This window comes from Rhinoderma darwinii, chromosome 7, assembly GCF_050947455.1.
Source record: "Rhinoderma darwinii isolate aRhiDar2 chromosome 7, aRhiDar2.hap1, whole genome shotgun sequence".
Classification (NCBI taxonomy): Eukaryota; Metazoa; Chordata; class Amphibia; order Anura; family Rhinodermatidae; genus Rhinoderma; species Rhinoderma darwinii.
In genome coordinates, this window is record NC_134693.1 from 77876580 (window position 1) to 77948668 (window position 72089).

The following is a 72089-nucleotide window of genomic DNA, read 5'->3' on the forward strand; positions in this document are numbered from 1 at the left end:
AAATGCTCAATAAAAATGTATGGATTAAAAAAAACAATAAAATAATCCATAGATGTGTGTTACGTTGTGACACAATATTTTCTGCACAGACCAGTGTCGCACTGATAAATGTCCTTCCTTATCCCCCTTTTGGTCCACACTCTGCACCTTTGCAGTTTGGGGAATTTTGCTGGGAAAGTGTTGTCCTAGTACAATACAGGCACTCTCGCTTCCAGCAGATAAGTTTGGGTCCTTCCCTTCCTGGTTCCCTAATTTTAGGGCCTTAATAATTTGCCTATTGAAACAGTGGAAATGTTCCCCTCGGGCCTGCACAACTGCATATTTTTGATTTCCTGATTTATGGAAGCCTTAACTAATTTTATTTTTTCATAGACCTAGTGGTATGAGGGCTGTTTTTTTTATTGTGGGACGAGCTATAGTTTTTATTGGTACCATTTTGGGGTACATGCTACTTTTTGATCACTTATCCTATTTTTTTTGGCAGCAAGGTGACCAAAAAACGGCAATTCTGGCATAGTTTTCTAGTTTTTTTGTTTATACAGCGTTCACCATACGTAATAAACTACATGTTAACTTTATTCTGCGGGCCAGTCCGATTCCAGCGATACCTAATGTATAGCACTTTTTTATGTTTTACATCTTGCACAATAAAATTACTTTTGTAAAAAGAATGTATTTTTTCTGTAGCTAAATTTTGAGAACCATAACGTTTTAATTTTTTAGTCGACGGAGCTGTATAAGGGCTTGTTTTTTGCGAGACGAGCTAAAGTTTTTATAGGTACCATTTTTGGATGCATGCTACTTTTTGCTCACTTTTTATTCCAGTATTTGTAGGGCAAAGTGACCAAAAAACAAATTCTGGTATAGTTTTTACGTTTTTGTTTTTTTTTACGCTGTTCACCGCGTGAAATAAATAACCTAATGACTACTTTACTTGAAAGGTTTATTGTTTGTTTGTTTTTTTACACTTCCCTTATACTTTTTTTTTTCTCTAGTCCCACTAGGGGACTTGAAGGTCCAACGGTCTGATTTTTTTCTTTTTCTAATACATTGCACTACCTATGTAGTGCAATGTATTAGATCTGTCAGTCATTCACTGACAGCAAGCCAGCGGCGCCTAATCAGCTTCCGTAATGGCAGGGCAGGAGGCCACGGTTTCCATAGCAGCAGTTGGCAGGGCTGCCGATCTGCTAGCAACCTCTAAGATGCAGCGATCGATTTCGATCGCTGTATCTAAGGGGTTAATGGCCGGAATCAAAGCTAGCTCTGGTTTCTGCCGTTACAGGTGGGTGTCAGCTGTAACATACAGCTTACATCCACCGCTAATGACGCCGGCTCAGCTCCTGAGCCGGCACCATCTTGCCGTCTGATAAGGAAGCCTCCGGGCGGGACCTGGAAGGTTTCCATGCTAGGCAGACCAGGAGACCAGTATTAGGCCTCCGGTTGCCAATGCAGCCACCGGAAGCCCGTCCATTTCATTGCTGGGGTGCCAATGAGCTGCAAACAACTTAAATGCAGCAATCTCGTTTGACCGCTGAATTTAAGGGGTTAATGGCGGGGATAGAAACTATTTTCGGTCCCCGCCATTACAGTCGGATGTCCGCTGTAATACACCGCTGACATCCAGCGATGATGGCATCGACTCCACTTCTGAGCCGGTGCCATGCATTTGTCGTATGGATACGAGAAAATGCGGGAAGCACTAGCGGCAGATAACGGAAAGGGGTTAAATATAAATCAAGTTTTTTTCTTACACCTTTTCAATCATCAGAATGTTTAAAAAGTAGGAAAGGACATTTGTCCTCACTATATAAAAAATTCCTTTTAGGGGATAAAGGAAATCATATTAAATCACAAAGAAAATTGGATAAGGATCTTGGGATTAGGATCGATTGGGGGTTAGTTTATAAACATATTGGAGAACCATCATTAACCCCTTAAGGACACAGCCGATTTTTTTTATTTTCGTTTTTCACTTCCCGTCTTCCAAGAGCCATAACGTTTTTATTTTTCCGTCAAAAAAGTGGCGTGAGGGCTTATATTTTGTGGGAGGAGTTGTAGTTTCTATTGGTAGCATTTAACAGGTTCCCGACCGCTGGCCGTAAATATACGGCCAGCGGTCAGGGTCTCTAAAGTCCGGCGTATAGTATATATACGGCCGCACTTCAGAGACTGTGCACGCGCGATCGCGTGCACACAGCTCTATGCCCTGGCTGTTGCTAACAGCCATGGGCACTGGGCAGAATGTCAGGGGTCAATCTTTTGGCCCCTGAACATGTGATCGCTGTGACAACCAATCACAGCGATCACATGCATTTCTGCATAGAAAACAGTGTGCACGCGATCGCGTGCACACAGCCCTGTGCCCTCGCTGTTACCAACAGCTCTGGGCACTGGGCAGAGTATCAGGGACCAATCTGATGGTCCCTGAACATGTGGTCGCTGTGACAACCAATCACAGCGATCACATGCATTTCTGCTTATAAAACAGTGTGCACGCGATCGCGTGCACACAGCCCTGTGCCCGCGATCGCGTGCGCACAGCCCTGTGCCTTCGCTGTTACCAACAGCTCTGGGCACTGGGCAGAGTATCAGGGACCAATCTGATGGTCCCTGAACATGTGGTCGCTGTGAAAATCACAGCGACCACATTTGTTTTATTTTGAGTTTTCTGGCAGTAAATCTCCTGCCTCTTTTCTTCTCCTCAAATATTGTTTCAGTTTGAGGAGAAAAAGAGACTCGGGAGAATTGCTGCCAGAAGATTACAGTGAAAAAAAAAAAAACTGTTACACTATAAAACATTCTCTGTATAGATAGATTTCTATCTATCTATACAATCTATCTATCCATCTATCTTTTTTTCTATCTATCTACCTTTCTTTCTTTTATTCTATTAGAATAGGCAGGTAGGGAGTATATAATTATATATATATCCACATATATATAATATATATAGCAATAGCGGTTTATTTTTTTGTTAGCGGTAGTGTAGATATATATAGCAGTTAGGCCCCATGCACACGACAGCAAAAAACCTCCGTTTTTGCGGACCGCAACTGCGGTCCGCAAAAACTGAGCCATTCACTTTCATTGAACGCTGACACCTTTCAGTAGCACTACGGAAGGGTGTCAGTGCCGTGGAAATGTTCCGGGAATTATGGAACATGTCCGTTCTTTCGCATTTTGCGGGCCGTGCTCCCATACTTTGTATGGGAGCACGGCCCGAAAATGCGGCTGTCAGTCAGCGGCCTGCCGTGCCCGCGATCGCGGACAGCAATTGCGGGCACGGTCGTGTGCATGGGGCCTTAGTTTGTGTGTTTTATAAAAAAAATAAAAAAATAAAATTTGTTTAGTTAGTGTTAGTTACGTTATGGCGAGGAAGTTGTTTAGCGCCGAGGAGGCATACGCCATGCTGTGGTCTGAGTCGGAGACCGCATCAGAGATGGCGTCCGAGATGGAACCTGTTTTAGGTAGTGACGATGACAGCGTCACTTCAGGTTCATCTTCAGGGGACGTTGTCCCTGATGCAGTCGAAACTGCAGAACATGAAAGCGCAGGGCCAAGTAGCGCTGTAGCACGGGACAGCCTGGTCCCTCCAGTCCAGGCTCTTGTATGGGCACCTGCCCCATCTTTTGGGCCTAGAATCCACGGATTTACGACCACTCCTGGCATAACCGTGGACAATACAAATTTTGTCCAAATGGATTACTTCCATTTATTTATAACGGACGACATCCTAAATCAGATTGTCCACGAAACAAATTTATATGCCACGCAATATATAAGGCAGAAACCTTCATCCACCCATGCCAGAGATTGGACGCCCACCAATTTGCAGGAATTAAAAAAAAATTTGGGGCTCACCTTAAATATGGGTATTGTCAAAAAGCCCTCCATTAGGTCTTACTGGTCAACAAGACCCGCCCAAGCCACCCCAGTATATTCTGCAGTAATGCCCAGGTCTCGTTATGAGACAATAATGAGGTTCCTCCACTTCAATGACAACGCACAGGCCCCCCCCAAGTACCGATGCAAACCGGGATCGGTTGTTCAAAATAAGACCGCTAATAAATTCCCTGAATAATTTATTTCTGCAACTCTACACCCCTGAGCAGAATGTAAGTGTGGACGAGCAGATATTTTGGAAGTGTTATAGAAACTCTGTTGAGTTTTGTAAAACCAGCTTTGAAAAAAAGCGATATGTGAAATAATCTTCTTCTATCCTCCGCCCTCCTACATCTCTATGTGATAAATAAGGCCACATATTTGGTATCCCCGTGCACGGGAGAAGTGGCAGAATGTGAACGGAGATTAATTTTGACCGTGGTCTATACCGTGTGTGAAAAATGCTGGTATAAACTGACGCATTTGCTAAAAAAATGCTAATTTTATTTTGTTCCATCTTATTCAAGAAACTTTCAGAAGAAAACTGGACTGTCTAAAAATATGATAAACCCCTTGAAGAAAACCTTGTGGGGTCTACTTGTGTGAATGAAGTCATTTATGGGGTGATTCTAATGTTTCAGCAGCATTAGGCCCCCCAGAAAACAGTATGCGGCTATAAAGTCAAGTGCAGAATTCCTGGACCGAAAAGGCCAAAAAGCCTCCTTTTATGCCAAGCCCTGGCACATGCCCGCACAGTGAATAAGGCTCACATATTTGGTATCCCCATGCACGGGAGAAGTGGAAGAATGTGAAAGGAGATGAATTTTGGCCATGGTCTATACCGTGTGTGAAAAATACTAGCCTAAACTGACGCATTTGCTAAAAAAGTGCTGATTTTATTTTGTTCCATCTTATTCAAGAAACTTTCAGAAGAAAACTGGACTTGCTAAAAATATGATAAACCCCTTGAAGGAAACCTTGTGGGGTCTACTTGTGTGAATGAAGTCATTTATGGGGTGTTTCTAATCTTTCAGCAGCATTAGGCCCCCCAGAAAACAGTATGCGGCTATAAAATCAAGTGCAGAATTCCTGGACCGAAAAGGCCAAAAAGCCTCTTTTTATGCCAAGCCCTGGCACATGCCCATGAATAAAGCACACATATTTGGTATCCCCATGCACGGGAGAAGAGGAAGAATGTGAAATGCGATGAATTTTGTCCGTGGTCCATTTTGTGTGTGAAAAAGCTAGCATAAACTGACGCATTTGTTAAAAAAAAAAGCTAATTTTATTTTGTTCCATCTTATTCAAGAAACTTTCAGAAGAAAACTGGACTGTCTAAAAATATGATAAACCCCTTGAAGGAAACCTTGTGGGGTCTACTTGTGTGAATGAAGTCATTTATGGGGTGATTCTAATGTTTCAGCAGCATTAGGACCCCCAGAAAACAGTATGCGGCTATAAAATCAAATGCAAAATTCCTGGACCGAAAAGCCTCCTTTTATGCCAAGCCCTGGCACATGCCCGCACAGTGAATAAGGCACACATATTTGGTATCCCCATGCACGGGAGAAGTGGAAGAACGTGAAAGGAGATGAATTTTGGCCGTGGTCTATACCGTGTGTGAAAAATACTAGCCTAAACTGACGCATTTGCTAAAAAAGTGCTGATTTTATTTTGTTCCATCTTATTCAAGAAACTTTCAGAAGAAAACTGGACTTGCTAAAAATATGATAAACCCCTTGAAGGAAACCTTGTGGGGTCTACTTGTGTGAATGAAGTCATTTATGGGGTGTTTCTAATCTTTCAGCAGCATTAGGCCCCCCAGAAAACAGTATGCGGCTCTAAAATCAAATGCAAAATTCCTGGACCGAAAAGGCCAAAAAGCCTCCTTTTATGCCAAGCCCTGGCACATGCCCGCACAGCGAATAAGGCACACATATTTGGTATCCCCATGCACGGGAGAAGTGGAAGAATGTGAAAGGAGATGAATTTTGTCCGTGGACTATACCGTGTGTGAAAAATACTAGCCTAAACTGACGCATTTGCTAAAAAATTGCTAATTTTATTTTGTTCCATCTTATTCAAGAAACTTTCAGAAGAAAACTGGACTTGCTAAAAATATGATAAACCCCTTGAAGGAAACATTGTGGGGTCTACTTGTGTGAATGAAGTCATTTATGGGGTGTTTCTAATCTTTCAGCAGCATTAGGCCCCCCAGAAAACAGTATGCGGCTATAAAATCAAATGCAAAATTCCTGGACCGAAAAGGCCAAAAAGCCTCCTTTTATGCCAAGCCCTGGCACATGCCCGCACAGTGAATAAGGCTCACATATTTGGTATCCCCATGCACGGGAGAAGTGGAAGAACGTGAAAGGAGATGAATTTTGGCCGTGGTCTATACCGTGTGTGAAAAATACTAGCCTAAACTGACGCATTTGCTAAAAAAGTGCTGATTTTATTTTGTTCCATCTTATTCAAGAAACTTTCAGAAGAAAACTGGACTTGCTAAAAATGTGATAAACCCCTTGAAGGAAACCTTGTGGGGTCTACTTGTGTGAATGAAGTAATTTATGGGGTGTTTCCAATGTTTCAGCAGTATTAGGCCCCCCAGAAAACAGTATGCGGCTCTAAAATCAAATGCAAAATTCCTGGACCGAAAAGGCCAAAAAGCCTCCTTTTATGCCAAGCCCTGGCACATGCCCGCACAGCGAATAAGGCACACATATTTGGTATCCCCATGCACGGGAGAAGTGGAAGAATGTGAAAGGAGATGAATTTTGTCCGTGGTCTATGCCGTGTGTGAAAAATGCTAGCATAAACTGACGCATTTGCTAAACAAGTGCTGATTTTATTTTGTTCCATCTTATTCAAGAAACTTTCAGAAGAAAACTGGACTTGCTAAAAATATGATAAACCCCTTGAAGGAAACCTTGTGGGGTCTACTTGTGTGAATGAAGTCATTTATGGGGTGTTTCTAATGTTTCAGCAGCATTAGGCCCCCCAGAAAACAGTATACGGCTAAAAATCAAATGCAAAATTCCTGGACCGAAAAGGCCAAAAAGCCTCCTTTTATGCCAAGCCCTGGCACATGCCCGCACAGTGAATAAGGCTCACATATTTGGTATCCCCATGCACGGGAGAAGTGGAAGAATGTGAAAGGAGATTAATTTTGGCCGTGGTTCATACCGTGTGTGAAAAATGCTAGCATAAACCGACGCAATTGTTAAATTCTTGCATTTTTTTCCAATTTTGCCCACTTTAGAGAAAAAAAAAAAAATTATATATACTGACAAATGCCACTAAAACAAAGCCCTATCTGTCCTTTAAAAAGAGTGTAAAATTCAAAGATGAACTTTATTCACCTGCTGAGTTATAGTCATCTAAAGAAGCGCAAAGCAAAATTGTGAAATTTGCTCTGGTCATTTAGCTGTAAAACAGCCTAGTCCTTAACCGGTTAAAGTACCATATAATGTACTGGGAAGCTGAATTTTTTTTATTTGTTATCTGAAATTGGTAAAAAAACTGATTCCCCCATTATTTTTTTGGGTTCCATTTTCACGTCTTTCACCGTCTGGTAAAAACAACAACTTAACTTTGTTCTGTGGCTCAAAATAGTTTTGTTTCACCACGTTCTAAGAGCCATAACTTTTTTTATTTTTCCGTGCATTAAGCGGTGTGAGGGATTATTTTTTTGCGGGACGAGCTGTAGGTTTTATTGGTATTATTTGGTGGTACATATGATTTTTGTTCACTTTTTATTACATTTTTTTAGGAGCTAAGGTGACCAAAAAACTGCAATTTGGTGGTTTACATTTTTAATTTTTTACGGATTTCACTGTGCGCATTAAATAACACTATATTGTAATACTTCAGACTTTTACGGACACAGCAATACGAATTTTGTTTACTTTTTTTTATTTTTCACATTACTTTAGAGGAAAAAATAGCAATTAGACCTACCGGTAATTGTATTTCCAGGAATCCATCATGACAGCACTACAGGAGGTTGCCCTCTTGACCTCTGTAGGGACAGGAAGACAGAGAGGTTAAAAGGCCCCTCCCACCACCCACTTGCCAGTGTTTTTCAATTACTACACCAGGATGGATGCAACCCTATTTTATTTCTAGGGATAATAACTGACATGTTAAATGCACAAATCAGAATTCAATAAGGGAGGGAATATAATGGTGCTGTCATGATGGATTCCTGGAAATACAATTACCGGTAGGTCTAATTGCTATTTTCCAGTACATCCCTCATGACAGCACTACAGGAGCAATACCAGATTATAATGCTCAGGGCGGGACTATGGATTGGAGGACTTTCCGTCCAAAACTTAAATCCGTATCGGACAGCACATTGAGTCTATAATGTTTGTAAAACGTATGATGGCTTGACCAAGTGGCAGCTTTGCAGATTTGGTCAATAGAGGCTTCTCTTCTTTCTGCCCAGGATGCCGAGACTGCCCTTGTTGAATGGGCTCTGATGCCTTGTGGGGCACATAGTCCTTGGGACTTGTAGGCTTCTTGTATGGTGGTTTTTACCCATCTCGCTAGAGAGCCTTTTGAGGCTTTCTTTCCTCTATTCTTCCCCCCGAATAGGACAAATAGATTTTTATCTTGTCTCCAGGAGGAGGTTCTATCCAGATACTGAAGAATTGTTCGCCTGACATCCAGGCAATGGAATTTTTCTTCTTGTTGGTCTTTTGGATCTGGATAAAAGGAAGGTAGAATTATTTCTTGTTCTCTATGGAAAGCGGTAGATACCTTTGGAATAAATGAGGGATCCAGCTTTAGGATGATCTTATCCTCTTGTACTTTTAGGTACGGTTCTATGATTGACAGAGATTGGATTTCTCCAATCCTTCTTGCTGAAGTAATAGCGACTAAGAATGCAGCTTTTAGAGTTAAAAAATGCATACTAATTTCGTCGAGCGGCTCAAAGGGGGGCTCACAAAGAGTCGTTAACACCACATTCAAATCCCAGGTAGGAACTGATTTCTTTAGGGAAGGTTTCAGTTTAGAGACCGCTTGGGTGAATCTTCTGATCCACCGATGTTCAGCCAGAGGAGTGTTAAAAAAATTACCTAAGGCTGAAATCTGTACCTTTAAGGTACTAGGGCTAAGTCCTTTTTTGAATTCCGATTGTAAAAAATCTAGGATTTTTGCAATGTTGGGAGAAAAGGGATCTGGTCCTGGGATTCCATGCCAGGAACAGAATTTCTTCCAAATCTTTTGATAGATTTTTGAGGTAACTTCTTTATGACTTGATAAGATAGTTGAAATTACCTAATCTGACAGACCGTGGTTCCTCAAGATCTGCCTTTCAGGATCCAGGCTGACAATTTCAGAGTCTCTATTCCCTGGAAGAATAAGGGACCCTGGGAGAGAAGATTCTCCTTGACTGGGAGCATGATAGGATCTTCCAACGCTAGGTATTGTACGATTGGAAACCAACTTCTTTTCGGCCAATAGGGAAGAATAATGATGAGCTTTGTCAAATCTTCCTGGATTTTTCTTAACACCATTGGTATTAGAGGAAACGGAGGAAAGGCATAGGCCAGATCCATGTCCCAGTGTTGGGACAATGCATCTACTCCCAATGGGTTGTCTCTGAGATTTAGGGAGAAGAATGTCTCTACTTGAGTGTTTTTCCTCGTGGCAAACAGGTCTATTTGTGGATAACCCCAATTTCGGGTTAGGCAACGAAAGACTTCCTTGTTTAGGGACCATTCTCCTGGGTCTACTTTTTCCCGACTCAGGAAATCTGCTGATAGGTTCTCTGAGCCTTTTAGGTGGACTGCCGTGACTGATAGGACGTTTTCTTCTGCCCAACTGAAAATTTGTGCAGAGAGGCCCTGAAGAAGAGTGTGTCTTGTTCCCCCTTGATGGCGAAGAAAGGACACTGCTGTCGTGTTGTCCGATAAAATTCTTATATGCTTCCCTTTTATGGTGGGTGAAGCTCTTATAAGTGTCTCCCATACAGCTCTTAGTTCTTTGAAGTTTGAAGACATCATCTTCATTTGACCAGTCCATGTGCCCTGAAAGTGTTGGTCTTGGATTACTGACCCCCAGCCATGTTGGCTGGCATCTGTGGTAATCACTACATAAGGAGAAGTTCTCCAGGGGACTCCCTTGTCTATGTTGTTTGTGCAGAGCCACCATAGGAGAGATGATTTCACAGTCTCGGAAATTTGCATCTTTAAATTCAGGGAGTTTTGTTTTCGATCCCACCGGGACAAGATCAGATTCTGTAAGGGTCTGGAGTGAAATTGGCTCCATGGAATAGATTGAATGCAAGATGTCATCATTCCCAACATCCGCATACATTCCCTTATGGAACAGGCGTCTTTCCCCCAAAATTTTCTTACTTCTGCCAGTAGGAGTATTTGTTTCTCTCTTGGGAGGAAGGAATGTTGAAGGGAGGAGTCCAGCAGTACTCCTAAGAAGACCTTCTGTTTCTGGGGAGGAAGACTCGACTTCTGAAAGTTGATTATCCATCCCAATTTTTGTAGTAGGGAAAGAACCTGTGACTGATGACTGACTAAGATAGCCGGAGTATCTGCTGTCAACAAGAAGTCGTCTAGATATGGGATAATTACTATACCTTGACTTCTTATGAATGCCATGATCTCTGCCATAATTTTTGTAAAAATTCTGGGGGCGGAGGAAAGGCCGAAGGGGAGGCAGACAAACTGGAAGTGGAGAATGGAAGGACCGTCCTGAATTGCGAATCTGAGGAATCTCTGGTACGCGGGGTGGATAGGAACGTGATAATACGCATCCTTTAAATCGATCGTACACATTGATGCCTCTTCCCTTATTAGAGGAATAGTCGATCTGATAGACTCCATCTTGAATTTCCGATAATTCACCCATTTGTTTAGGAACTTCAGGTTGATTATTGTCCTGTAGGAACCATCTGGTTTTTTGACCAAGAAGATTTTCGAATAGTGGCCCTTGCATATCTCGTTGTGGGGAACTGGGGAAATGGCTCTCAATCTGAGTAATTTCTGCACGTCCTGGATAAGTACCTGATGAAGATCTTTTGCTTGGTACTGGGTTATTAGGAATTTCTCTGGAGGAATGGAGGAAAATTCTATTTTGTATCCTTCTTCTATTATCTTTAGAACCCAGGGGTTCTGGGTTATTCTCGACCATTCGGGATAAAATTGTAGGAGTCTTCCCCCCACACTCTTGGCGTCATTGCTTTGAGGGCTGGAATGAATTATTTGGGTTAAGGAGATATCCTCGACCCCTTTTCCCTTTGGGGTAACTCCAGCGACCGGACTTCCCTTTCCCGCTGTAGTTCTGTGAAGTAGGATCCCTCTGTTGGCGAAATCTTCCAAATTGAGGGGGTTTTTTTGGTTTCTCTTCAGGAAACCCCTTTTTTCTATCTGTTGCACTCTCCAGTATGTTATCAAGGAGAGGACCGAACATCAGAGACCCTGTAAATGGGATAGAACACAACTTGTTTTTGGACTTAGTATTTCCTGACCACATTTTGAGCCATAATGCTCTTCTAGCAGCATTTGAGAGAGCCCCATTCCTGGCAGCAAATCTAATAGATTCTGCTGAAGCGTCTACCAAGAATCCGGTTGCCATTTTTAGTAACGGTAGAGATTCTAGTAGCTCTTGTCGTGATGTCTTCATCATCAGATGGGTCTCTAGCTGGTTTAGCCATATGAACATTGCTCTTGCTACTGATGTGGCCGCGATATTAGTTAAGATCAAGGCAGAGGAAGATTCCCACGCTCTTTTTAGTAGTCCGTCTGCCTTTCGGTCCATGGCGTCCCTCAACTGAGAGGAATCTTCAAAGGGGATTGCGGTTTTTTTAGCAACCCTGGCGGCTGGGACATCTACTTTTGGGATTTCATCCCAAGGCTTAGTGTCCTCTGGATCAAAGAGAAGTCTGTTCTTAAAATCTCTTGAAATGAAGAGCCTTTTTTCTGAATCTTCCCATTCAGTTGTCACCATTCTTTTAAGATTTTCGTTTACCGGAAAAACCCTTGTTTTCTTTCCCGTTAGACCTCCAAACATCTCATCCTGGATGGTATGTGGTTGGTCCACTTCGGGAATATCCATAGTTTCCCGTATTGCTTGAATTAGGGTATCAGACATCTCGGAAGAGAAGAAAATTTTTTTCTCTTGAGTGGAAGAAGTTGAAGGTAAGAGTTCGTCTCTTTCTTCTAACTCATCTTCCGATAGGTAATAGCACTACTGTTCAGAGTCCGACCCCTGAGAAGGAGGCCAATATTTTTGATCCACTTCAATCCGTGGTCTTTTTGCCCGGGAGTGTGAGGGAGTTTCTTGCGGAGGGGCGAGGGAGGCTACTGACTGACCCACTTCCTCACGAATCATAGTCCTAAGTTCGGACATGAACGTTGGTTGTTCCTCCTTTAGTATTTTGGCAATACAATCCTGACACAATTGTTTTTTATGGGACTCTGGCAATTTTTTTGCACAAGTCGCACATTTTTTAACCTTCTTTTTATCAGTTTGTCTCTGAGAGAAATCTTTTTCCTAGAGAAAACAGAAGGTAGGTAAAGTATGGTGTACATACATAAGGGGTCATACCCTTCCCCAAGGGTGAGACTCACGTGACCCTGGGACATATCTGGAGTTCCATCAGGACGAGGAAGTTCCATATCGCGACAGGTAACAGGCAATGCAATATGCAAACCACAAAAAATAAATCCAAGTTAGAGTTATCAGCTCTAACTACATACCTGTGCGTGTCCCTTTAAATGCGGGCGTTTTTGAATTTCCCGCCTTCCAAGATGGCCGCGGACCGGAAGTAGCCCGACGTCATATCCGGTCGGCTATTCGTCCAGCGTGTACCTGGAGTGCAGCCGCCATAGCCGGCGCTAAGGCTTTCTATGCGGTGCAGCGAGGATCCCTGCCGGTGCGTCCATGCCTATGGAGCTGCCGGTCCCCGCCTGGTCCGCGGTCCGGCCGAAGCCTGCTTGGGAAACCCCAGCCCCCACACACTACCAGAACCCTGCCTAGGATTCCTCCGGTAGGTGTCTTAGGGAGGGAGCTAAGGGACCCGTCGTATGAGGGGTGTTAGCCTGGGCTTTAGGGGGAAGAGAAGGGGGAGTGCACGGACCCCCCGATCTTGCCCCCTGCCCGAGTTTTTTCCTGCACTAATACAGGAGCGACGCTCTCTGCTCCTGACCCTTGTGGGGACAGGAAGAACACTGGCAAGTGGGTGGTGGGAGGGGCCTTTTAACCTCTCTGTCTTCCTGTCCCTACAGAGGTCAAGAGGGCAACCTCCTGTAGTGCTGTCATGAGGGATGTACTGGAAATATATATTTTTTCACTACTAAAAACTTTATTTCACTTATTTTTACACATTTTATTAGTCCCCCCCTAGGGGACTTGAACCAGCGATCATTAGATCGTTGGTAAAATATACTGCAATACTAATGTATTGCAGTATATCGTCATTTTTACAGGCATCTGTTAAGCCCTGCCACAGGGCTTAACAGAGGCAGGGCTTAACAGAGGCAGAGTGAAGGCAGTCCTGGGGGCCTTCATTAGGCCCCTGGGCTGCCATAACCACCATCATCACCTCCCGATCTCATTGCGGGGGGGGGGCAATGAGTTGTCAGAGGGGCCGCCCCTCTCTTTTCAACGCCTCAGATGCTGCGGTCGTGATTGACCGCAGCATTTGAGGGGTTAAACAGCCAGGAACAGCACGATCGTTGCTTATGGCCGTTAGTCCTGGGTGTCGGCTGTCCCCCCCCCCCTTATATATAGTGCCACACAACCCCCCCCCCCGTTAGTAGATAGTGCCACACAATCCCCCTTGTGTAAAGTGCCACACAATCCCCCTTGTGTAAAGTGCCACACAGCCACCCCCTTGTATATAGTGCCACATAGCCCCCCTTGTTTTAGTGCCACACAACCCTCACTTTGTATTTAGTGCTACACAGCAATCCCCCCTGTATATTGCCACACAGCCCCCTCCCTTGTATATAGTGCTACACAGCCCCCTTGTATATAGTTTCACACAGCAATTCCCCTGTATATTGCCACAGCCCAACTCCCTTGTATATAGTGCCACGAAGCCCCCCTTTGTATATAGTGCTACACCGCAAACCCCCTGTATATTGCCACACAGCCACCTCCCTTGTATATAGTGCCACAAAGCCTCCCTTTGTATATAGTGCTACACCGCAATCCCCCTGTATATTGCCACACAGCCCCCTCCCTTGTATATAGTTCTACACAGCCTCCTTGTATATAGTGCCACAAAGCAATCCCCCTGTATATTGGCACACAGCCCCTCTACCTTGTATATAGTGCCACACAGAACCCCCTCCCTTGTATATAATGCCACATAGAACCCCCCCTTGTATATTATGCTACACAGCCCCTCCCTTGTATATATTGCTATACAGCAATCCCCCCTATATATTGCCACACAGCCCCCTCCCTCGTATATAATGTCACACAGTGCTCCCCCTTGTATATAGTGTCACACAGCGCTCCCCCTTGTATATAGTGTCACACAGCGCTCTCCCTTGTGTATAGTGTCACACAGCGCTCTCCCTTGTATATAGTGTCACACAGCGCTCCCCCCTTGTATATAGTGTCACACAGCACTCCCCCTTGTATATAGTGCTACAAAGTGCTCCCCCCTTGTATATAGTGTCACACAGCGCTCTCCCTTGTATATAGTGTCACACAGCGCTCCCCCCTTGTATATAGTGTCACACAGCACTCCCCCTTGTATATAGTGCTACAAAGTGCTCCCCCCTTGTATATAGTGTCACACAGCGCTCCTTCCCCTCTTGTATATAGTGTCACACCGCGCTCCCCCCTGTATGTAGTGTCACACCACGCTCCCACTTGTATGTAGTGTCACGCCGCGCTCCCCCCTGTATGTAGTGTCACGCCGCGCTCTCCCCCTGTATGTAGTGTCACACCGCGCTCCCCCCTGTATGTAGTGTCACGACGCGCTCTCCCCTGTATGTAGTGTCACAACGCGCTCTCCCCTGTATGTAGTGTCACACCGCGCTCTCCCCTGTATGTAGTGTCACGCCGCGCTCTCCCCTGTATGTAGTGTCATAACTTGCTCCCCCCTGTATATAGTGTCACACAGCACTTCCCCCTGTATACCACCACATAGCCCCCAAAAATAATAGTTTGTATTTACCTTGCCCCGTTCCTACGACGGACGGAGCAATGCAAACCAACGTGATGCAGTGACGTCCTCACGACAGCGTGCGCAGGGATTCTTCCCATCCCCTTATAGGCTGTAGGCCTAACGGGGCTTGCAGCCTATAAAATTAATTTGTATCTGCATCCTGAGGACACACATACAAGTGAATGTGGCTGTCGCTAGCACCGGGGCCCCCTCCGGTGCTAGCGACTCCACCGGGCATGAGGGGTCCAGTACCGCCCCGCCCATAAATGTTATGGGCCGGACGGCGCAGGCCACACAGCAGCTGCAGGCATGGGGCCCTAAGAGGATGGGGACCCTGGGCAATTGCCCAGTTTGCCCCCTCCCCTAACGCCGTCCCTGCACGCAGCATTCCGGATTCACTTACTCTGTCTTTACAAACAGCCATTTATTAACATCCACACAGCCTGCATTTTTTAACAAAATTTTCAGTTTGTTATAAACCTTTTTCATTCACGTTCTTCGAACGTTCCACAAGATCCAACACCCATAATTTTTATCATTCTTTTAAAATTACAGCCTCCGCTCCTTGTGCTCTTTCTACTATAGTGATGGCCGGGACCCATGCCCCAAGGCTATCCAGCATTTTTGTCTCACTTTCTCCTGACCCCATGGTCGGAGAGCGTAGGGTAACCTCCGGAAAATTCCCTAGCTCCAAACGTACCGGCCTCGTCTATTAATAGATATCTCAAGACAGCCTTTTTACTAGTTTCGGACAGGCTGTCTTACCAAGACGATATCAAAGTTGATTTTCCAGACATATTAGCAGTGGGGTATGCTTTTCTCTGATCCCTCATTGTTTTGAACATCAAGAACAGACAAAATGCTGCCAATCCACAAATTATAAGAGCAAATTATCCCCTATTTTTTTTTGGTTTTTTTTAGTTATGCAACACACTTGCTACCGGGGTATAGCTTTTGGTTCATACAGCCTGTGATGTATTTTGGTGATGATTTCTTTAGGGGGCCTGGGAGCGAGCCAATACCAATCTCCTATACTTTGTAATTTGTGTAGGTAGTTCTACTACTACGACACAAGTGGCACTTTGGGTATGTTCAGGGCCGGCTCCAGGTTTATGTGGGCCCTTGGGCGACACAGATTTAGTAGGCCCCTTTGCGGGGGAACTCGCAACGGCAGTAAAATGGCAGAAAACATCACTTAGTGCCCCTATATAGATGTTGGGCCCTGTTTATGCCCCCATATAGAAGTTAGGCCCCCAGTTTGTACTCCCAGAAATTTAGTGCCCCTGTAGATAATGCCACACATCCCCCCACCGAGGGACTGCCAACAGCTCCCCCGCCCTAAGAATGTGCCACACAGAGAGCCCCCCTGCCAGGTAGTGCATCACAGCCCCCTCCTCCCAGGTAGTGCCACACAGCCTCCCCCCCTGTAGGTAGCGATTTGAGGTTCCCTCTAGGAGTGGAATCCCCAGGCAGATCATTGCCGATGCTCTGGCTGAGGATTCCGCTTCAGGAGAAACCCCTGACGTCACTGTCCATATATGGACCGTTTTGTCAGGGGCGACCCCAGAGAAATAGTCCTGGGCAGAGCATTACTAGCACTCTACGTGGGACTCCGGCTCTTCTACTGACATCACTGTCCATATATGGATAGTGATGTCTGGAGCAGAGCTGAAGTCCCGGGCAGAGCGCTAGTAAAGGCTCTGCTGCGCTACTCCAGCTCTGGGGAAGCCCCTGACATCACTGTCCATATATGACTAGTGATGTAAGGGGTAACCCCAGAGCCAAAGTCCCGGGCAGAGTGCTACTAGCACCCTGTCTGGGACACTGCTCTCCTCCTGACATTACTGTCCATATATGGACAGTGATGTCAGGGTCTTCCCCAGAGACGGAGCACTAGGGTCATGGGTCCCGGCACTTGCCCGGGTTCGCCAGGTTCTGACACCGGCCCTGGATATGTGTCCGGGTCGTTCATTGAACACAGGTTGTTATTTTACAACGGTATTCAGTCCGGACGATCTGATGTTATACTACTACAGACTTGGTTGTTATGCTACAACAAAGTCTATATGCCGGATTATCAAATGCATCATAGAAATCAGTCTTTACTGATTCCTACCTTATGCCGGTCTGACCATGCATACAACTGACGGTTTTTAAGTACCCTTACACACAATATTGCAAGCTGGCGGTGTGCTAGGAGCATATAAATGGTTACTCAATGCAACATTCAACACATGCACTCCCATATATATATATATGTTTGCCAATTTCCATCTTGACAAAGGACCTGATTATTACGGGACTCCTTTATAATAGTTATAGTGTCTTTCTTACCCTGTTTGTCACAATTTCTTTGGCTGTACACCACTCAGGGCCTCCCCTGTTGCTCTGCCCGTCTCCATTATCAGGACTTAACCGTAGAAGTCCTTGTGTTACAACAGGATATTACCTACGAATATCCAACCTGTCACCTACATACCTTATACCTCGCTCGACACTCGGCTATCTCAGAGCAAACGGGCAACAGGATAACCTTTTGATCCTTAACGATTTCACACAACAGTCAAATAACAGATGACACACTACTACAGATCAGCACAAGTTTTTCCTCACTGTCCAAGCTGCACCTGTCACTTTAAAAAATCTTACACATGTAAATTACAACTTTGCCCAACCATCTGCTAGGTCACTGCATTCCAAAGGGGGGGGGGTCATCACTCACAACTTTATACTTCTGGTCTTAACAGTTTCATTGCTGGCAAAAATACTATGTCTTTAAAATCAACAACTCAAGATTTACACATCTTCATCAACAACTCACGATAACGTAGGCACCAGCAATCATTCATTACACACAAGGTTTTAACATACCTTTTGGATCCATCCTTTCAAACCATTTCTGGATAAATTTCCCATCGTCCAGGAAATGTGACATCATGACAGCTAATACCAAGGTTTAAGCAATACATATCTGAAAGGTTGCGTAAGAATAAGCTTCTTACCTACCGTGTTTTTTTTAATTTCACAGATGCAATGCCCAACCTCTCTGTGACAGCTATCAGACTATCAATCTCGTGTGTTTCGGCACCAAAAACTGTTGAAGTCATGGCTCAAAATACATTAGACTGAAATTTTAGACGAGTGTTCCAACAAACACTCACTCTGGGAATTGATCCAGATCATAGATTATATCAATATATCGGAGAGAAGTAAGAGACACAGACATTGCTTGTATGCTCAAAAATACTCCTCTGAGGTTTAAACAATTACAATAATATCTTTCAAAAAGGGTGTAGGCTTGATTTCATCCAATAATTTACAATATGACAATAACTCTGATTCAGCCAATAGCACACAATAAGAATATTTCATATTGAGCCAATCACAGACATACAATACATTTCAAATGTAAAACTATAATTCTCATGAAAGTGATGTCAGATTTGCACCTGTTTTATTTGGCCTCTAAATGGAAAAATGTGGGAGTTATATTCACATATGTATGTGCATATTAGAATAGAGACAAATTAATAAGGAATGTGATAAATTCATGTCTGGTCGTTCAGCCAGACTGCTGACTGCTAGCATCTCAATGTTATGCACACAAAGCAGAAATAGGGGGAGAAGATAATTGCAGATGGAATAGAGGTTACATCACTGCACGGCATCCTGACGATAATTCAGAACCTAATTTAATACAGAGAACATAAGCAAATGGACCATCCATCACATATGTTACCCCCTATATAGATTACTTAAATATAAAAAATACATTTGATATAGTGTTCATGAGAACAGGGGTCTACTTAGAGCCAAGGCTGCCCCATAGCAAATAACATAGTACCCTGCTGGTACTAGTCCATTCTTTCTTGTCAGCCAATGATTTCTCCCCATTTCCGGCTAGGAACTAAGCTGTTCCTTAAGTGATTACCAATAATCACATCCATTGTTCTGTAAAAATGAAGGTTTTAATATTTTTCTCTTGTAAGCCACCTCCTAGTATACCAGGACCAAAAGGACTGACCGGAAACAATTTATTTTAGTAACAACAATATATTGCAAATTGTGATTATTTTTTATTCACCACATGCTTTCTGTAAACTTTGCCCATAAATTTAGTGACACTAGGTGGCACTCAAATACCATCTGAATCTCTCTTCCAAAAAGGTCAATGTAGAGCCAGTCATTTAAAAGCAATACGGTTAATGCCCATGATAAGGCACAAAAGCATATTCTGCATCATAAAATTAGTGTAAAGCTTCATTCACACGTCCGTGGAGTATTTATGGTCAGTAAATACTCCACGGATGGGCCGCGGACTGTAACCCACTTTTTCGGGTCGTGCTCCCATTCTAAAGTATAGGAGCACGGTCCATAAATAAAAAAACAATAGGACACATACTATTTTAGCTGGTCATTTCTACGGCCTGGACACTTACCCGTAAATATACGGGAAGGTGTCCGTGGCCCATAGAAACGAATGGATCAGTATTTTTATCAGCAATTACGGATCCGTAACAGCAGATAAAAATTACGGCCGTGTGCATGAGGCATGAACCTTTGTGGATACAGTAAGTGTGGCTATGACCCATGCGACTATTTTATTTTTAAATAGTCTTTATTATGAATAACCACAGCTTGCACAGAAATCACAGCTTGCTCAACCATGCCAGTGTGTGGGAGAGGGTTGAGGACACAGACTATAGCGTTCAGTGAAGGGGGAGCATGCTTTGCACTGAGGTCTGAACTTGTAGCTTCACATGCAGGCATGTTAGAGAAAGCAGGCCTTGAACATAAAAGAAGCAATCCATACATCAGCCCACAACATATTACAACTTGAATCTCTCAAGATACACAGATACATATCTTTTTCTTATTTTTTAATTTCACCATTCGCCATAAAAATTCTATTAACATTGTATGAGTTGTTATGGGGATACCAACTACGTATGTGTTATTTACTGCTTTGTGGTGTTAAAGAGGCTCTGTCACCAGATTCTCAAATCCCTATTGCATGTGATCGGCGCTGCAATGTAGATAACAGTAACGTGTTTTTTTTTTTTAAAAACTTTCATTTTTGGCCAAGTTATGAGCTATTTTATATATATGCAAGTGAGCTTTGAAATGGACAACTGGGCGTGTTTTTTTTCGTATGTCCAACTGGGCGTGTTTTTTTTCGTATGTCCAACTGGGCGTGTATTGTGTTTTTAACTGGGCGTATTTACTTGTTTTACTAACTGGGCGTTGTGAATAGAAGTGTATGATGCTGACCAATCAGTGACCAGTCAGCATCATGCACTCCTCTCCATTTATTTACACCGCAGCATCACGTTCTTACTAGAACGATGTGCAGCCACATACACAGACATTAACGTTAATCAAGTGTCCTGATAATGAATACACATGACCTCCAGCCTGGACGTCATGTGTATTCAGAATCCTGACACTTCTGAATCTTTTCTGTGAGATTTCCAGCAAGGGAAACGAAATCTCGCCCAGTTGGACATACGAAAAAAAACATGCCCAGTTGTCCATTTCAAAGCTCAATTTGCATATATATAAAATAGCTCAAAAAAACAAAACGTTACTGTTATCTACATTGCAGCGCCGATCACATGTAATAGGAGATCGGGATTTGAGAATCTGGTGACAGAGCCTCTTTAATGAAATACATTTTTAAAAAAAACAACTCAGTTTTTTCTGGTCTGGTCATAAATTAGTATATAAAACTCACTTTAAAAGGTAGGGATCCTTCAAGAAGTAAGCACAAAATAACACAAAATCTGCTGTGAAAACTTTGTTATTTTTAATCAGCGGAATTTCTTATATATGTAACCTAGTGGCTAAGTAGTGGTCACAGTTGCTTTGGGCATTAGGGTCCTCCATGTAATATCTTCAGAGTTTGAATAGTCTTTCTGTGTTTTTAAGCCCCATTGGGAACAAGGACTGATTAAGTGATTACGATCTGTGTACAGGCTGTGAACTATGTTGACACTGTATACACAGTTCAGCCATAACATTAACCCCTTAACCCCTTCAGGACACAGCCTAGTTTTGGCCTTAAAGACTTAGCCAATTTTTTTCAAATCTGACATGTCACTTTATGTGGTAGTAAGTTTGGAATGCTTTTACCTATCCAAACGATTCTGAGTTTGTTTTCTCGTCACACATTGTACTTTATGTTAGTGAAAAAATTTTAACGATAAATTCTATATTTAATTGTGAAAAACACCAAAATTTGGAGAAAATTTGCAGAAATTAGCTCTTTTCTAAATTTAAATGTATCTGCTTGTAAAACAGATAGTAATACCACACAAAATAGTTACCATTTCACAAATCCCATATGTCTACTTTGTTGGCTTCGTTTTTTTAAACATTCTTTTCTTGTAGGACGTTACAAGGCTTCGAACTTTAGCAGCAATTTTTCACATATTCCAAAAAAATTCAAAAGGCAATTTTTTCAGGGACCAGTTCAGTTGTAAAGTGGCTTTGAGGGGTCCATACAATACAAACCCTCAAATCACCCCATTTAAAAAACTGCACCCCTCAAAGTATTCAAGACCGCATTAAGAAAGTTTCTTAACCCTTTAGGCGTTTCACAAGAATTAAAGCAAAGTAGGGGTGAAATTTACAAATTTCATTTTTTTGCAGAAATTCATATTTAATCCTTTTATTTTTTTTTCTGTAACAGAGGGTTTTACCAGAGAAACGCAACTAAATATTTAGAAATATCCCACATGTGGCCCTAGTGTGCTTATGGGCTGAAACACAGGCCTCAGAAGCAAAGGAGCACCTAGAGGAATTTTGGGGCCTTCTTTTTATTAGAATATATTTTAGGCACCATGTCAGGTTTGGAGGGGTCTTGTGGGGCCAAAACAGTGGAAACACGCTAAAAAATAAACCATTTGGCAAACCACACCCCTCAAGGAATTTATCAAGGTGTATTGTGAGAATTTTGACCCCACAGGTTTTTTGCTGAATTTAGTGGAATGAGGCCATGAAAATTAAAATCTAAATTTTTTTCCAATAAAACTTAGAAATTTTCAATTTTGTCAAGGCATAAAGGACAAAAAACACCCCAACATTTGAAAAGCAATTTCTCCCGATTATGGTAATAACCCATAAGTGGTCGTAAATTGCTGTTTGGACACACTGCAGGGCTCAAAGGGAAGGAGCACCATTTGGAGCTCAAATTTAGCTGGAATGGTTTTCGGGTGCCATGTCACATTTCAAAAGCCCATGCAGGGCCAAAACCATAGGAGCCCCCCAAAAGTGACCCCATTTTGGAAACTACACACCTTAAGTAATTTATCTTGAGGTATAGTGAAAATTTAGACCCCATAGGTCTTTTGCAGAATTTATTGGAATTGGGCCGTAAAAATGAGAATCAAATTTTTTCCACTAAAAAGTTTAATTTTTTTCATTTTCACAAGGGACAAAGGAGAAAAAGCCGCCCAACATTTGTAAAGCAAGCACTCCCGAGTACGGCAATACCCAACATGTGGTCATAACCTGCTATTTGGACACACCGCAAGGCTCTATAGGGAAGGAGTGCAATTTGGTTTTTGGAGTGGAGATTTTACAAAATTAGTTTTCGGACAATATGTTGCATTAAGCTAAGGTACCAGCACATTGGAAAGCCCCGAAAAATTACCCCACTTTGGAAAATACATCCCTGAATAAATTTAACTTGTGTTAGGCTATGTTCACACGGGGTATTTTGCCGAGTTTTTTGACGCGGAAACCGCGTCGCAAAACTCGGCAGAAACGGCCCGAGAACGCCTCCCATTGATTTCAATGGGAGGCGTCGGCGTCTTTTTCCCGCGAGCAGTAAAACTGCCTCGCGGGAAAAAGAAGCGACATGCCCTATCTTCGGGCGCTTCCGCCTCCGACCTCCCATTGACTTCAATGGGAGGCAGGAGAAAGCGTATTTCTCGCTGTTTTATGCCCGCGGCGCTCAATGGGCGAAAAACGGCGCGATAATTTCCGCGAAAATCGGCGTGCAGGGAGAGGAATATCTGCCTCAAAGTTCCAAACGGAATTTTGAGGCAGATATTCCTCCCCCAAAATACTCCGTGTGAACATAGCCTTATTGTGATCATTTTGACCCCGCAAGTGTTCTGCAGAAATGAGTGCACAGTGGATGTTGCAGATTGAAAATGTCAATTTTTCCACTGATATGCCATTTTGGTGACCAATATGTTGTGCCCAGCTTGTGCCACTGGAGAGACACACCCCATAAATTGTTAAGCAGGTTCTCCAGAGTACAGTACTACCCCATATGTGGTCATAAACTGCTGTTTGGGCACACTGTCAGGCTCATAAGGACCTCCATTTGGCTTATGGAGCGTAGATTTTGCTTGATAGAAGTTTTGTTTGGGGTTTTACTGGTATTTCAGTTTATAATGTGGGGGCATATGTAAGCTGTGCGGAGTACATCAGGGTACATGTAAGCTGTGCAGAGTACATCAGGGTACATGTAAGCTGTGCGGAGTACATCAGGGTACATGTAAGCTGTGCGGAGTGCATCAGGGTACATGTAAGCTGTGCGGAGTACATCAGGGTGTATGTAAGCTGGGCGGAGTACATCAGGGTGTATGTAAGCTGGGCGGAGTATATCAGGGGCATAATAGGATCATGTAATAATTGGGTGAATGAATAATAAAATTTGATAATCCATGCATTGGTGTGGTATGCTTTGAACCAATCCTTTATGCACAGGCCGGGTTTTTTGGGTATTGTACAAAATATATGCGCTCCGGTATTGCCTAATCTTTGACTTCTTCACCAGCACAAGGCCCTAAAGTTTCCTCATCTCCGCTGCATCTACGGGGTCAACCTGTGGGGTCTAGCAAAGGACGATGTGGAGTTTTTAGTGAAAAACTACTGGACATAAAAAATTAGTCTGGGCCATCATTTTGCATCATTGCGTTTTGAGAATCATAACGTGTTATTTTCCGTTGACGAAGCCATGTGATGGCTTGGTTTTTGTGGAGTGAGCTATAATTTTTATTGGTTCCATTTTGGGGGTACATGCAATTCCATTTTTTGGGAGACGAGGAAACCAAAAAACAGCAAATCTAGCACTGTTTTGTGTCTTCCTTTTTTAAGTGTTCACCGTGCAGTATAAACAACATGTTCACTTCATTCTGTGGGTCGATACGATTACAGCGACACCAAATTTATATTGCTTTTTTACGTTTGAGAACTTTCCCACAATAAAAATACTCTTTTCTAACAAACAATAATCATATTTTAGTGTCGCCATTTTCTGACAGCCATAGCTTTTTTATTTTTTAGTTGATATCGCTGTGGGAGGGCTTGTTTTCTGCGTGACTGTCGTTTTTGTGGGTACCATTTTGGAGTACTTGCCACTTTTTGATCACTTTCTATTCAATTTTTTTCTGAGACAAGGTGACAAAAAAATAATTTCTTTGTTTTTTATTACATTTATTTACGGTGTTCACTGTGCGGTAAAAATAACATGATATGTTTATAGTTCAGGCCGTTCCAAACTTTTTTTTAATTAAAAAAAAAAAATTGATTTATAAAGGACTTGATCAGGGAAACAGGGCGATTTTATTTTTTTTATTACCTAAAATTTGTATTTATGAATTTAAAAAAAAAAAATAAATTTTTGTGACTTTTATTCACTTTTTTTTCTTACACTTACTTAGGGATTTGAAGATCTGATCTTCTGATCCCCAGTACAATACACTGCACTACTTATGTATGTACTTATGTAGTGCAGTGTATTGTAGCTGTCATTTTTCACCTGACAGTTAAAGGGAACCTGTCACCAGAATTTCACCTATTGAGCTTTACATATCTCTCGCAGGCCGCTGCTATCAAAAGTTCATTGCCATTATCCTCTCTCCTAAACTCCTCCTCAGACTGTAAATAACGGCCTGCAAACATTTTGCGCCTTTTATCGTAATAATCCGGTGTCCCGTTGTGCGCACACACCAGAAGAGGACATCAATGCACAGGCGCAGTATTTTGTGTGCTTGGTAAAGGCGAGGAGCTGTCCATCAAAAGTAAGGAGGCGGGAAAGACTTGAGGAATGAAGACTTGACTCTTTTCAAACGAAGATCTGACTCTTTTCAAATGAAGATCTGACTCTTTTATGCTCATTTGCATACGGTGTGGGAATACTAAAAAGCTAAATACTAAAGCTACAGAGCCGACTAAGAAGACAATTATAGGTTATATAGAAATGATTTTTCACCCACTACCACTCGGTAGTGCTGGTTTAATAGGTAAAATGCTGGTGACAGGTTCCCTTTAAGCATATTAGGTCCTGCAGGACCTAACAGGCTCCCGTACCTAGCCAACCAAGAAGCCGTTGCTAGGCTTTCTGGTTGCCATAGCAACCAGTGACGGATTAAGTGTACCATGGGCCCTGGGCTGTTGACACAACTTGGGCCCTCTCCTTCCCCCACACATGCAATTCAAACCCCCCAACCCACTGACACTGTACCCGTCAGTGCCACTGACCTGACGGATACAGGTTTTCGCACTAGTTTCAGCTGCTCTGTATTCCGGATATAAAGCAGCTGTATCTCAAAAAGTAAAAATCATTTTTAATAAAAAGTATTTAGAAAGTTGCACCAAACACACTGATATAATTTTTTTTTCTTTAATAAAACAGTGTAACACCTCTCTTTAAAGTGTAACTAAACTTTTAACATGTCATAGTGATATGTAAAAACTTTTAATTCAAATAATTTTTATTGAGATTTTTCAGACAAATAAAACAGTAAAACAGTACAACAGTACAACATGGTGTTAATGCAAGTCTGTCTTGTTAAAAGAAAAGGACAATTAGAAAGGGGTTCAGAATATAATCTTGTATAACATACAGTAAAGCAATATTGAATATTATAAGTCCACTACAACACGACCCATGAGCACATGGACTCGTCGCATCATAATGAACCAATTGGCCTCGTAAACCCCTTCAAACACCTGTGCTGGCAGAGCAGAGTACACCAACAGCAGCAGTAAGGGTATGTGCACACACACTAATTACGTCCGTAATTGACGGACGTATTTCGGCCGCAAGTAGTGGACCGAACACAGTGCAGGGAGCCGGGCTCCTAGCATCATACTTATGTACGATGCTAGGAGTCCCTGCCTCTCCGTGGAACTACTGTCCCGTACTGAAAACATGATTACAGTACGGGACAGTTGTCCTGCAGAGAGGCAGGGACTCCTAGCATCGTACATAACTATGATGCTAGGAGCCCGGCTCCCTGCACTGAGTTCGGTCCGGTACTTGCGGCCGAAATACGTCCGTCAATTACGGACGTAATTAGTGTGTGTGCACATACCCTAACAGTAACAGAGAATAACAAAACAGAAAGTAAGAAAAGAAAACTTGTCGAATTACCATGAACAGAGTGTTTAGACATGTTGCGTTTGTGTGGGACGTGGACAGAAGGATGATCTGACCCAGGCTGCCCAATATTCGTTAACCCGTTAGTGACCGCCAATACGCCTTTTCACGGCGGCCACTAACGGGCTTTATTCTGATGCATAGGCCTTTTCACGGCACTGCATCAGAATAAAATTGCGGCACCGTGAAAAGAGATGGCTCCCTGCTCTCAGCTACCGGAGGTAGCTGAGGGCTTGGAGCACACTCTGGGGACCGTTGTTTGCGGTCCCCAAACCGGCGATCGCCGGTATTCAACGAATACCGGCGACCGCCATTACAATTAATGCAGTGGTGGAAAATCGACATTTTTATCTCCTCTCACCATGAATGTTTGGTGAGAGGAGATAAAAAACTAACCTGAAGGGCCTCCGATGCCCGCGATCGTGCCCCCCTTCTCTTCTCCTCCCGCAGCTGCCGGGAAGAGAAAAAAAATGGCGCATGCGCACACAATCTAATTAAGATTGCGGCGCCGTGCAGAGTGATAGCTCCCTGCCCTCAGCTACCAGAGGTAGCTGAGGGCTTGGAGCACAGTCTGGAGACCGTTGTTTGCGGTCCCCAAACCGGCGATCGCCGTTACAATTAATGCAGCATTGAAATCTAACTTTTTATCTCCTCTCACCATGAATGTTTGGTGAGAGGAGATAAAAAACTACTTGTTAGGCCTCCGATCGTGCCCCCCCCTCGCCCCAACCGCCGGGAAAATAAAAAAAAAATGGCGCACGCATGCTCTGTCAGTTGAAAGGCAGCTATTCTGTCTGTAAATAGAAACTGATCAGGGACCGTTATAATTGGTCCCTGATCAGATGGTTACTGTGATATACCTATCACAGTGACCATAGTCCCATATTTTCAAAATACAGCACAAGATTTGTGCTCTTTCCCTCTTTCCCTCCCTCCTCTCACTGTATACACCACATACTTACTCGCCAGTTTTCCGAATATTGTCCGTAATTTACCCCAAGTTCTGCTTCTGCCACTGGACCCCCAGCCCTATGGTGGTGGACTCAGCGGTGAAGCGTCAGGAGAAGGGCCTAGTACTGCAGTCCCTTCCGCAATTTGGGATCCTGCAATTGCTTTCTCCCCCCAAGTTTTGCCATTTACAGCGACTCCAGGCATCAACGCAGATGTCTCAAATTTTAGTCCCTATAATTTTTTTCATTTGTTTATAGGCGATCAGGTCCTGGAACTAATTGTCCAGCAGACAAATTTATACGCCAGACAATTTGGCACCCAAAATCCCAGGTCTTGCTATGCCAGAGGATGGATCCCCACAACAGTTTCTGAAATAAAAAATATTTGGGGAATTACCCTAAACATGGGGATAGTAAAAAAAAAAACTCTATCCGCTCCTATTGGGCTACCAGCGCTATCCATAGCACGCCTGTATTTGCAGCCGTTATGACCCGAACGCGCTATGAGACTCTAATGCATTTCATGCATTTTTCTGACAATACACAAATCCCCCCAAGAAGTGACCCAGCCTATGATCGCCTCAACAAACTGAGACCCCTAATCTCCCTCCTAAGTGACTCATTTTTCAATTTATACACCCCAGGCCAAAAACTAGCGGTAGATGAGTCCCTTATGTCCTTCAAGGGCCGTCTATCGTTTCGACAATACATCCCCCACAAAAGAGCCCGATACGGAGTGAAACTCTATAAGGTGTGCGAGAGCACAACGGGCTACACCTGTGGCTTTTTCATTTATAAGGGCAGGGACCGCCACCTTAATCCCCCAGGATGCCCAGAGGATATTGGCATTAGTGGGAAAATTGTCTGGGAACTCATGGTGCCATTCCTACAAAAAGGGTACCATGTGTACACCGACAATTACTACACCAGTGTCCCCCTGTATAAGTCTCTCCATGCTGCGAATACAGGGGCCTGTGGGACGGTACGAAAAAATAGTCGGCTTCCCTCAACGACTGGTGTCCAGGCGACTAGTAAGGGGTGCGTCACTCTCATTTGCAAGTGACCAGTTGCTCGCTGTCAAATGGAGTGACAAAAAGGACGTGTACATGCTCTCCACCGTGCACGACGATACCACAGTGGCAGTAAGAGAGAGGGGTGCTACCTCTGATAAGAGGAAACCGGTCTGCGTGGTGGACTATAACAAGTTCATGGGGGGAGTCGATCTATCTGACCAGGTCCTACAACCGTACCTGGTCAAGCGCAAAACTAGGGCATGGTATAAAAAGGTAGCGATCTACCTTATCCAAATGGACACTTACAACAGCTATGTGCTCTACAAGACCCAGGGAACGCTCAGTTTCCTCCAGTATCAGGAGAAAATTATAGAGCACCTCCTGTTTGACTCCCCCGCACCTAGAGACTCCTTCGAGTCAGAGGATGTCAAAAGACTCACTGAGCGCCACTTCCTTCACCCCGTCCCTGCCTCTGTGAACCAAAGATACCCCCAAAAGAGATGCCGGGTGTGCAGTGAACACGGAAGGAGGAGCGATTCCCGGTTTTACTGCCCCATGTGCCCTTCAAATCCAGGCCTGTGCAACTATCCCTGTTTTGAGACCTACCACACCGTTTCTAATTATTAATTTTATCTATAATTTAGGGAAAACCAAAAAGGGTGGGGTGGGGGGGGGGGATTCTTTTTAGGGAGTCAATTTCATTTATGCATATTTTTTTGTTTAGTTTCTGGGCTTTCCAAGGGAGGGAGGGATTCTCATGGGGAGGTTTATTTATTTCAGACTGTAAAACTAAATTTCCCCTTTATGATTTTTTTTATACAATTTTTGGACAATTAAATCCTGGACTTGAACACTCACAAATGAATACAGTTTATTGTGCAGGAGCCCACATCTGTCTATTCAGAACATGGACCCCACAAGTGTTCTTGAAATAAAAAATAAATTTGGGCATTGCATTTATTAGTAGATAAATCCAACACCTGCGGCCCGTGCCGCCCCTGAATTAGTGGAAGTCGTGCATTTTAGCAATGGTTACAAGAATAAATTGGGGATGTATTTCCTTTTTCTTATGACTATGTCCTGCCACATACAGCTGTTACATTCCTAATTCTGTACCGTGATACGGGCATGATATTTTTTTTGGGGAGGATCTCTAATAATCGAGCTGTTCCTTATCAATACACCATGGGCTTTGTTACGGTTCTTATGGAAATACTGACATCATTTTTGGGATTAGTGATCCTTTACTGTCCCTTTAGATGGTTTTGGACACTGTCCCTTTATATATTCTGTAGGTGATTGGTTGTTTTGTGCACATAGCGGTTCCTACCTTGCCGGGCAGGGGCCTGTTATGGTGTACCGCGTCACTTGGCACATTCGTCCCTCATAAGGATTGATGGAGCTAAAGAGACGTTGTACAACTAGTCACTGAAAAAAAAAAACCTTGTCTTGACAGCCCTGCAGGTGTTCTTCTATCTAGTGAACAGACTCGAGTTTGCAACATAGTTGGATACATTTTCCTCCATTTATTTGAAGATATTGCCCGTCACTCCAGTACAGTTTATTTTTTCCTCTCTGACTGATTTTATATTAGGACAGAATTCTGTCCACAATGACATCATAATGGCACCAACTGCTTCTTCAGCAAGACATAGTCATAAGTACAGGCAAATACGTCTATAGCAACATGTATCCATTATGAATACACGGCTTCACTTCTATTCTGTGCCGCACAAATTTATTAATGTGGCATATTTCTAACAAAATAACCTTCTACCACGTCTCCTCCATTTCATGTGGAAACGTAATAAGAGTTTGAAGAAAACATTATATACCCATAGTGTCTGAAATGATACCCATTATTTCCTCCTTTAAAAAATTTTTGGTCTGCATGCCCACTACACCACTAGATGAATAACTTTAGGGGTTTAGTTTTTAAAATGGGGTCATTTCTGCGTGGTTTTTTTAATTTGTTCAGGCAGCTCAATGCCTCTAAATGCATGATATGGGGCCTAGAATTTATTCAATTGTGCCCTGAAAGCCAAAGGGTGCTCCCTCTCTTTTTGGCCCAGCCACACGTCTAATAAGCAGATTGGGGCAACAAAGAGTATTTTTGAAAACAGGAGAAACGGGGTGATAGATTTTGGGGTGTGTTTCTTCATTTTCATGTTCGCTTTACAAAGAAATCGGTCTTCAAAGTGATACTTTTATGAAAAAAGTGAAGTTTAATTTTTTTTCACCTGCTATGTATTAAATTTAGCAAAAAACTGTGGGGTCAAAATACTCACTACACCCCTAGATAAATACCTTAAGGGGTCTAGTTTTCTAAATGGGGTCGTTTATGGGGAGTTTCTATCGTTCTGGCAGCTCAAAACCTCTCCAAATGCACATTGGGGCCTAAAACATTTTCAAGCAAAATAGGAGTCCTGAAAGCCTCCGGGTGTTCCCTTCCTTTGGGGCCCTGCTGTGTGTCCAGGCAATGCATTAGGGTCACAATGGGGGCATTTTTGAAAACAGGAGAAACAGGGTGATAGATTTTGGGGTGTGTTTCTTCATTCTCATGGTCGCTTTACAAAGAAATCGGTCTTCAAAGTTATACTTTTATGAAAAAAGTGAGATTATATTTTTTTACGCCTGCTTTGCATGAATTCTTACAAAAAAACTGTGGGGTCAAAATACTTACAACACCCCTTAATAAATACCTTAAGGGGTGTAGTTTGCAAAATGGTGTCACTTGTGGGGGTTTCCACTATTCTGACACCTATGAGCCTCTGAAAACCTGGCTTGGTGCAGGAAAACCAAATGTACTTCAAAATGTATAAAATTATTACTAAACTTGTAAGTCTTCTAAATTGCTCAAAAAAAAATTTTTTTTTTTCAAAAGTGCTGCCAAAATAGAGTAAAGAGATGGAAATATATATTTAATAAAAAAAATTGTACTGTATGTATGTACTTATGTGACATATTGCCGTTAAAAATAGGGAAAATTATAATTTTTACAAAATTTCTTCATTTTTTTCTATTTTTTTTTAATTAATTTCCGTAAATCGTATCAGTCTACTTTTACCACTAAAATAAAGTACAACATGTGATGAAAAAACAATGTCAGAATTACTTGGATATTCAAAACTTTCGCTGAGTTATTCTCTGATAAAGTTAGACATACCAGATTTAATAAATTTGGCTTGGTCATTAAGGCCCAAACAGGCCCGGTCATTAAGGGGTTAAACGAGAGGATTGAGAAATTACAGAACGCTATTGCTTTTTCATATATAAAAGTGGTATTGATTAGTGCGATGAGTTCTGGGATAGGAGGAGCTTCAGGTTTTTTTTCCAATATCTCGTTATCACCAGTTTAGCCATTACCAGAATTTTACAGACAAGTCTCCTGTTACTCCAGGGGATAATTTCCAAATCTAGGAATAGCAAGGACATATGTGGCGTATACGGTAATCTCATGGAGAACACATCCTCCAGGAGCTTGTACACTCCCACCCAATATTGCTGGATAATGGGGCATTCCCATAACATATGGGTAAGAGATGCCTTGTGGCCGCAGTTCCGCCAACACAGTGCGCTAGAAGCAGGGTAAATTCTCTGTAAGCGATCTGGTGTGTAGTACCACCTAAACAAGGTTTTATTTGCGGCTTCTAAATGCGAAACACACTTGAACGACATATGTATCCATTTCAAGGCCCGAGACCATTGGTCATGTGTGAAAGAAGTCTCCAACTCTCTTTCCCAGGCAACTATCGGGGTCGTTTTCTCAAAGACCGAGTGATAAGACATTGAGCAATATAAGTGTTTTAGGCCCTTCATACCTTTTAATGAAGCTGTTCACTAATAATAAGTTCCCTTGGAACAGGAGACCTGCATGACTCTGTGTAAAGTGTTTAACTATGATATACCTGAATAATTCATTTTGAGGGAGAGAAGAGGACTTAGTCAGGTCAGCAAAACTCAGTAATGCGTCCTTATGAAACAATTGATCACATGTCTTGATGCCGTGTGCCTTCCATTTACTAAGGTCTAAATCGACATTTGCTAATTCTAGAAAGTCTATCGGAATGTATGATCTAGGTATGTCTAATGCGTCTGAGGCCTTCACGTGCATATGTGCCCAACATTCCACAATTGCTTTGGTGAGAGGGGAGAGTCCCCCTGGAAGTGGTAAGCCTGCTAGTGGTAGGCATAATAAGGCCTTCAGGTGCTTTGAGCCTATATATGACGCTTCAATCTGTACCCAATGTTTCGAGAGGTCTTCTTTCCACCAATACACTGCTTGTGCGGCTAAAGTCGCCACATAGTAGCTATATAAGTGAGGAACGCCCAAACCCCCCGAGGCCTGAGTTTTATACATGACCTGAGTGGCGATTCTCGGCCTCTTCTCCCAAATGAAGGACATTAATGAGCGTTGAGTACGTTTAAAATATGAGGCAGGGATCGCAATAGGGAGAGTCCTAAAAAGTTACAATAGTTTTGGCAGAACCATCATCTTGAACGCCGCTATCCTACCCAACCAGGAGACCTCCACTTTCAGCATTCTATCGATATCTGCCTGAATCACCTTGTTGATTGGTATATTATTTGCTTCAAATAAATCTTTTGTGTTTTTTGGTCAAACGAAGACCCAAATATGTTATCTCTTTCATGTTCCATACAAAATTTTATCTGGACTGCAGAAAATGCAGGGAAGACGGGGAGATATTCAAAGGAAGGATCTGAGATTTCGTAGCATTAAGTTTATACAAGGAGACCCTGCTGAAGTGTAGTAAACAATCCATCACTGCTTCTAAGGAGGTCTCCGGGTTAGACAATGATAAAATTACATCATCTGCATAGAGTGATATGGTGTGGGTCTTTGATCCTATTTTAATGCCCTGGACTGCATGGTGTAATCTGAGAAGTTGGGCCAACGGTTCTATAGAGAGAACGAAAATGAGGGGTGACAGTGGACACCCCTGTCTAGTGCCATTGGTAATGTTAAAATCTTGGGATAGAACCCCATTAGTATAAATTTTTGCAGAGGGGTCCGAATATAGGGCCTGAATAGCCGACATTATAGTCCCTGAAAAACCCATTTTCTGTAGTGTTGCAAATGCATAAGACCATGAAATACGATCGAAGGCTTTTTCAGCATCCAATGCAAGCAAAACAGAAGGGATCTGGTGTTGTTCAATGTGGTGTAACAGCCCAACGATCTGTCTTGTGTTGTCTGAGCCTTGTCTCCCCTTTATAAAGCCAGTCTGGTCATCTACTATGAGGTGGGGCAAGAGAGGGGCCAATCTGCTTGCAATAGTGGAAGCGTAGATTTTTAAATCAATGTTAAGTAGGGAAATCGGCCTAAAATTTTGGGGTTGGTCATTAGGTTTCCCTGGTTTTGGTAAGGTGATTATTGTGCTGAGTGAAAAAGTTTGCATAAGTAAGGAGTGAGGGTTTCCCTAAAAGATTTATAGTATGCATTCGTGAGGCCATCTGGACCAGGTGCTTTGTCCGAGGATAATTTAAGAATAACTTTGTGTATTTCAGCCTCAGAAAATGGGGCATTCAGGCTCTGCATTTGGTCCTCCGTGAGTTTTGATAAGGGGATGTCCTGTAAGAAGGTTTGAATGTCCTCTTTAGTAGGGTGTGATACAAATGGATCTGTTTTTAGATTGTATAAGGATTCATAGAAGGTCTTAAACTGATTTGCGATTTGTAGCGGGTGTTCAATATGGGCACGAGAGGTAGGGTCTAGTAAAAAGCGGATTTTCGCTTTTTGCCTCTGTTGCTTAAGGCGGGAAGCTAATAGTTTGCCGGCTTTGTTATTTTTTGAGTAGTAACGAATTTTAGTTTTGCGCAATGTCTTCTCATATTCAGAAACCATCGCTAGACGCAATTCTTGCCGGACGCTACGTAGGCTCTCGGCTTGTTGGGCTGAGGGCGAGGCCTTGTTTAACGCCTCTAAGGCATACAATCGCTCCTTGAGGCCGGTGATTAAGGCTACCCGTTGCTTCCGTTTGCTATGTCCCATGCGGATTAAGGACCCCCGAATGTACGCCTTATGTGCATTCCACAGTGTGCTAGCCTGTACATCCCCCGTATCATTAACCATAAAATATTCATTTAGGTCTCTCAAGATGTCCTGTTTATATTTAGAGTGAGCAAGAAGGTATGGGTTGCATCTCCAGACAAAGGCGTTATTGGCATTATTTTGTTCTTGTAATGTAAGGGTTATGGCTGCGTGGTCGGACCAAGTAATCCCTTCAATCGTGCAATTTACCATACTGAGCAAGGAATTCTTGTCCATAAGGAACATGTCTATCCTAGAATAGCAGTTGTGTGGACTGGAGTAGAACGTATAGTCCCGTTCTGTACCATGATGCAGTCTCCAACTATCATACAGGTCCTCCCGCTGAATTAAGGTTTTTAAAAGGGGTTGTCCCAATCTGGCACTAGAGGTGGAATCTAAAGTTGCATCCATCACCATATTAAAGTCCCCGCATACGATTACCCTGCCATCTTTGTGTTTGTTTAGGGCTCTAAACACTTTATGCGTGAATCATAACTGCTGCGTGTTAGGAGCATATAGGTTAACCAAGGTAGTTTTTACGTTGTTAATGAGGCACACCAACACAATGTAACGGCCATTAGGACCTATCTGGGCGTGCATCATATGGAATGCTACAGTGTTCCCAACAGCGATCATTACCCCTTTGGATTTATTGTGGAAGTGGGAATGGAAGACATGTGGGAAAGCCGGGTATTTAACACGGTGTGCGTCCTTAGCAAGGAGGTGTGTTTCTTGTACACACAGGATATCGCAGGCCATTGATTTGGCCTCTTTCCACATAAAATTACGTTTTTGAGGGGTATTAAGCCCATTCACATTTAGAGACGCTATTTTAAGTGTCATTGGTACATTGTGATCAAAATGCTGGAACTCCTCCTCCAACGCCCTACCATCAGGAGCCCCGACCAACCCAACATTCCCACATACAAACAGACCCAGAGAGGAAGCTGCCTATGAGTCCATTGACCCGCGTATAGATGGAGGAGAAAAATCAAGATTAGGATTAGTAGTTTCAAAAGATCATACAATCTGCCCATAAGCTCGTGGTACAACTTAGTCAAATATGAAGCATGGTTTCCAACAAATAACTGATACATAACATAAAACAAAAGAACAGCCAAGGCTGCCAAACATATGTGTACAGGGGGGAAAAAAGTCATTGTGAAGTGGAGTTCAAGGTGGACGTCTTGTGCACCAAGTGTTGCAGTGCTGAGCCTTTTCCAAAAGGCATCCAATCACCATCAATTGCGCTTGCGGGTTTTTCGGGAGACCTGTTGCCAGTCAACCATCAATTGGCATGGAGGGTTTGTCCCTGTTGTGGCCGGGGGGGTGAATCTTTATATTCCACTGTTGTAACAACTGCAGACCTTCTTCCAGTGTCCCAATGATATGCATAGTGTTGTGGCATTTCACCAGAAGCTTCACCGGGAAACCCCATCGATACATAATTTGGTTTTCCCTAAGTGCTGCCGTAATGGGGGTCAGATTCCTTCGCAATTGCAGAGTTGCGGCCGATAGGTCTGTAAAGACCGAAATCTTGCTAAAACTAGATGGTATCTGATCCTTTTTCCTAGTGGCCTGCATCAGGCTTTCTTTGATATGAAAAAAATGAATGCGCGCTATAACATCCCGCGGGACATCCTCGGAAAGATGTTTAGGTCGGGGGAGATGATGTATTCGGTCAATAATCAAGTCCCTTTGTGAACTCTCAGGCAGCATGCTTTTGATAAAATCTTGCGCGAATGCATTAAGATCTTGAGGATTAACTTCCTCAGGTATACCCCGAAATTTGACCGTGATCTGTCCTCCATGTCCGCCATTTTGGCCTTGACTTGGGCTAAATCATCCGCCATATCGTAATGCGCATCAATCAAGTCGTTGTGAGATGATGTGACCTCACCCATTTTGTGCTCTAGATGTTGCACTCTGTGTTCCACTTCTTGCACAGAGGCAGACAGAGGGTTAATAAGGCTTGCCATTCCTGCATGCAGGGATTGCTGTAATGCTAACAACATATTCTTCAACATCAGTTCAGTAACTGGATTAGAGGAGGACGGTAAACTGCCTAAAATATCACATGAGGCATCTAGTGGGGTCTGTGGTGTAAAAGCTGAAGGGAAAGGAGATTGTCTTACCCCATCTGAGGGATGAGCAGGGCTGAGCAGGTTGTTTCTCTGCGTATCAGGGCTCCTGTCGGAGGGAGAAGATGGCGCTGAAACGACTGGCCCACGTGATGCAGAGCGTAGAGAGCGGGTGTCTGCATCATCATGGCGCGACCCGGGGCTCGCCACCGGGATAGTCCCCTTCATCAGGGGTAAGCTTAAAGTCCCCACCGGGTCCGAACTGCGCCGTTTGTGCGCTGTAATCTCGGCTATATCTGCCGACGGCGGCTCTGAGGTGAGTGATCCGGCATGATGAGAGCCTGTGTCCGCAGCGTCTCCGTCCTCCAGCGGTATGAGGGGATAGAAGTCGGTGAGTCTCACCGGTTTAGTGACCGGACGTCTCCTCCTCGGCATCTCCAGGGTTTAGTCGCAAAAAGCACTGGTGTAGGGTTCAGTTATAAGGCTGTCAGCCGTCGCTTTAGGTCGCTGGGTGCAGGAGCTCTTCTATCAGGCGTCCATCTCTCTCCACAGCCAAACCACGCCCCCCATATGTAAAAACTTTTAATCAGTGGGGGGTTCGAGCACTGAGACCCCCACCGATCGCTAAAGTGAAGAGGCAGAAGCGCATAATTGAATGCTGCGTCGCTTTGCTACTGATTAGCATTCCTCGGAGTGGTGTACGTCCGTACACCGCTTGCTCGGCTTTCCGACAAAAGCAGATCAGAAACGAAACGGCACAGCAGTCACCTGAGCGCTTCTGCCACTTTGTTTTAGCAATCCATGGGGGGTCTCAGTGCTCGGACCCCCACCGATCAAAACTTCTGACGTTTCACTATGACATGTCAGAAGTTTTTTAGAAGTTTAGTTACATTTTAATGGGGGTTGTCCGTGCGGGAAACTTGACATATCCTGTGGATCCTGTCAGATAGGTGCAGTTCCCAGAGGTGGGACTCACATCTATCTCTAGAACCGGGCCCCCTAAACCCTGTTCTACCTCTTTCTGCTATCGCTGAACATTTATCTACATTAAACTTAATTTGCCAAGTGGATGCCCAAACACTTAGTGTGTCCAAATCAGCTTGCAATTTACGACCATCTTCCATAGACTAAACAATACTACATAGCTTCGTGTCAAAAAAAGAAATAGTGATATTAATCCCATCCTCTATATCAGGGGTCTCAAGCACGTGGGCCACATGCAGCCCCTGGGGCTGTCATCTGCGGCCCGTGCGACACAGAGCCGCTAGTACAGACTCTGCTCAGGGACTCTGGAATTCCCTGACATCGCTGTCCACATATGGACAGCAATGTCTGGGTCTTCCCCAGAGCGGAGTCCCGTGCAGAGCACTAGTATAGGCTCTGCTTCGGGACTCTGTGGAATTCCCTGACATCGCTGTCCATATATGGACAGTGTGTCAGGGTCTTCCCCAGAGCGGAGTCCCGGGCAGAGCGCTAGTATCGGCTCTGCTCCGGGACTCTGAAGAATTTCCTGACATCGGTGTCCATGTTGGACACACGACGTCTGGGGCTTCCCCCGAGCCGCAGTCCCATGAAGAGCGCTAGCATAGGCTCTGCTCCGGGACGCTGTAGAATTCCCTGACATCGCTGTCCATATATGGACAGTGTGTCAGGGTCTTCCCTGCTAGTATCGTCTGCTCCGGGCCTCTGTGGAATCTTCTGACATCGCTGTCCACATATGGACAGCGATGTCTGGGGCTTCCCCAGAGCTGGAGTCCCGAACAGACCGCTAGTATAGGCTCTGCTCTGGGGAAGCCTCTGACATCGCTGTCCATACATCAACAGTGATGTCAGGGGCTTCCCCAGAGCAGGAGTCCCAGTAATGTCAGGAGCACAGCTGGAGTCCAAGGAAGAGCCTACTAGCGCTCTGCCCGGGAATCCAGCTCTGGGGTTGCCCCTGACATCTATGTCCATATATGGACAGTGATGTCAGGAGCAGAGCTGGAATCCCAGGCAGAGTGCTAAAAGCGCACTCTGCTCCGGGACTCCAGCTCTGGTCAAGCCCCTGACATCATTGTCCATATATGGACACTGATGTTAATGGCTTCCCCAGAGTTCTGGCGCAGAGCCTATACTAGTGCTCTGCTCCGGGACTCCGGCTCTGGGAATGCCCCTGATATCACATTCCAGTCCAGGAAGATCCCCTGACGTCACTGTGTATGGACCAAGATGTCAGGGGCTCCAACAGTAGAGGAATCCACAGCCAAAGCGTCGGCAATGCTCTGGCTGGGGATTCCACTCCTAGAGGCAGCCCCAATAGAGCAATCTACTTGGGGTGTGTGTGGCATTATCTGCGGAGGGCACTGTGGCAGCATCTGGAGAGGGCACTGGCAGCATCTGCGGAGGGCACTGTGGCAGCATCTGCGGAGGGCACTGTGGCAGCATCTACGGAGGGCACTGTGGCAGTATGACACTGGCATTATCTAGGGTTGTGTTGCATTATCTGCAGAGGGCACTGTGGCATTATCCGCAGAGGGCACTGTGGCAGCATCAGCAGAGGGCACTGTGGCAGCATCCACAGAGGGAGGGCACTATCTTAAAAAGGGGCTGCCCAATCTTGACATGTGTGTCTGCAAACACTGCTAACTGAGCCGCCGGACTGCATTTAGCAACACTTAACCCCTTAATGACCTGCCTATTTTAGACCTTAATGACCAGGCTATTTTTTACGTTTTTCCATCGTCGTATTCCAAGAGCTATAACTCTTTTATTTTTCCGTCGACATAGCTGTATAAGGTCTTGTTTTTTGCGGGACAAGTTTTATTTTTTAATAGCACCATTTTGAGGTACATATTATTTATTGATTAACGTTTATTAACTTTTTGGGGGGAGGGATAGAAAAAAATATGAAATTTCGCCACTCTTTTTTGCGTCCTAAATCTACGCCGTTTACCGTGTGGTATAAATAACACTAAGTTTATTCAGCGGGTTGTTACGATTGCAACGATACCAAATTTGTATAGTTTTTGTATGTTTTACTACTTTTACACAGTAAAAACGCTTTTTTTTCAAAATTATTTGTTTTTGTCTCCATATTTGAAGAGCCGTAACGTTTTTATTTTTTCGCCGATGCAGTTGTATGAGGGCTTTTTTTTGCGGGAAGACTTGTAGTTTTTATTGGTACCATTTTGGAGTAGATGCGACTTTTTGATTACTTTTTAATCACATTTTTTTTAAAGTCAGGATTCACAGAAAACAGCAATTTATCAGTCGTTTTTTATTTAATTTTTTACGGCGTTCACCGTGTGGGTTAAGTAATGTAATAGCTTTATAGTCGGGGTCGTTACGGACGCGGCGATACCAAATATGTGTAACTTTTTAACTTTATTTTATTTTTTTAATAGTAAAGCAGTTTGTAAGGGGAAAAAGTGGGTTTTTCATTTTTTTTTTTCACATTTTTTTAAATTAACTTTATTAAACTTTTTTTTTAAAACTTTTTTACTAGTCCCACTAGGGGACTTCACTGTGCGATCCTCCGATCGCTATTATAATACACTCCAATACTTTTGTATTGCAGTGTATTATGCCTGTCCGTTTAAAACGGACAGGCATCTGCTAGGTCATGCCTGCGGCATGATCTAGCGGGCATTCGATCCAGGCAGACCTGGGGGCCTTTATTAGGCCCCTGGCTGCCATTGGAGACACAGACACTACGGCAGGGCTTAATAGGTGCCTGTCAGAATCACGATATACTGCAATACATTAGTATTGCAGTATTTCGTACAAGCGATCTAACAATCGCTGGTTGAAGTCCCCTAGGGGGACTAATAAAAAAAATTAAAATGAGTTGAATAAAGTTTTTTTTGGTGTAAAAAAAAATATTCAAAGTTCAAAAAAAAAAACTTTTCCCATTTTCCACCTAGAGCATAGTAAAAAAAATAAAAAATAAACATAATTGGTATCGCCGCGTCCGCAAAAGTCTGAACTATTACAATATATCATTATATAACCCGCACGTGAACGCCGTAAAAAAAAAAAATTATAAACGCCAGAATGTCTATTTTTTGGTCACCTCCTCTCCCACAAGAAATGATATAAAAAGTGATCAAACCTTCGCATGTACACCAAAATGGTATTATTAAAAACTACAGCTTATGCCGCAAATAATAAGCCCTCATACCACTTAATTGACGGAAAAATAAAAAAGTTGTGGCTCTCGGAATTTGGCGACGCAGAATTCATTTTCTTCTTTACACTTTTTACATGTAAAAGTAGTAAAATATAGAAAAAATAATATATATTTGGTATTGCTGTAATCGTATTAACCCACAGAATAAAGTTAACATGTTGTTTTAATTTCACAGTGAATTCCGTAAAAACAACGTGCAAAAAAAATGGAGGAATCGCTGTCTTTTTCATTTTCTACCCCACACATAATTTTTTTTCCCATTTCCTAGTACATTATACGGAAAAATAAATGGTGCTACGAAAAACTACAACTCGTCCCGCAAAAATCAAGCCCTTGTAGTACTATATCGACGGAAAAATAAAGACGTTATGGCTTCTAGAATGTGGGGAGGAAAAAACGAAAATGAAAATCTGAAAGTTGTTTACGACGGGAAGGGGTTAACATGTACCCAGGGGCGTAGCTAGGGGGGGCAAGCGGGGCATGTGCCCCGGGCGCAGTTCAGAGGGGGGCGCCAGCGCCACCTCCTCCTGCACTATAATTGTACCTGTGTCGCAAGGACACTGGTACAATTAGAAGCAATGAATGACCGGGCACGTTCCGTGCCCGGCCATTCAGCGCCTTTCTACGAATGAAGCGACTGGTACCTTTTGTACCAGTGACACTTCCGTCGATGAAAGGCGCTGACTGACTGACAGGGAAAGTCATCCTGCCCAGCCAATCAGCGCCTTTCATAGACGCTGTGTTCAACCCCCTGGAGACCTGCGCAGAAGAGAGCAGGTCTCCATGGCTGCCGGACGGCGTGGGAGCGGGAATAAGGTGAGTTTGAATTTATTTATTTTTTTTAAATTGTAATAGAAGTGTGGCTGTATCTGCGGGGGGACTTTGTCTACACGGGGGACTTTATCTACGGGGTATCTACTATATACAGGGATGGGCTATCTGTGGAGCACTATATACAGGGGTGGACTATATGTACAAGGGGGCTATATACAGGGGTGGACTATATGTACAAGGGGGGGCTATATACAGGGGTGGGCTATCTGTGAAACACTATATACAGGGGTGGACTATATGTACAAGGGGGCTATATACAGGGGTGGACTATATGTACAAGGGGGGGCTATATACAGGGGTGGGCTATCTGTGAAACACTATATACAGGGGTGGGCTATCTGTGAAACACTATATACAGGGGTGGACTATATGTAGAGCACTATATACAGGGGTGGGCTATATCTACAGGGGGGCTACATACATGGTTGGGCTATCTGTAGAGCTCTATATACAGGGGTGGGCTATATCTACAGGGGGCTATATACAGGGGTGGGCTATCTGTAGAGCACTATAGGGGGAATTATTTGTGGGACACTATATACAGGGGTGGTCTATATGGGGGCACTATCTACAGGGGCTCTATGGCAGGCACCATCTACAGGGGGCTCTATGGCAGGCACTATCTACAGGGGGCACAGTGTGTGTGTGGGACATGGTGTATGGTGCTATTATAATTAGAGGTGCAGTGTATAGCGCTATTATATTTAGGGGCGTAGTGTGTGGTATAATGATAACTTTATATTTATTTATAGGTGCAGAAATGTTGGAAAAGTGAGAAGCTGAAAACATGTGAGCGGCAAACTGCAGAAATGGACCGGGAGAAGTCATCATAGAGGTCTGGACCAAATGGAGAAAAAGAACTAGAATCTGAGACGTCACCGGTGAGTCACTTAATGTAAATGTTCACTCTGCCTCTAATCAGCACTGTAGTCACTGTATGATCTGCAGCGAGATGATGGGTGGTATGATTATGATAGGATTTATTTTTTGTGAAACGGCATCTCCCAGCATATCCTTACCATTGTTCGGGCTATGCTGGGAGCTGTAGTTTTACGCCGTACAAACCTATACGGCAGGGGTTGCACTAAATTGAGCTGTATTTGTTCTGGGGCTGTATATATGTACCGAGCTTGGTTCTGGTGTTGTGTATAGAACCATATTGCTTGTGAAATGTACAAATAATTTTATGCTCGCGTTACATAAAAAGAAATGACACGTCGATTGGTAGAGAAAACAAACACGGCGAGGGGGAAGGAGATGTCGGGAAAGAGGTTGGGGGGGGGCGCCAAACTGAATCTTTGCCCCGGGTGCTGGAGAACCTAGCTACGCCTCTGCATGTACCACCTACCTAAATATTGTTGCAAACCAAGTACACCCGTTCATTGCAACAGTATTCCCTAATGGTAGCCACACTGCAAAAGTTGGTCAGGAATGGTTTGAGGAAAAGGACATGAATAGGAGCTATTAGCTTGTTTACAGCGTAGCCCCTCATGGTAACACGGCGCCCCCCCCCCCCCCGTTTTTTCCTCCTGTTTTCCTTCAGTTCCTTTTATGGTCATTAATTAAAGGTCATTTGGTTTAACTCTCTATTTTCCCCTATTTTGATTTAGTACTTACCTGTATGAGGTCAAGTTCAGGTCAGTGGTGCCCGACCCACTTGGCTATGTGGCGGGAAAATCTGGTGATTTCATTGGTTCCCTTTGGTAAAAAGGCGGGAATTTTGAATATATATTCCCAGGTTTTGGAGTGGTCTGCTGCCCGTCCAAGTTGGATGAAGAAGAGGAACATCATCGCCAGGAGAAACACATCTGCTTCAGAATGGAAGAACTGCTGAGGGAACTAATTCGGAAAGCAGAGGGTTGTGGTGGCGAAGCTTGGCTCCGGAAGTGACTTGAAGCTGCTCCGGGGGCAATGGAGGAAGTTGGACTTACGTCAGCGGATATGACCGCATCAATTGAGCTACCGCCAGAGCTTGTGACCCTGCCTGTTGCCGACGGAACTGATGCAGCGGCTGTTCGTTTAAAGGGTGCTGGTGCCAGTGAAGACTCCCCAGGTCCACGGAAGAGGCAGCGCAAGACTAGGCATGTATATTCACCTGCTTTGGAAAGGAGAGGGAGACTTGGGAGCACCGGTAAATCATCTCCAGGCCGAAGTAACCGGAGACTTGCAGCAGCAGATAATAAGTCTGAGGAGCAGCTCCAGGCTGGCGTTCCTGTTCAGGAGGTTGAGACTTCATGTAGACTGAGCGCTGCTCAGTCTGCCAACGTTAATGTTGATCCTAATGCTGGTATTTTAGTTAATATTGTTAGAATGTTATCAGATTTCACTAGTAAATCTGTGAGGAACATTAGTTCCCCAGCAGATGTTTGCATTCCTAATGTAGTACCAATGGTGGATTTGACTAAACCACTATTGGAAAAAGGTGTAGGTATTTCTGAAGCCTGTGTTAAAGAGGCTATTGCTTGTGAAGTGTCTCCGTTAGGTTATCATTTGCTATTATCTATTAAAGAGACTCTGTCACCACATTATAAGTGCCCTATCTCCTACATAAGGAGATGGGCGCTGTAATGTAGGTGACAGTAATGCTTTTTATTTAAAAAAAACGATCTTTTTTCACAAAGTTAGGAGCGATTTTAGTTTATGCTAATGAGCTTTCTTAATGCCCAAGTGGGCGTACTTTTACTTTCGACCAAGTGGGCGTTGTACAGAGGAGTGCATGACGCTGACCAATCAGCATCATGCACTCCTCTCCATTCATTTACACTGCACTAGCGATATAGATATATCGCTATGTGCAGCCTCATACACAAGCCCTAACATTACTGGTGTCCTGATAATGAATACACATGAAATCCAGCCTGGACGTCATGTGTACTCAGAATCCTGACACTTCTGAATCTTTTTTTGTGAGATTCCGGCAAGTGAAACCAAATCTCGTTTTTCTTTCATGAGTTATTTACAAGTTTCTGATAAAGATAGTGAGGCCATTCTTCATCAATGGAAACCTCAAGGCCACGGGATATCTGAAATTGCTACATGATTATGTGTTTCCCTCTTTATGCACTGAAGCTGGCACGTTCCCTGAGTTTTTCCAGCAAGATGGTGCACCACCACATTATGGGTGTCAGGTCCGAGCATTCCTAGATGAACAGTTTCCTGGAAAGTGGATTGGTCATCGTGGGCCAGTTGAATGGCCCCCTAGGTCTCCCGATCTGACCCCCTTAGACTTTTATCTTTGGGGTCATCTGAAGGCAATTGTCTATGCTGTGAAGATACGAGATGTGCAGCAACTGAAACTACGGATACTGGAAGCCTGTGCTAGCATTTCTTCTGCGGTTTTGCTATCAGTGTGTGAAGAGGGGGAGAAGAGGGTTGCATTGACAATCCAACACAATGGGCAGCACTTTGAACACATTTTATAAGTGGTCAGAAACTTGTAAATAACTCATGAAAGAATAAAGTAACGTTAAAACCAAGCACACCATTGTTTTTCTTGTGAAATTCTCGATAAGTTTGATGTGTCACATGACCCTCTTCCCATTGAAAAAACTAAAGTTGGATACAAAATGGCCGACTTCAAAATGGCCGCCATGGTCAACACCCAGCTTGAAAAGTTTCCCCCCTCCCATATACTAATGTGCCACAAACAGGAAGTTAATATCACCAACCATTCCCATTTTATTTAGGTGTATCCATATAAATGGCCCACCCTGTACATTGAGAAAAGGAGTTTGCTTTGCTTACAATGAATCTCAATGTAAATGGTTAAACAATTGTAAATATCGTAATGAATGTTCATTTTGTTCCGGCCCGCACACAAATTTTCGTTTTTTCAAGAGATCTAACCAAGCAGGTCAACATAGTAAGGAATCAGTTCTTAAAGGCACAGACGCCGGTGAGCTTGCAAAGAATGGTAATGTGGTTAGAAATTTATCCAGACAGGGAGAAGGCTCTAATGCTCCTGAACGGGTTTAAAGAAGGTTTTTATGTTCCTGAGTACAAGGGTGCAGGTTGCTTATGGGTCGATAACGTTAAATCAGTAGAGAAGCATAAAGAAATTGTCATTCTAAAATTAAATAAAGAATTAGTTGAAGGAAGAATTGCTGGTCCATTTTCCTTCCCCCCCCCCCCCTTTATTAACTTTAGAATATCTCCTTTGGGGATTGTCCCAAAGAAGGAGCCGAGGGAATATAGGTTGATTCATCATCTTTCTTTTCCTGATAAGGCTTCTCTTAATGATGAAGCGGAGTCAGATTTTGCTTCAGTACAATATTCATCTTTTGATGATGCAGTGGTACTGTTGAAAAAATTCGGCCATAGATCATTATTAGCAAAAGCGGATGTCAAATCCGCTTTTCGTTATTACCCGTTAATCCCTTAGGTTTCAATTCTTTAGGTATTCAATTTAATAACAAATATTATTTTGACAAATATTTACCCATGGGCTTTACCGTGTTATTATTTTGAGGCTTTTTCCACTTTTATTAATTGGGTTACTTTGAGGAATCGTGATTTGTTGCATTATTTAGATGATTTTTTATTTTTTGGTCCAGCGGATTCACAAGTTTTGTTTCAATCTGTTAAATAAGTTTATTGAATTTTGTGAGTTTTTTTAATATCCCCTTAGCATGTGAGAAAACAGTTTCTCCATGTTGTCTTGAATTTCTAGGAATCACAATTGATACGTGTTTGATGGAATTCAGACTTCTGGAGGTTAAATTATTAAAATTAATGGATGTATTATCTAAAATGCTAATTAGCAGTAAAACAACTTTGAGGGAGCTTCAATCTTTATTAGGCCTTTTAGTATTTGCCTCAAAAGTTATCCCAATGGGTCGAGTTTTTTCTAGAAGGTTGTACATGTCTACAAGAGGTTTGAAATCTCAATTTTCTCACATTCGTCTAACTAAGGTTTTGAAAGATGATCTTAGGGTATGGCAGGAATTCTTACTAAATTTTAATGGTAGAAGTATTTGGCAGGAGGAGTTTGTCGATTCACTTGCTCTGGGCCTTTTTACAGATGCTTCAGGTTCTATGGGATATGGTGCATTTTTTGATGGTCATTGGTCAGCTGAACCTTGGGATGAGTCTTGGGTTCAAGCTGGACTTACAAATAATCTGGTTCTATTGGAGTTATTTCTGGTTGTAGTATCTCTTTATATTTGGGGGGAATCCTTCAAGAACAAACAAATATTTTTACATACGGATAATAAAGGTGTGCTGTTTGCAGTGACTTGTTTATCATCTCATAGTGAATTAGTGATTAAGTTATTACGCTATTTGGTTTTATACTGTTTTAAATTAAATTAAATATATGGTTGAAGGCTAAATATATTAATAAATTGAATAATATAGCTGATTCCCTTTCTCGTGCACAGTGGGAAAGATTTTACCAGCTGGCCCCTCATGCGGATCGAGTGGGAATTCAATGTCCGGATCACTTATGGCAATTGATCTGGGATTAATTTAGAAACATATTAAGAATTCTCTTTCCCAGTGTACTTGTCCAGTTATTGTCTCTCTTGGAGAAAATGGTCCATGTTTTGTGCCATTTTCGAGGTAGGGCATTTAAATAATTTTTTAGAGGTAATGTTATCTTGTCTCTTCTTTATTTAATTTAGGTTTAAGTTTTTCATTGATTCATAAAACGTTAGCTGGAGTTTCTTTCTTTTTAAAACTAGGTGGTTATCGTTAGTTTAATGATTATTTTCAGGTGAAACCATTGTTAAAAGGTTATTCTAGATCGTTCTCTTCTGTTGATAAGAGGAGCCCAATTTCTATTGATATTTTAGAGAAATTATTGGCTATCCTTCCAAAAAGTTGTTTTTCAAATTATGAGTGTATTTTATTTCGGACGTCATTTGTTCTTGCCTTTTTTGCAGCCCTGAGAATTGGTGAATTTACAGCAGTTAATAGGTTATCTGAATCCAGTCTGTTATTCAGTGATGTTCGGCTAGAGAATTGTTCGGTATGGATATTGATCCGCAGATCTAAAACTGATCAGCTAGGCAAAGGCAAATGGTTGAAACTTAGAAAGCTGGTGGGTTCTAGTTCATGTCCTGTGTTGGCAATTTCAAATTATTTGGAAGCAAGACCTACTTTTTGGGGTTCATTTTTACTTCACGCCGACTCTTCTCCTTTAACAAGATTTCAATTTAATGCATTTCTTAAAAAATGCTTGAATTTGATTAATTTAGAAGGTTTTGGTTTTTCGTCTCATTCATTCTGTATCGGTGCTGCAACAGAGGCGGCCAGGATGGGTCTAGATGATACAATTATTAAAACGTTAGGAAGATGGGATTCCAATAGATTTTGATTATATGTTAGACCAAATCTTGCTCTGTTTTAATTTTTAATTCCTTTTTTCAGGTAAGCCAGTTTCCATTTGGATATGTGGCCATTCTTTCATTTTCTGGGCATGGAAGAGAGCAGCTGAACGAAATTCAATACATTTATTTATGGATCCTAACCTAGTGAAAGTCTTCTGGTTTGGTCATAGGGGTTTAAGATGGAAATACATGGTACAATATTTAAAGGAGACAAAATTTACTTTTCAGGATCCTGATGCTGTGATTGTTCATGCAGGTGGTAACGACTTGGGCAAAGTTGATACTTTAGATCTCATTTTTTAAATGAAACGAGATTTGTTTTTCATCAAATCCATGTTTCCAAATGCTATCGTTATCTTTTCTGAAATTGTTCCTCGTTTTTTCTGGAGCAGTTCGGATTTTTCCTTCATGGAAAAAATCAGAAAAAGGATCAATAGAAATATTGAATTTTTTTTACCTTCTATTGGAGGTTGGTCATTTAGGCATCAGGATCTTGAGGGTTTTGTTAAAGGCCTGTATAGAAATGACTTGGTTCACTTATCAGATGTTGGTTTGGACATTTTAAATTTAGGTCTAAACTCTATGGTTGAAAGAGCCGCGGTGTTTTTTTTGGGGGGGGCCTTGTCGCATTAAATCCGACGTCGCTTGTGGGGTAAGTCGCCCAGTTTATGGGTGGACAAGGTCATGAATTATTTATTGGTTTTTAATATTTATTAAAATATTTGGTATTTATTACAAGTTTAATATTTATTTATTATGTAACCCCTTAATAAATACTGCGGCCATTTTATTCCATCTGCATGGTCTCTTGGTCTTTATTTATTAATTACGTTTTTAGTATGTGTGTTTGGAAGATTGGGTGGCGCTTGTGTTACCATGCCTAGACGGGTCAGAGCTGTTTTCGCAGCACGATGGGGATCTACACAATATTAGACAGGTAGTTCTTATTAGTCAGTTATGGCTGATTGGTGTATATCCTTATATAAAATTGTCACCAAGTAATGTCATGAACTGTGTAAGGGCACAGGTACATCTGACTATTTTTGTATAGTTCAAATCTCTTTTGGTAAAACAAGAATTAAGCAGCACAGTAACTTTAGAAAGGTTCTCCCTTTCGACTAAGCTCTATTTCATAGCTAGTGCTCAGTTACAGCAGCTGTATCTGGAGAACATGACCTAGCGCCTCATATATCGATGACGTACAAAGAAATGTGTCTAAATTAGGAGACCGGGCAGAGACACATAATCAAGGATGTTACTGTTTAGAAGAGGATGTGAAATGAGCTGCCTGCCTTCGTGTCATGTAAGACCAGTTATTGTTGCTTCCTTTTAAAAAGAGTCTGTCACCTTTTCAGGGTTTTTTTCTTCTTAATAATATTGGCCAAATAATCATAAGGTATTTTTTTGCTCCTTTTAACCCCTTGAAGACTCCGCCAATTAAAAGTTGTCATTTTCATTTTTTCCTCCGTCTTCTAAAAGTCATAACTTTTTTTTTTTTTCTCCTTTTGAAATAGCCGTATAAGGGACAAGTTTTATTTTTAATGGCACCATTTAATGTACCATATACTGTACTGGGAAACTGCAAAAATTATTTGTGGTGTGAAATGGGCAATAAACAGCGATTCCGTCACAGTTTTTGGGTTTTATTTTTACAGTGTTCACCTTGTGGTAAAAATTATATGTTAACTTTTGTTCTGTGGGTGGATATGATTACGACGATACCGAATTGATATAATTTTTTTTATGTTTTACCACTTTTACAAAGAAAAAACTATTTGTTAAAAAAAAATGTGTTTTGTGTTGCGATATTCTGAGAGTCGTACCCTTTTTTTTTTTTTTATGCTGGTCAAGTTGTAGTTTTAACTGGTACCAATTTTGGGTACATGCGATTTTGATCACTTTTTATTCTATTTTTTTGGGGAGCTAAGGTGACCAAAGAACAACAATTTTGACGTTTTTAATGTAATTTTTTTTTACAGTGTTTTTCGTGTGGATTAAAAAACCTTATATTACAATAGTTTTGTGGATGCGGTAATACCAGTTGTTAAATTTTTTTTACTTTTTTTTTACATTCGTGGAAAAATAGGAAAAGGAATGATATACTGCAACACTGATGTATTGCAGTACTGCATGATTTTTACAGGCTCCAATTAAGGATCTGCTGCTAACACCTTGGTGCCAGGTACCACAGCACAACTGGAGAGGTATTGTGGAGTTCATGGCTTGACTAGTCAGAGCTGTTTTCGTGGCACGAGGGGGTGCTACACAATATTAGGCAGGTGACACACACACACACACACACACACACACACACACACACACGTGCGTACAGTACTGTTAAAAAAAAAAAAAAAATAGCAGTCCAACATCATTAAAGAGAGTCTGTCACCACATTATAAGTGCCCTATCTCCTACATAAGGAGATCAGCGCTATAATGTAGGTGACGGTAATGCTTTTTATTTAGAAAAACGATCTATTTGAAACCACTTTATTAGCGATTTTTAGCTTTATGCTAATGAGTTTCTTAATGCCCAAGTGGGCGTGTTTTTACTTTCGACCAAGTGGGCGTTGTACAGAGGAGTGTATGACGCTGACCAATCAGTGACCAATCAGCGTCATACACTTCTCCCCATTCACTCCTCTCCTTTAATTTACACAGCAGCATCGCGTTCTTACTAGAACACAATGTGCAGCCACATACACAGACATTAACGTTAATCAAGGGTCCTGATAATGAATATACATTACCTCAAGCCAGGACGTCATGTGTATTCAGAATCCTGACACTTCTGAATCTTTTCTGTGAGAGTTCAGCAAGCCACGCGTAATCTCATGAGATTACGATGTAAACGAGATTTCGTTTCCCTTGCTGGAAATCTCACAGAAAAGATTCAGAAGTGTCAGGATTCTGAATACACATGACGTCCTGGCTTGAGGTAATGTATATTCATTATCAGGACCCTTGATTAACGTTAATGTCTGTGTATGTGGCTGCACATTGTGTTCTAGTAAGAACGCCATGCTGCTGTGTAAATGAAAGGAGAGGAGTGCATGACGCTGATTGGTCAGCATCATACACTCCTCTGTACAACGCCCACTTGGTCGAAAGTAAAAACACGCCCACTTGGGCATTAAGAAACTCCTTAGCATAAAGCTAAAAATCACTCAAAGTGGTTTAAAATAGATAGTTTTTCTAAATAAAAAGCATCACTGTCACCTACATTATAGCGCCGATCTCCTTATATAGGAGATGGGGCACTTATAATGTATTGACAGAGCCTCTTTAAGCTGCTAAATCAATGTTTTTGGTAGACCCAACAATTTGGACTTGCGTGCCGCTCATTCTGAGTAATTTAATCATTAATTGTTCTGATGAAAAACATACCTTGATCAAAAAGTTGACTAGAGAGGGAAAAACTTGTAGAGAAGGGCAGCAAATTATAAGCTGCTCAAGGCATTTAAGATAATTTTAGCTGAAGTGGCAACCAAAACCTGAAAGACGTGGAAGGAAGTGGGGAACTACTGTACAAATGGATCGAAGTATAGCCAAAATGGCAAAGGCTCAGCCAATGATCACCTCCAGAAAGATAAAATAAGAGGAGTACTGCTACAATCAGAAGACTTTTAAAGGGAGTGTGTCGCGAATTAAAAAAAAATTCTAAGTGAGTTACTTATTTTTATTATATTGTTTACATATTTTACTGCATTTTTTTTTTCTTCCACATGGTGGGAAGTGTTAAAAATTTAAATAATTTGACATGTTTTCTATGTTGGCCACTAGAGGAAGCACTTCACAGAATTACAGCAAGGTGAATAAGGGAAAGCAAGCTGACTCAAAGCTGCTGTAACTGTGGGAGGGAATATCACCCCCCTTCCCTATTTTTGGCTACAAGCCAGGAAAAGGTGTCTTCAAATTGCTAAGCAATGCCCAGCTCCCATTTTGGGAGAGCTTTTACAATGTAGCTGGTAGAAGTTATAGGACACACCAAAAGGTTAAGAATGATGAAAGACAAGAGGGGGACCCTGTGGTGAATGACTTTTCAGTTGACTGGTTCACACAGTGTGTATTTGACGCGGTTTGTTTGCGCATTTTATGTGCCAAAAACCGCATAAAAAACTGTTTATGCTTTTCTTTACATAATTGGTAAAGCGCGCTGTTAGTACATACAACGTGCTTTTTTACACACGCATTTTTAAAAAATTGTGTAAATAAAGTGTCGAGTCAATTGCTTTGCACGTAAAATACACCAAATGTTCCTAGAGTTAGTGGGATTCCTAACTACGCACCCAAAACCTGCAAAAAAAAAAAGGCTAATAAAAAGGAATTGTGCTTGGCCCCGTAGAAATGAATGGGTCAGTGTGCTATCTGTTAAAGAAAACGTATAGCACACTGAAGCATTTCACTGAAGTGTTTTTTGAGTCCTAACTTTATTTATTTTTGCAGGTTCCGCTGGACCTATTGGACTACGTCGTAGATTCGGTGGACTACTGCAATGATCTACGGTTTTTATTTAAATAAAATGGCTAGTGAGGATTGTTTGGGGGAGTTATTATTTCAATAAAAATATTTTCTTATGTCTGTGTTTTTTTAATACTTTATTACCACCTTAGTAATGCCAGTTATCTGTTTGACGACGTCCATTACTAAGGCGGGCTTAATGTTAGCCAGTAAAAAGGCTAATACTAACCCCCATTATTACCCTGTACCACCGCCACAAGGGGTATCGGGAGGAGCCGGGTACGATCATGTACACGACCATCTGTAGTGATGGTTGAGCACTGGGGTAGCCGCAGGCTGGTATTATGAGGCCGGGAAGAGCCAAAAACCGTGACTTTGCCTACCCTGGTAATGCTAGGCGGCGGCTGCTGCTGTGTTGTATCTGGCTAGTTCTAAAAAATGGGGGGGACCCCACGTCGTTTTTTGATTTATTATTTTTTTTTTTAAACTACGCGGGGTCCCCCAACGTTTTTATAACCAGCCATTACAAGGGTGGGAAGGCCAATGGTTTCTGGCCCATTCTCGGCTTAATACCAGCCTGCGGCCGCCCCAGTGCCCAGCCATCACAATAGATGGTCCTGTACTGGATCGTACCTGGCTCTTCCCGATACCCATGGTAGCGGTGGGTACTGGGGTAATAATGGGGTTTAGCGCTAGCTTTTTACTGGCTAACACTAAGCCCCACCTTAGTAATGGATGTCGTCAAACAGACAATTGCCATTACTAAGGCGCTAATAAAGTATTAAAAAAAACACAGAGACATAAGAAAATATTTTTATTGAAATAAAAATTCCCCCACACAATCCTCGCTAACCATTTTATTAAAAAACAAAAACGTAGATCATCGCAGTAGTCCAACGAATCTACGATGTAGTCCAATATGTCCAGCGGAACCTGCAAAAAAATAAAAATAACGTTAGTAATATGAAAAATATAAATACTTCTACTCACCTACAGCGACTTCTGTCTTCTCCCCACAATAAATACTAGAGGACCCTGCATACACACACAAACACACACACGCACCCACCCACCATCACACAACCCCCCCACAGCTCTGCCGTGCACAAACACACACAGCGCTCTGTACACACACACACACACAGCTCTGCTATGCACACACCAACATTGCTCCTCTACGCGCGCACACACAGCTTTGCCGCACACACACACACACACACACACACACACACACTCTCTTACATGAGGGGGGGACCCGAGAGAGAGAGACACACACACACACACACACACACACACACACACACCTGTACTACGGCCGGTCTTCAAAATGGCGCCGGCTTTCCTCCTACAAACCAGTTTCTATGCTGGGGCGCTCTGAACTGCGCTTGCGCAGTACAGAGTGAGATAGCGGAAGCGGAGGACGCAATGAACGGGAGACGTTCATTATGTTCTATGCACTGTGGCTGCCGTATTCCAACTGTGTATGTGTCATTAAGAGACGCAGCCCCCAGTATAGTAAGAAAGTGTTAATAAATAAAAAAACATTGCGTGTGGAAATATACATAAAGTCAATATAATATTTTATTAAATAAAAACACAAATGTATATATATAAAAATTCATGACACCTTTCCTTTAAGTGAAGCAAAGTTACTAGCACAAACTCCCTGCAAAGTCCCGATGTTGAAAAAAAAGACATTTCCTAAATAGGTTAAAATTTGCCAACACAGTGAGGCTGGGTTCACACGACCTATTTTCAGACGTAAACGAGGCGTATTATGCCTCGTTTTACGTCTGAAAATAGGGCTACAATACGTCGGCAAACATCTGCCCATTCATTTGAATGGGTTTGCCGACGTACTGTGCAGATGACCTGTCATTTACGCATCGTCGTTTGACAGCTGTCAAACGACGACGCGTAAAAATACAGCCTCGTCAAAAGAAGTGCAGGACACTTCTTTGGACGTTTTTGGAGCCGTTTTCTCATAGACTCCAATGAAAACAGCTCCAAAAACGGACGTAAAAAACGCTCTGTATTTTCAGACGTTTTTGGTCACTACGTGTGCACATACCCTGACTGGCCCAAAGAGAAATAGTGCAACATTTTGTGGGCTGATGACAGCAAAATTGTTCTAGTGGCCCCAGACAGTTTTTTCAGATGACCCCAGAGCACTGAATTCAAGCCACAGTACACTGTGAAGACAGTAAAGTATGGTGGTGCAAATATTAGGATATAGGGATGTTTCTCATACCATGGTGTTGGGTCCATTTATCGCATACAAGGGATCATGGATCAGTTTGAATAAATCAAAATACTTAAGATCATGTTGCCCTTTTCCAAAGAAGAAATGCCTTTCAAATGGGTGTTTCAACACAATGACCCAAAACACACCAATAAGCGAACATCTTGGTTGCAGACAAATAGGATTGAGATAATGGAGTGGCCAGCCAAAACCCGACCTCATTCCTGACTGGATTACCTATTCAGAAGTGCCAGAAGTTGGTTGACTCCATGCAACACAGATGTCAAGCAGTTCTCAGAAACAATGGTTATACCACTAAATATTAGCTCAGTAAAGTGAAATCTGAATTTTTTTTTCAGTTTATACATTAAATGTTTGAGTTTTTAAAGAAAAATGCTGGCACTGCTATTTTTTTTTTTTGAACAGCCTAATATTCTTTTGTCTTTACTTTCTGTAAAGTATTAACATAAATTGGATAACTGTTATTGTTTTGATTTGGAATTGAATGTGTAGTATTTCCAGTGTATTTTCATTTCGGCAAATAAAAGTTGTTATAATGACTTTGCCCTTTATTCGCTTTTTTAAACTCACTGCTATTTTTTTTTTAACACTACTGAATGTGTTCAAGACATAGAAACATTTCTAATTAGGAGCACAAAGATGGCAAACCTAGGGGCCTTCATTATGCCCCCAGGCTACCATGACAACCATCGGCATCCCGTGATCGCAGCACGGGGCGGCCGCTGGACTCTCGGAGGGGGCGGCCTATTCTTTCTAATGGCTTAGATGCTGCGGTTGGTATTGATTGCGGCATCGAAGTAGTTAAAATGGTGAAATCTGAGTTATCTCCAATTTTGACCGTTGGAGTGTATGTATATGTATGAATCACTTGCCTAATATTGTATAGCTCCCCCTCATGCCCCCAAAACAGCACTGACCCATCAATCCATGAACTTCACAATACCTCTGAAGGTGTCCTGTGGTGCCTGGCACTAAGATGTTAACAGCAGATCCTTTAAGTTGAGAGGTGGGACCTCTGTGGGATGTGCTGGAAAAATAAATCCGATCCATAGATGCCAAGTCAACAGCTTGAACTCTTAGTTCTTTTCCTCAAACCATTGCTGAACATTTTTTGCAGTGTGTTAGGGCGCATTATCCTGCTGAAGGCTATTGCCATTAAAGATACCGTTCCCGTGAAGGGGTGTACTTGTACCACCTACCTAAACATTGTTGCAGACCAATGTCAAAGTAACATCCACATTATGTCCAGGACACAATGTTTTCTAGCAGAACATTGCCAAGATTATTACACTGTCTCCGCCGGCTTGCCTTTATTCCATAGTGCATCTTGGTGCTATCTCCACCCCAGGTAAATAATTCACACGCACCCAGCCATCCACATATGATGTAAAAGAAAACGTGATTCGTCAGACCAGGCTGCCTTCTTCCATTAGCCCATCGTCCGGTTCTGATGCTAATGTACCCATTTTAGATACTTTCAGCAGGAGACCGTGGTTTGCATGGGCCCCATATGGAGCAATATGTGATACATGGCATATTCTTGTCCCTTTCTATCATAGCTAGCATTCACTTTTTCAGCAATTTGTGATACAGAAGCTTTTCTGTGGAATCAACCCAGACGTGCTAGTCTTCGCTCCAGCTGAGCATCAATGAGCCTTGTTTGCTCATGACACTGTCGCTGGTTCACTGGTTGTCCTTCCTTGGACCACTTTTGGTAGGTACTAACCACTGAATACCAGGAACTTCGAGAACTGACTGTTCACTTGCTGGTTGGTTAGAGTTAAAGAAAACACTGATATTGTATCACATTCCTCATCCACTCCTCAACATTGAAATTACAACACCAAGAAAAGTTTTGCAATTGTGAAATCACAGGATCGATAGACATGTTAATGATATGCAAATGATAAAAAAAATAGAAACAGAATATTCCAAACATCTTAATGTATTCCGTATCAAGTATGAGCGGAGGCACAGAAATACATGCACTTAGGCGGGATTCACATGACTGGGTTCCGCCCGAGCCCGAGTGTCGGCCGGTAAAATCGGCCATTTTGCTCGGCCGGTTTGCATAAAGTTCTTGCGTACCATACGGTCAAGCTGCTCCCACAACTCCCACAACAGCTCTATGGGGTTGAGATCTGGTGACTGCGCTGGCCACTCCATTACAGATAGAATACCAGCTGCCTGCTTCTTCCCTAAATAGTTCTTGCATAATTTGGAGGTGTGCTTTGGGTCATTGTCCTGTTGTAGGATGAAATTGGCTCCAATCAAGCGCTGTCCACAGGGTATGGCATGGCGTTGCATAATAGAGTGATAGCCTTCCTTATTAAAAATCTCTTTTACCTTGTACAAATCTCCCACTTTACCAGCACCAAAGCAACCCCAGACCATCACATTACCTCCACCATGCTTGACAGATGGCATCAGGCACTCTTCCAGCATCTTTTCAGTTGTTCTGCGTCTCACAAATGTTCTTCTGTGTGATCCAAACACCTCAAACTTCTATTCATCTGTCCATAACACTTTTTTCCAATCTTCCTCTGTCCAATGTCTGTGTGCTTTTGCCCATATTAATCTTTTCCTTTTATTAGCCAGTCTCAGATATGGCTTTTTGTTTGCCACTCTGCCCTGAAGGCCAGCATCCCGGAGTCGCCTCTTCACTGTAGACGTTGACACTGGCGTTTTGCGGGTACTATTTAATGAAGCTGCCAGTTGAGGACCTGTGAGGCGTCTATTTCTCAAACTAGAGACTCTAATGTACTTGTCTTGTTGCTCAGTTGTGCAGCAGGGCCTCCCACTTCTCTTTCTATTCTGGTTAGAGCCAGTGTGTGCTGTCCTCTGAAGGGAGTAGTACACACCGTTGTAGGAAATCTTCAGTTTCTTGGCAATTTCTCGCATGGAATAGCCTTAATTTCTAAGAACAAGAATAGACTGTCGAGTTTCACATGAAAGTTCTCTTTTTCTAGCCATTTTGAGAGTTTAATCGAACCCACAAATGTAATGCTCCAGATTCTCAACTAGCACAAAGGAAGGTCAGTTTTATAGCTCCTCTAAACAGCAAAACTGTTTACAGCGGAAATGGGCTTCTATAGACCTATGTAGATATTGCATTAAAAACCAGACGTTTGCAGCTAGAATAGTCATTTAGCACATTAACAATGTATAGAGTGTATTTCTGATTAGTTTAATGTTATCTTCATTGAAAAAAACTGTGCTTTTCTTTAAAAAATAAGGAAATTTCTAAGTGACCCTAAACTTTTGAACGATAGTGTATATACATATATATATATATGGGGGGAGAGAGAGAGAGAGGGGGAGAGAGAGGGAGAGAGAGATAAAAAAAATAATTCCTTTTATTTGTGTTTTGTAATAATACAAAAGCAATACAATGAAGAATTCCAGAAACAATAGTAATGTAATATAAGTCAATAATCACTCCCAATAGTGGATCATCATCAGGGTGGAAGAGGCAGCTGCCCCCGGCTCTCCCCGATTCTCCTGTACCAGTTGTTAAAATGAAAGCTGGGGAGCAGTGGGACCCAGAACCGGTCTCCTGCACTGAAACAGTTCCCTTCCCCACAATTCGGCGAATAATGCCACCTGCGTCGTTACGCTTGATGAGGCCTGGTCAGAAAAGACCAGGCCTGCGTCGCTGAAGGACAGTGCAGGAATGGGGACAAGTGAGCAGGTACTGTTTGTTTTCTTTCAGTGGGCAGCGTATAGGACATTATCTACATGGGACTCCATGGGGAGCACCATCTACAGGGGGTCTACGGGGGCAAAAATCTACAGGGGGGTCTATGGAGGCACAATCTACAGTGGGCTCTAAGGGGTATTTTGTACAGGGGCATTGTAAATGGCACTATCTACAGCAGACATTGTGAATGGTACTATCTAGAGGAGGCACTGTGTGTGTGGTGCTTTACATTGTTTGACACAATAGTATTCAGGGGCACAGTGTATTGTACTATTATATTCAGGGGTGCAGTGTATGGTGCTATTATATTTAGGGGCATAGTGTGTGGCACCATGGCAAATAATGCAGAAATCGGGCCGGGCCGGGAGAAGTCATCATGAGGTCTGGACCGGATGGAGAAGAAAAGACAAAAAGAATGATTAGAATCTGAGGAGTCACTGAATTTATAGAGAATCTGACATGTCTGTTATAGGAAATCCTTGTATTTCACAGAAAGTCTTTGTGTAGTCCAGGACTAATGGGTGTTACCAGTCTTCTTGTCAAGAGGATGTGTCCCTACACAGTGTGATACTGTCAGCGATGGTTGGAGACTGTCAGTACGTAGGGACACAGCCCTTTGACAAGGGGAATCATAACACCTATTTGTCAATGCTCAGACAGAAAGGTGGTGTTTGCAGAAAGCAGCATAGTACTGGCACCACAATCTAAATATATTTGCAAAATGTGCAAAACAACTAAATAGATGAAGACAAGAAAAGATAGCACGATCAAAATAGCACACACCCAATACAAGTATTATGAAAAATGAAAAACTTTTATTGATCCAAAGAGTATATATATGACACATAAGTAAAAACATATATAAACAGAAGCCCATGTATAGATGAACCGGCAAGACTACAATCACTATACTTGTCTCAATAGGACAATAACATACAAATGGAAGGATAATGCTGGGTAAATATACAGCCTACTCTACAACACATGATAATCACGTATAATATAATAATATATAGTACTCACAAGGACGAGAAACTTGGGACTATCTGGTGCTCAGCATGCCATGAATTGTAGCTACACAAAAAATAAGGCTGGAGAATAAGTTGCAAGTAGGCACCAGAGAATAAATAGAAAACAGAAAGAGTTGACGCCAAAAGTGAAAGCACCCTGAGTATCAGGTATGCAAAACCCAGAAGTGCCGTAGTAAGGGAACTACCCCACGTGTATCGCTGCTTTGCAATGCAGCTTCCTTAGGGGAAATAGAATGCAAACATGGATCAGAAAAACACTGTTTTTATAATTAGTTAATTATAGGAGATTTGTTACACCTGCCTTATTAAGGAGTGGCCTAGGATAAGCTGGGTTCAGCAAACACACACAAACGTTGTCATGGTTCCGGCTGGTGTCCGGAAGGTCCACAACGCGCATGCCCCGAGGAAATCGACAAGTTGCCATGAATGATACATAGGTCAAAACACAGAGTCTTGCTATCTTTTCTTGTCTTCATCTAGAAAGGGGGTGTTGACTATAGACTCGGCGTGGCAGGGCAGCGGTGGAGAAGAGGGGCCCGAGTTTAGGGAACAGCCCAGTGCCTATGGTCTACTCAATTCGCCACTGATCACTCCTTATTTGAAAAAAAAGGAAACTCAAAAGCAACCAACCCCCTCACTATACACACAAACTCACAGACACCCACTAAGGTTTCGTTCACATGTGCGCTGGGGCACCGTCTGAGCTTTCCGTCGGAACGAAGCCCTGACAGACACAAACTTAAATCATAGGTTTCCGTTTCCATCACCATTGATTTCAATGTTGACAGATCCGGTGGCAATGGTTTCCGTTTGTCTCTGTTGTGCACGGCTTCCGTCGTTTTGACAGAATCAATAGCATACTGATTCTATCAAAACGACGGAACCCTTGCACAATGGAGACAAACGGAAACCATTTGTACCGGATACGTCACCATTGAAATCAATGGTGATGGAAACGGAAACCTATGGTTTACGTTTGTGTCTGTCAGGGCTCCGTTCTGACAGAAAGCTCTGTCGGAACGGAGCCGTAGCGCAGATGTGAAGAAAGCCTAATACACTCATTGGTTTAAGAAATACTAGTAGACTCTTGGTCAGATAAGATATTAAAAACAACCCATTCAGGGAACAATGTGGATTTTAATTGATAAGTGATTTCAAGGTCATTTGGTTTTTTTTCCCTTGCCTTTTAACTGGTTCCCGACCGCTGGCTGTGTTTTTACGGCCAGCGGTCAGGGTCCTTAAAACCTGAGCCATAGACTTTTTACGGCTCGGGTTTTAACTTGCTGCCCGCGCGATCGGGCAGCTGAATGTTGGGTCTCCGGCTGTCAGTGACTGCCGGGGACCCTGAGTACAGGATAGAAGCAGCTTTAGCTGCTCCTGTCTTCTCTGATGACTTGTACACAGCATTCAATGAGCGCTGTGTATAGGAATAGAGGCAGCGGCTGCGCCGCTGTCTCTATTCCTCCCGGTGTTCATGTGACTGGTCACATGATCGCCGGGTGCCGTTACTGACAGACTGCTGCTGGGTCTTACAAGACCCAGCACAGGCCTATTAGTGACAATCGTGGGCTGATTTCCCCTGTAACTGGGGCTGCTGTGCAGCTCCAGTTACAGTGGAAAAGATGGTGTAAAAGAAAGAAAAAAATATATAAAGTTCCCCAAAGGTCTTTTTTGACCTTTGAGGGACAGACCATAGTAATAAAAAAATAAAAGTAAAGTAAAGTGCAAATTTTTTTTAATAATAAATACACATAAAATATCCATCCCAAAAAAACGTACCCCTCCCGCCAATCATTGTTGTAACGCTTGCGCTGACGCAATTACCCTATAGACATGTAATATATTAAAATTTATGGTAGACAATGACGATCACAAATAAAAGGTCTATTTTAGGGTAAAACTATGTTATTACCAAAAAAAAAATAGCTGAAACGTAAAAAAGCGTATTTTTTTTACTGTTATTTTCAAACTTTATGAATAAAAATTCTTAAATCGCAAAAAGGATGTGTATAAAAACGATAAAAAAAATGAAACCTGCATTGTCTATGGAAAAAACGTCGCAAAAATCACATCGTTAGCCCAACAAATAAAAAAGTTATAGCCATTTAACTAACACGTGCTAAAAAGGGCTAAACGGTGTCTGGTCCTGAAGGCGCAAATTATCCCGGTCCTGAACTGGTTAAGATATTATATGCATTTTGTGTGACTCTTTTTCAGTGATACTAATGTATACTACTGCACTTATCTATAGTTTCCCCACCTAGAAATGTACATCTTCCCTCTTGAATCCAACCATACTCGCCCAGTTTTGTAAATCTCATGTGGATATGGATTGCTGAATGTGGTTTGTTAGTAGCTGATTGATTTGGGTCATACCTAAGTATATAAGCCCACAGCTCCTCTGCTACAGTTTTCTCCATCTCTGTGTATTTACAATATCAGTGCATACTGCATTTGTATAACAGGAAAGTCTTTTCTGCATTAGTGCTAAAATAAATAGCAGACTGTATCACATTTCAGAGATAAAATCATGCTGCCAAAACGGCACCATACAATGAGCCCCGTTTTCCTTTTTCATACAGAATTTAACTAGGACGTAAAGTCACGTGACATCGCGTTGCAATCTAATATTATTTCATATGGGGACATCCTGTCTCTCCATCTGTTAGACACATTGCATCTGTCTAGCCTATAATAAATAATTGAGCTGCATGTCATGTCACAATGTGACAGTGCCGTCTCAACAAAGTCAACCTTTTAGCTTGTCCGTTTATGAATGAGCTATAGCTGATTTAAAGTTATATTCAAATTCATAACCTCCCTATTGTTATAACTTTTGCTGCTATAGCTCACTATATCCAGGGTATTTTTAGCATCATCCTTCATATTAACTTTTCCCTTCTGTTGTGTCTCAAAGTACTGGAAGCTGAAGGATAATTAAGAGGAGGGCATGAGAGGGACAGCTGTAGCAAAGGATTAAAGCTTTCACTCTTCCTTAACATTTCTATCTGATGAAAGGGGTTACCCAACCCCCTACGCCATCTGCTTTTGTTCAGTACTGATCTATATTTAACAGGTCTTACATAATCAAGCATGAGGGGGACACACTCCTGATGATGTCAAAAGGGACATTTGTACATATTTCCCTAAGTGGACAGCACATAAATGGATTGTTCTAACACCCAGCAGGTGATAGGCAGTGACAGGCGGACACAGACGTGTATTAACTCCGTTTAATTCTAAGAATACCATAAGTATTAAAGGGTCAGTGGCTCAGAGAATGCAAGTGAATTGAGGACAATGAATCCAACTATTGGTAATGTAAATGTCGTTCACTGGATAGATAGATTGACTGCCTGATTAGAACGATTAAAATTAAATTTTATTAGTATAGTATAAAATATGGCTCATATAGCCCAATAGTAACATATATTCAGGCTCAGACAAAGTAGTCAGGGATAGGAGGTGGTGAAACTCTCCTCTTATAGTATACAGCCCTGACAGCAACTTGCTGAGAGAAAATAATTCCAGCCCACCGGGCTCACAGCAAGTGGTCAGAGAAAAGAGTTAGTCCTGTTGACAGACTACTCTTGGACAATTCTCAGAACCACCGCTGCATTAATTATGACAACCCTATGCGTTTCAGTGTCACTGGTAGGTGTGACACATCATCAGGGATTGTAAAAGTTGATGCCGGTTAAGCACAATTTTCTGCTAACATTTGTTTCTCCCGGCTCGTGCACGACTCTAATACAAATGGCCGCCGTATTTTCTCTCAGCAAGTTGCTGTCAGGGCTGTATACTATAAGAGGAGAGTCTCACCACCTCCTATCCCTGACTACTTTGTCTGAGCCTGAATATATGTTACTATTGGGCTATATGAGCCATATTTTATACTATACTAATAAAATTTAATTTTAATCGTTCTAATCAGGCAGTCAATGAATTGAGGACAAGTGGATTCAATCCTCATAATATACAATTTAGTATCTCATTAACACATTCAAGAAGTTGCAGTGTGTTTAAAAAGTATTTGCTCCTTTCCATATGTCCTCCTATGAATGCATGTTTATACCACTGAATGGTTTACAAGAGTAATAGCGCACAGTTCATAGCTCTTGAATTATTACTGCATTAATTTAAGAGATAATCTATCTAATAACCCTATCATCATTTAAAAAATAAAAAGCAAAGGCTCTCAAGGTTCACACCACCTTTGTTTTCCTTCCTCAAACATATTTAAAAAAATGTAAAGAAAAAGTCCACTTAAACTGTTTGCCCAATGGGATTCTTAACATAAATATTTGAATTCAACAGTATACTAAAAAGAAAAAGATGGCGTGCAGAGGTCTTAGTACATAAACTTAAAAAACTTGGCTAAAAAGCTAAATTCAAGAAGATATGAGAAAAAAAAACTGTTGAAATATATAAATCTGGAAAGGGCTACAAAGCAAGTACCCATGCTCTAGAATACCATGAAACCATTGCTAACCAAGAGCAGGATCAATGCTTTTCTCACACTAAAAACAAAACACCTGATGATCCACAAACCAGAAAAGTGTACTCTGGGGGCAAGATCCCATTATGCTGAAGTAAAACATTCCAAAGTAAAAATATATTAACAGTCAAACATGGTGGTCATTGCGTGGTGGTGGCAGGTATGATTTATTGCCTTAGTATTTGGACAACGTGCTATTAAAGGGGTTTTCCAAGAATCATAATTTATCACCTATCCACAGGATAGTTAAGCATGCGTGATACCACTCCATTCAAAGTCTATGGGAATGATGGATACAGCAAAGTACAGCGCTCCGCTCTTTGCATCATTCTCATAGACATTGAATAGAGCGGTGGGCGCATGCTTAACCACCGCTCCATTCAAGCTACCTCTTACAGAGGGGGGGGGGTGCAGTGAGGAGGATCTGGGTGTTCGGGATCCCTGTTTTGATCATTTATGATTCTTGGAAATCTCCTTTAATAATGGATTCTGAATTCCACACTGAGCTCAAAAATTCTGAATACCCATACCCAATCATCTGTCTTCACAAACAATTTTACATCTGAAATGTTGAAGAAAGCTAAACTAAAACTTGCCCAATTCAGTTATGGCATGGACCAAATAGCCATTCTGTGGCAGGATCTGTAAACAGCAGTTCATGTACAAAAACCTACCAGCGTGTCTACATCAAAGTGGTACTGGAAAGATGCATGGGCTTACTCAACAGCGATGTGAAAGATTATAGAAAGTGTTCACCAGTCATTAAGGTGACATTTTTAAATCACCTGAGTTTCCTCGCTAACGCATAATTTTGTTTAATGCTTCTGGAGTTTAGCTGACTGCCAGCATTTCCCTCCTACCGGCGGCCGTGGCCGTCGGCCTGTTCATCCACGCTGGCGTCTCTTTTCCCAGAGACACCGGCGTGCTCTGCTCCCTGCCTCCTCTCCTAAACAGGGCCCGTAGGGTGCACGCACGCATTCTTGCCATTTCTTAAAGGGCCAGTGCGTACACCAGTGAAAGTGTCCCCAGCAGAGCCGCCATCAGAAATTTCTGGGCCCCATACAGTCAAAGCGACAGGGCCCCCCAATTACCGGTGGGGGGTTGTCAACAGGAAGTGGCAGGAGGGGGACTGGGGTGAGACGCAAACTGGCAGTGGCTCTGTGGAGGGGCAGAGACAGTAGGTGTGCAGGGGCTCTGTCGGGGAACAAGGTGGAGAGACTAGGTGGCAGGGGCTCTGTGGGCAGGGGGAGATGGCTAAGAGAGAAGAAAGTGAAAGGGGCGGGAGTGGGACCAGGGGCGATATACATCCTGACAGGGGCTTTGGCTCTGTGCAGAGGCAGGTGGGAGACAGGTGGATGGGGGGGGGGGGCGGGGGCAACATAAATAAAAGAATTGCACTGAAGCTGCTTCTTTTACACAGCAGTCACTCACCAAGTTGTAGCGTGGGCTGCTGCTTCTAGCTCCTGCAGACTCAATGATCTTCCACCACCACGGCACAACTTGACGAAGTCTTCTTCACCTCTTCTTCACATGTCGCACACATCACTTGCGTAGACACCAGATATAAAATTATTTTATACCTCTGACCACAACCTTAAATTAATTCAGTTACCCAGCTAGATTCCTAAATTAATTTGGACCCCTAAATTTATTTACACCCCCAATCAGACCCCTACATTAATTCAGACCTCTGACCAGACCCCTAAATTTATTTACGCCCTCAATCAGACCCATACATTAATTTAGACCCTAGAGCAGACCCCTAAATTAATTCAGAATCCCAACCTGACTCCAAAATTCAGACCCAGACCTCTAATGCATGCGAGCTACGCTGGTACCGTAACTGCCATTCACTTGTATGGGACTTACGAAAATAGCGTAGCTCAGCGAGATACGCTGTTTTTATCTTACATGGTTGGAAATCACAAGCGTCAGCGGGAACACAAAATGGTAGAACAGGGTTTAGGGGACCCCATTCTAGAGGTAAGTGTGTCAGGCATCATTACCATGTATATTGTTTGCAAAAATATTATCCTCACACATATGTATATATATTTCAGTTCTTTCTGTAATATACTGATATATAACAAGTTCTTTGTTCATGTCGGACACGCCTATGGAAGACACCGCCCCCTGGAATGCAAGAGGAGTGTACAGAAGAACTTGCAGCTGAGAAGCCGGTGGGGGCTTGGGCACTCCCACATCTCTAGGGAGGGGGCATGTGTCTTTTTCTGTGATTCTTTGTTCTGAATAAAGTTCAGTGTTCGCTTCCTGTCCTATCTGAGGAAAGCTGTGTACCAACATCTCTGGCTGGTTTACTTCTTTCCATGCATGCATTCATGTTTCAATTTACAGAGGTGGTTATTCGGTGTGGAATAACAGGGAGAAGGAAGCTACCCTAAAATACGGACCTGACATTTTTGGCGCCCAAACAGGGACCTCACTCGAGGGGATATCGGAATCCGGACAAACGACAATCACAGGGTGAAACAGCATACACAGGATTGCCCACTGATAAGAGTCTGATCACCTCCAGACTAAGCACGGTAAGTCAGTTGATTTTATAAATCTTCGACCAATCTGTGTTAGTGGACAGTCTTGTGGCGGTCTGTAGAACCCTTTTGTTGTATTCCTGGATTATCTCAGGCGACAGAGGTGATATTTCCCGCTGTGAGGTCGCAAACCTGTGAGACCTTAGTCACGCCCGACTAACCATCCTCTGGGTAATTAGGGACTAGATAAAGATTATATAACAGACCGGAGAGCTGTAGACTGCGAAATTTTAATATTTCCAGCGAGGCCGGAGAGTCTAGATAAAGATTATATAACAGACCGGAGAGCTGTAGACTGCGAAATTTTAATATTTCCAGCGAGGCCGGAGAGTCTAGATAAAGATTGTTATATTCCAGCGAGATGTACAGGGATACATTGTAGACTGTGAAATTGTAATATTTCGGCGGATCGGAGAGCTGTAGACTGAGAAATTGTAATATTTCCGGCGAGGCCTGGGAGTCGTTGACCGAAAATTGTTATATAAATTACGTGTGTAATATAGACTGTTAGGATGGATGGTTTACGGTCCATATTCAAATCACCAGGGTCGCCCGTAGCCGGACGATCCTATTCGTATGATTTAGTGAAGCGAAGAGAAGGGAACCAGTATGTGAGTAAAATGAAGAAATTGATGGAAGTGTGCGGAATGCATAGGGGAGGGCGGCTGCAAGCTGGAGATTGGGCAAAAGGTATTCGTGAAAACAAAGGGAAGTTAGAAGATAGTAAGTTGATGGAAAGTGCTTTAGCATGGCAACGAACAGCCATAGGTGTCAGCAAAGAGGGATTTGAAGAAGAGGAAGTTAGGAATAAGAAAGGTATTGTATGTTATACATATTAGAAAACACAGGACTAGCCGACATCCGGGATTTTTGGCGTCTGTACCTCATGTCGAGTATGTTCTCATTGTGGGCGGAAACCCCCCCCCCCCTCACAGCTGCGCAATGTGTTTTCAATGGGAGAGGCTGCCCCCCCCCCGCCCCTGATGTGGCCACGCCCGGCCCAACCAAATCAGTATGAAATAATCGCCTTGTTAATTTTGTTAATTTTGTTATTGGTAACACATGCTGCAGTGTTTTTTTCTATTTTAGATTCCAATCTAGTGTGCAGGACGCTGTGCACTGATGAAACAACATGTTATTATAATATAGAGATGGTGGCCGACAGATTGGACTGTTACAGATTATGTGTTTGATGTTTTGAACGTAGATAATTCCTATACAATAGTGTGATGAATGATTACAGATACGTACGTTGTTTTGCCGGCATTGAAAGTGTTAAGATTGTGAGAATAGAAGTTGTGAGGAATGAGTGTGTGACCCCCTCCTGTAGAATTTGAAGAGGAGGGGGCTGTGGGCTGTGTACTGTGCTATACAGGGCGTGGACTGCTTTTGGATCTATATTCTATGCTCTTATTGTTAACAGAAGTAATGTCTAAAAAACAAAAATTCTTAGTGTTTTGTGTATGGGGTTTAACTCAGTTCCACTTTTTAATGGAATGTTTCTTATCTTTGCGCACGCGCTGTCATCTGTAACTACACCAAGTGAGAAAAATATTACAGACCGCTGGATCTGTTTGTAAAAAGGTAACAGTTACGATGCATATTTATGTATTATGATGTGATAAGATTTAATGTTGGAATGTTTTGATGTTAATTCAGATGTATTAAACTATAGATACTGTGAGACACGGGGTTTTTAAAATGTATGTGCCCCCCACCGTTCCCTAGTTTTATATACAGTTTATTGGTTTGCAGTAATTAATGTTATCAGATATAATATTTTCTGTTTTATTGAATAACTAACTACAATTGTTTTGTTTTTGATTTCACACATGAGTTATGTCATGTAAAGATCAAATGTATTTTCATCAGGGAAAAGTCATTTTTGTTTCAGGCTGTTGTACATTACAGGGGGTTAAACGAGTGCCCCCCACACAGAGTGCCCAACCTTATTATGTTGATATGTAGTTTTGAACCCTGCTACATTACTTTCGCAGAGTCCACAAAGGGGGGGGGGAGGGACTGATCAGGTACAATTTTGGTTTGTTTTGAATTAATGAATTTGGTTTCAGGAGATCTACAAAATGTGTATGAGACCCCAATGAGTAATCCAGATTAAATGTGTATGAGAGTAACTTAAATGTTGAGGTTTTTTGTGTGTAGATGGTTCCAGATCTTTCCAGAACGGTGAATATAGCACTGGGTAAGATGTGCTGTAGTCTACACCCAATATGAGGTAGTGTGTAAAAGACCATCCCCCTCCAGCAAATTTACACAGGAGGCGAGGTGACGTCACTCACAGATGAGTCTTTATAGATTTAGGTGGGGGAGAAGGCAAAACAAAAACAAACAAAAAAATTGTCTGAACATTGTTTATTTTATGCCAGATTTCAGTAATATATTTTTATTTGTTTTTGTATTAATCAAGTATTTACAGAACCTGATAAAAGTGAAGTTCTCAAAGTGTTCTGGATTATCAGATGAGTGCGGAGAAGTGTATAACATTTGGTTTTATTTTAGAGAATGAAGACGCCACCCCTTTGAGATGTTCTATCTATATGTGACATGGGTTTTTAATGTAAATTTGTAATGTAGAAATACTTGATCATATACAGTATGTACAAGACAGGATACGAGGCACCAGGTAAATTATCCAGAAACCACTCTCACCTTCTTGTTCATCTCAAGGAGCGGAGCTGGAGGTGCTGGCTGAGGTTTGTAACCTGGCAGAAGGTAAGACGGTCGACATTTACACTGACTCTAGGTACGCTTTTGGCATCGCCCACAATTATGGGCGTAGGAATTTTATTGGATCATCGGGTAAGCCAATTGAGAGAGCAAGAGAAGACAGACCTGACAACAAGAGTATGTGCAGCCAGGTGTCAGTAAATTGGCTTGTCCCTGGATACAATAATGTCACCACTAGGTTTGTAGCAGCCGGCATGATGTGCGCACGTCATGACATAGGTAAAACAGCAAAGGTACCTGTGAAAAGTGCAGCCCGGCCAGATTACCCGTCCCAGCGACTGCAGAACATACAACTACCCGAGGTAGAAGTGTATGACGCGGTGCTCGTGTGTGTAGACCTGTTCTCAGGGGGGCCTGAAGCCCGGCAGGGGTTCTTCCCCACTGCAGATGTTGTGTGTAAGTGACAGGGGAACAGTGTTATCCCAAGTATTGAACTGATGTTTGTACAATGATAACATGTCAGCAGTTCTCCAGTGTTATCCCAAAGTTAGTTTGTTTAATAACTGTATTTAAGAAGTTAATGGGAATATTAAATACTGAAGTTAAGTTTATGTAAAGTTCTGGATCAGCCTTAGCATTGGACTATTGGAGGCGTCAGATAAAGGTACAGAAGCGGAATATTCCCATTCGAAAACATTTTTATTTGTTTATTTTTGTTGTTGTGAAAGGGAAATTTTAGAGCAGAGAATTCTGTGCAGTGTATATGTGTATGTATAGATATATATAAAGAAGAAGAATCAGTTTGTAGGTATCAGTTTTAGTTACTGACCAGTGTGAACGTTTAAAATAAATCTGTCATTGTTAATGTTTTTCCTCAAGTTAATTATCTGATTAAGATCAATAACTGATTAGGCTATGAAAAGCTTGTTCTTCACAGGAAGAGTCCAACTGGGAGCGGTAGGCGTGAGAACCAGATTCTGACAGAATGTGGACGGATAAAGGAAGGTAAACCGGTAGCGCCCAATGCATTCTTGATAGCACTTGTATTGATGGTGTATGACCTCACATGTGCCCCAAGACTGCAAGGATCGACGTGGTAAGATCTAATTGGTATGTCCCAGGTTTTACAGCTGTTGCTGCTAAATTCTGTTAGAGCTGTTTGATTTGCCTACAGAACAGTCCTGGCAGACCGGTGCCAACCTTATCATACCCGCCTCCCACAAAGAGAACCGACCTTGAGAGGCCTTCCCAGGTAGAACGAACCAGATTAGAGTAAGAAAAAATTGGTTTGAGACACTTGTCAGATAAACATGTGGAATCTGTGTATATTTCTGTGAAGTGGAGATGTTCTAGGCAATCAGCTGAGATCAAGGTACAAATCCTGCTTAAAAAGTATCACCAAGTGCAAATGAAATGTACCCAGTAATGACACATCTTCTAGGTGCCCTGTCCATTGTAACAGAGAAGTTTTTTTCTTATATATAAAGGTGTTTGATGTCGTTTAAGGGCCTGACATTATTGTATGTACTTAGAACAACGTTTATAATGTATGCGGATGATGTTATCACCAGATTAGTGTTTATTTTAACAATTGACAAGAGTTGGGGGTCCCCAGCAAGTGCCGGTAAATATGAACTAAAAGACTTTTAACACGATGAACTCCATCACTGAGATGCGGCAGGCGCAGCCTGAGCCACTACAACGCGTTTATCATGAACTGACGGCAGTGTCACAATTCTAAGCAGCCGCCCAGACAAGTAACTTGCCAGAGGAAGAGTACAGATGCGGAGGGTTTGTGGTAGGCACAATACAACTCCACTACACCGTCTACGTGGGATCTCACCCCAGGCTCACAGTATGAGGTGCTATGTACAGCCTGGTGACGTAAACTAAAAGAGACGGTGTCGGACAGATGAGAATGACCAAACCAAGTCCTGATGACATCAGCAAAGATCAAAGTAAAGACCAAAGACCTGAGTGAATCCGTCAGCAGTATCAAGTGTTTTGATAAGTAAGTGGCTAGGAGGGGGTAATAATAACTCCCCCACTGGACACCAACGTAGTCTGACTCCACAATTGTGTGGGTTACCCTGAGGGTGACAGTCAGTGAAGAGCAGAAGACAGGAGAAGAAGGGGACAATGATGTACAGGACTGGCAATGAACTGATGGGACCCGAAACCTGAGGGTGATAGCATGAGATTGGTGATAGCATTATATTATTAGTTGAGGCCCTATTGTTTATATATGCCACGGTGCTGCAAATTACAATCTGAGGAGTTTTATGTGAAGGTCACTGTGCTGCCCATGACCTGTTATATCTGCAGGGGTAAAAGTCCTATTAGGACAGTAAGTGACAGTGCGACAATTATTACCATTAATAAAAATGTAGACTGGATTAATTATATATATTACAACCAGCAGCGGTTTGTAGATTATACCAAGACAACCATCCTGTATCCTGAGGAGAATAGGGAAAGTTAGGACCACTCCGAAACCTTGGAAGTCCAAGTACAGGTACAAAGGGGGGTTACTTATAAGGAGTAGCTCGTCTCAAGCTGGTGAAGAAATTCAAAACCCCTACCCACCTGGTTCGAGTGGTCAGCGGTAGGTTGCTAGGCAAGACTCAGGGATAGAGTAATAATATTTTTAGGGGGGACTGTCAGTGATCATTACCATGTATATTGTTTGCAAAAATATTATCCTCACACATATGTATATACATTTCAGTTCTTTGTGTAATATACTGATATATAACAAGTTCTTTGTTCATATCGGACACGCCTATGGAAGACACCGCCCCCTGGAATGCAAGAGGAGTGTACAGAAGAACTTGCAGCTGAGAAGCCGGTGGGGGCTTGGGCACTCCCACATCTCTAGGGAGGGGGCATGTGTCTTTTTCTGTGTTTCTTTGTTCTGAATAAAGTTCAGTGTTCGCTTCCTGTCCTATGTGAGAAAAGCTGTGTACCAACATCTCTGGCTGGTTTACTTCATTCCATGCATGCATTCAGGTTTCAATTTACAGAGGTGGTTA